General features: G+C 38.2%; 1 pseudogene; it reads left to right on the plus strand.

The window, feature by feature from the left end:
* The first annotated feature begins 1,469 nt into the window (after positions 1-1,469).
* On the plus strand, positions 1,470-31,352 carry LOC127950427 (protein Wnt-9a-like; annotated as a pseudogene).
* The last annotated feature ends 39,436 nt before the right edge of the window (positions 31,353-70,788 follow it).

The raw sequence follows: 70,788 nt of genomic DNA on the forward strand, positions 1-70,788 counted from the left end.
GAAAGTAAATAAGATGCATTTTGATTCCGTGTTGACTTTAGGAGACCTAGGCTTAAAGGAATTATGGAATCTTGCCATTTAGACTTTTAAATCCAGTTCTTTCATTTGTGAGGTCGAGCTCCCCATCATCCGGTGTCAACAAAGCCGACGTCATTGCCTCGTGGCTGCTCGGGTAGATCCTCGGTATTGCCATTTCACCCCGTACCTGTGTCATGATCCAGCAGAACAGGACGCTTAGCAAACAGAAACTTGGCAGAAGCTTCCAGTAGCCCACCTGTTGTTGCTACTGTGATCCTTGTGATGAAAAGGTCCATATTGTTGCAGCATTCAAGGGCTGTCATTTCAAGTATGTCAAGGGCTCCTTCCAGGTGTACCCAAGAGTGAGCTGGAACCAGCCCAACAGATCTTTATCTCGCTAACAACTCGCTGCCAAAACAAAGTTGTGTAAGTGGTGGATAATCATGCCAAGATTTGTGTTTCATCTGTGCTATTTATGTTATGTTAATGACACATCATTCTTTGCGTGTCAATAATTGGTTTCTCCTTGGAGGTAGAGCAGATTAGTTCTAGTGTGGTGCACTTTATGTTGTCTTTACTGCTTATCAATAAAAAACAACATTCAAACAAGAATAGACAACCTTTTCTCCTCTGCTCTTATCAAAACAAATCTCTCAACGTGATTTATCACTTCCAACAATTCCGTTTTTATTTCTTGCTTATTAAAGGTTTCATCTAGATCTGAAGATTGAACAAAAATAATAGACCTGTATTCTTTCACTGCCACTGAACTTATGCCTTGTATGTCCTCTCAGAAATGAACAAAAGAAGAAGTCTTGACTCTACTGGGCCAGATTTAAAAGGACTGTTCACCCAAAAATGAAGATTTTATCATAATTTACTCTTCCCCATGTTGTTCTGAACCCGAGTTACTTTCTTATATCAAATACCAAAGTAGATATTTTTTTAAAAATGTTAAATGCTGAATGAAAAATATAAAAATAAAAAGTACTTTGGAAGTGTTTGGACAAGAAACTGTTTGGTTACCCAACATTCTTCAAAATATCTTCTGTGGTGCTCAACAGAAGGAAGAAAATTCGCACAGGATTGGAACAACTTGAGGAAAATAATGACAGTTTTCATTTTTGAGTGAACAGAATGGAACATGAATAATGGGAAAAAATGTTCATATGCTGGTTGAGCATACTCAATCTCTTTCATCAGCTCCAGAGATTTTCTCTGATATTAAAAAGTTTAGAGAATAGCCAGATGCAGTAGGCTATATAAGAAAACTGGTATACTTATTCCATTTCAGAAGTTGCACGATTATTACGCTTCGACACAATATATTAGCTTTCCTATTACAGCAAACGTGAATAATTAAGCCAGTGTTTCAAAGCTGCCCAGTCAGTCCCCTCCAGCGCTCTCTCTCTCTCTCTCTCTCTCTCTCTCTCTCGTTCTGTTCTAAGTGAATGGGAGGGGCTCAGAAATCCTCAGAGTGTATAAGAAGTGCAGTTCTCACAAGCAGGGATTTTACACAGCAACTCAGGACGAACGAAATGAGCTGCCCCAGAGCCGCTACAAAATGCTGGATGGACACCTTCTCCTGGGATGGTTATCATTTACCATTATAGTGCTTCTGATCAGCTTGCCTGGACCGTGCACGGCTTACTTCGGGTAGGCAGAGGAACTCTTCCTCAGTCTTTAATTTTTTTCAACCTTCACGTTTTTAAGGAATAGAGTAAAGATTTATGAATCAAAAATCATAGATAAAGACAATGCAATCTAGGAAACGTTTTGTAAACTTCTCTCCACAGCAACCTGTTGATTTCAGATTCAGTCTGAGTGATGTTCTCATTATAGAAATGTTTGCACTAAGTCTTCGGTTAATGACTTCTTTATAAATTCAAATAAATTTGCCCTTATTTACAAGTTCATTAAAAGTGCATATCTGCACATCTATCAATGTCTTAATTTAATGCTGTGTTTTGAATGGCAGGCACTAGCCGGTCAGGTTTGTCTTTTTCATAGATGCTTGTAGAAGAATGAAAACAGACATGAGCAGCTCTCAACAGCTGTTAACAATAAAACTACGAAGATCTCTAACCTGGTGGCCAAAACGTCTGTTCAGATCGCAGATAATATTTCTTCATCCAGCATAAACAGTCGTTTTGGCACCCCAGTTGCTCGCTCACTAAGTTTAATAAGCGTAAGTTCAAGAATGTGTGTTGAATTTACAGTTTCCCCAGTTCCCCCTATAAACATTCCCCTAGCATAATTTTAATTGAGGTAATTGTTATACCGCGGTAACGCCTTTGGAATATGTTCCTTTATGACGCCTACATTTCTGCTTATTGATATTCTTCCATTACTCGCCTTCATGTTTCGAAAAACGTGTTTAACTTTTAATCATCATCTTTAAATCAGTCACTTGTATCAACAAGTCTGAAGGGTAAAAGTAGAGAGGTTGACGGCAATGAAAGCCTTTTATATACAGACACGGAATATGTAAATTACAGATTTACACGAGTTCGTGTAATCTAAGATTATTGGACGTAATCTACAGACAGGTGTGTGTTTGTTACCCTCCTACTGTTCTAACCCAGAAGTTGCAGTGATGCACAAGACAGAATTTTTTTCCCGTTCAACCACTGCTCAGAAGAACGTGACACTGTATCATTATTGTGATGGAAGATTCTATGTTAAAAGGTGTGCTACGGAGAGGATATTGTTAGGGCAAATCAAGGGCCAGGGTGGGAGTGGCTCCCTCAGGCCCCATTGAACATTATGAAGCAGTAAACCGGTTTGTTGGGCTGAAGTGGTTGTAGACCGGGTCCAAGCCTATTCTACCCCCTCTTAGGAAGTCAATAAATTTAATAAATGCTGGCCTGCGTTCGCATGGGTGGGACAGTACTTCATATAAAGATTTATAGTCTCCATTATTTGATCTGAAAGATTGTTATCAATTGGAGTTAGCCTCTAAGAATATTTCCCTCTTGTTTTTTGGCACATTTAATGGAAAACGATAAACTACAATGTGTGATAATGAGCAGATATGCAGTGTCAAGAGGCTGTGTCTAATAAATGTCTGGATATTTTTAACATTCAATTTGTCATGCGTATGTGAGGCTAACTAGCCATTGTTTTAAAGTACTCAAACTTTCGCCAGTTTCAGCATTTTGCTGACTTTGACGGAAACTGCTTGTACTTCCGTGTTATCGGGTCATGAACACAAACTATAGGAAACTCATTAGTGATATACTTCACTATGGGAGTTTTTTCAAATCTCACACAATGAGTGTTAAATTTGAACGCTGATATGGTTATCATTTTCTAGGCTTTTTTTACAGTCAAAGTGGGGGGCGACTCCTCAAGACAAGGACACAATCACAAATCACACAAGTGATTTCAGCCTTGTGCCAGAAACAGCACGAAACAATTACCATCTGACACGCTGTCACACTTGCTTCCACTAACGTGCAAATAAATACCTTTCATGAGGCGAATGCATCTTCTGGCCACTGATTTACTTAAATAGAGGGTCAGTGTTGCATACCCAATTTCTCCAGTGCGGTGGAGCGTATGTGAAACTTAAACACAGTCTCTGTTTGACCTCGCTCTGTGTCTCTGAGGGTTGGGTGGGATTCCTTGCCTAGTTGAGCTGTTGCTGAAATTGTCATCCTGGCCACAAGAATGCAAAGCCTTAGTTTTTACCAGCCGTCCCGTAGCAGCAGGTGCCCAGTGTTGAATCTCATTCAACAGCAGTCTCAGGGAGACCAGGTTCAGTTGGTTGGGGACGAAATAGTGGTGGAACAATGCAGCAATACGGGGGCTGCATACGTTTTGTCTAGGTGTAGAGCTCACCTTAAATAGCCCGAGGGACGAAAGGGGAAGAGGTTATGTGCTGGGAAAACATGGGGAAAATAAGGCCTGAATATCCAAGGAATGAGATTCTTTTGTCCCTGGCTTTGTCATGTTTATGCAGATCTCCTGAGGAAGCCAGCCTGGGGACACATGTGAGGAACCTGAATTGAAACGAGAGTACAGACTGATATGTTAGAAGCTGGTTATTGCCTCCTGAATTATGATTCTAGAGATGTAAATTATGCTGTGTTTCAAATTGAAATGCCCAAAGCTTCCACGGTATTTCTTTAGGAAACACTTAGATTTTGGCCTTTTGCATTTGTAGATCTGCAGTGAAAGCTGTGCATCCCGCCTCATGTAAATCACCTGTCATTTATTTTGATTTCGTTAACTAAATAATGAGTCATGTTTCGTCGCGACCTGTCCATTAGTAGGTGCAGCAGTACTTGCAGTGCCTGATGTTTCCACCAGGGGGTGGAGTCACTACTGTAGAAAAGCCCTGCTCTTCAGGCATCATCTGCTGCTTTATGAAACCTTAGCACAGTGGGAAATGAGTGGCAAAAACAGATATTAGCACAGAGAGCTGTGTGACCAGAATACAGCGAGAAGGTCAACAGAGCAGCAGTTTTTTCAAAGGTAGTTGTGGTCACTTTGATCTGTTTGTGATGGCATTTTTTGGCCGCGGCTCTCAGGAAAGCCCCTGTACAGAAGCAGTTTTTTCTGCATAAGACTAAGATTAAATCTCCTGACTAGAGTTGGGCTCGGGAATGTTGATGAGAGCGGCTGCCTGAGCTGCGGTGGATCGCCTTTCAGTGCTAGAGAATAGCAGTGTCTGCAACTGAAGATCCTCACATGTGACCACTTCCTACACACACCCACAGACTTTCTACTGAAACATGCATATTTTCTTTTCATCAAACTGTGTTTCACTTAACAGACACGTGATGGTCTTTTCTAAAGGTGCAATTCCAGCGAGGTGTGTGTCGTTGCTGGACAGCTTAACACAGTGTTTCGTTTCTACTGTAAACACACTTATGATTATGAACGTTTCTTAGGCTTTCATGACATTTCAAGTAACCACTTGAAAAACATCAATCCATGTCTCTATATTTCAACCGGGTTGTTTTTCCTCAATGGCTTTCTCGACAAGCTGTGAGAATGGCTTCTCCCGCAGGAGTCATCCCAACCCTGCCTTGATTATATGGTATTATTGCTCTGGGGAATGTCTTTAAATGTGTTTGGCACACTTGCACCCAAACGGCTCAATATTCTGGTAGTATGGCTCCGACCACAGTTTGGAGGTCTGCCTTGGTTTTTTAAGAGAGGGCGGGTCCGCTCCTGCCATAACCCAGTCAGCGGTGTGTTTTGTAGATATGTAGGCTGTTGTTGGAAATGCAGTGATGGGCATCGCAGACAGACGCGCATTGCCAGGCAAAACCGGAAAGCCAATATGGAATCTGAATAGCTTTTGGTGGTTGAAGATTGATGAAATGACGTTAATTAGCGGCAATACCATGTCATGTGTTTTCCGTTTCCCACCACAGGCTGTTTTCCGCCACAAAGGGCTTTGGGTGGACTCTGGGGCCAAAATGATCAGTGACAACGGCCAAGATTAGTTGACTGAAAAACCATAAGATGACTATAAAAACCCTGAGCAATGAACCATACATGCACATTTATTACACGGACCTGGTGTTGACGTCAAAACAGTAGGCAAGACAAACCAAGAATGTACCTTGAGTTTATGCTTTTTCTGTTTCATTGCATCAAACTTGGAGTTTTGAATTAGAGCTGTTTGCCGTTTCATTTAGCACTGCCTGCATAACGTGAACAAACAAACAAAACACACAACCACAGATGAATGTTTCAATAGATGGTTTTGGCTTACACGCATGAATCAGTCTTAGGTCTTTAAGACTGAACTGGGGAACTATATACTGCTAAATTATTATAGAAATTATATTCAAGTACTTTAAACTGGTTCCTCTAGGCATCAGAAGTAATACTTCTAAACTCCAAAATATAAGAAAATATATATAATCTCTGTCAGCAGCTAATATAAATAACCAACTAATATAACTTGCATTTTAAAGATTAATTGGTTTTGTGAAAGGCATTTTGCTCTTTGGTTCCTCAAGGCACCAGCTGCAGTTCTTGTAACTACAAGGCACACAGACTTTTCGTGAGTCTCTAATATGCAGAAAAAGCTATGTAATTTCTGTCAGCAGCAAATATAAATAACTGTAACTAATACAGCTGTCATTTTAAGATTAATTGGTTCCATGAAAGACATTTAGATCTTTGGAATGAAGATGATCAATGTATCAGCCCAGCCATAGAATCAGTGTCATAGATGCCGTGTCATTATATTGTCACACAACCACAAATGCTACGTTACTAAGCCCCGCAGTCAAAGCATGTTAGGATTCCCATCTTCTCGAGTCCATTTTTATGCTTTTATGGTCAGGAAAAACACATCATTAAGGTCTATGTTTGCATGCTTTTAGAAAAGGCTTTTAGTGGAAGTCCAAATGAGAGAGTGGGGCAGCTCTCGTACCTGTCACTGGGTGCTGGGGTTCTCAGTGCCATGGTGTGAGGTCGATAGGTAGAGTCATGTGGAGCTCTGTGGTGCACCCATGCTGTGCCAGTCACACAGTCACCATCACTGAGCAGCTGACCTGTGTCGAGCCCGTAGTTAAACCTCTTACTAATGCTAACCACACGCACGGTACTGTACGCACCGACCTACAGCACTGTGTGTGTCCTACTCTTATTAGAAGTTATTTTCTAAGATATGGTGCCCTGTTATTATTGTATCTCATATGCACCACTGAGATTACTTAGAGTGAATGGAGAATATTGCTGTGCTGCTTCTCAGGTTAGTTTCCAAATAAAACAACCTCAGTAAATTCAGGTACATTAGTGTCTCCTCAATTGTATTTCAAAAGAGATCCCTAAAATATGAAAAACTATGGCTATATTTGTCAAGTTAACATCATTTCTTCACTTTTTTTTTTCACCTGAAACATGCTAGGACTGTATGTTCCAAAGCGACTTATATAATGCCATTATTATAAATGCATACATTTGGATTCCTGCTGAATGAGCAAGGTATATTTTCCCTTTTTTTGTATTTTATTTGTACTGTATAACACATTTCCCACTCTCAGGTAGCTTCGTTTTTTTGGGACACACTTTATTTTGATGGTCCTCATTTGACATTCTGTTGACTATAACTAACTTTGCAAATACATGTCAACTCGTTAAAGTATTAGTAGAGCATCTGCTTAAGATGAGTAACTTTGCAACTATAGTCAACTTAGTAAATATAGCATAACAGTCTGATAATACTATACTAAATCTTTAATGACTGGTAGTTGACATGCAGTTTGTAAAGTTACTTTTAGTCAACAAAATGTCTAAAGGTGACCATCAAAATAAACTGTAATTACAGTTCTGCTTCGGATAAATTCATTTAATCGTTTTGTTTATAGTTTATAATGAATGACAATATAATTTATGTTTGTTTTATAATTATATTTCATTCCTGTTGTAAACGCCGTTAAAGTCAAATGATTTGGTATGGAGTTAAGGGGAAATAAAATGCATGTTTAGTCTTTCTTTATTGTAAATGTTTCATTTTATTTACCTCTATTATAGATCATTTCTGAAAGTAATAATAAGGACTCACTCCAGTGCATCTTGCCTGTGTCTTTTTCTTTCAGTGATGCAGTTTTGACCTAATGTGACTTATAGTCATTTTCTGTAAAATACTGTGCTTATGTTCTACATTGAAATGTCAATGCATTCAATTTTATTCAATTAGTTTGTCATCAGATTCTTCCAAGAACAGGGATTGCTCAGGTACTAAACTAAAAACTATTTTAAATGCTTAACTTGTCCCACACCATTTGTGCTACAGGCATGAACAATATCTCAACTCATGCATCTGGTTGAGGAAAGATGTACATACTACTAAATTCCCAAGACTTAATATATGATTTTGGCAGATTAAATTGAGACATTTCTTTAGTAATGGTCTAGCAACAATCCACAGCACATTTTCCATAGATAAACACCAGCTCAACTTACACGTAGTATATCTCAACAATTGCTTGCTTATTTAAGACCGGCTCATTTTACAGTACATTTGATATTTAATTCAAACATAGCTGAGAAATCCCCTAAGAAATCAAGCTTTCCTTTGGGATGTTCTAGGTATTGTCCATTAACTTTTCCTTTAGATATTACACCTGGTTACAGCTGTAGTAGACTGGCAACTCTGTTAATGATTTTAAGTACATACTCATGTGACCTTGCCAAACAAAATATTAGTGTCAAGTGAATAAACACGTTATCCTCATCCATCTGGCCCCACTAGCACATGGAAAACACTTTTCTTTGCGAAATGTTTCAAACATTCTGGAATGACTATCCGTGTCCGATTGATTTTTAGCCATCCTATGTGTGTACATCTGCAGTTTTTCTGTGTTCTGTTGTGACTAGAACGGATAAATTTACAACCTGATATTTCTCAACATCTCAGCTATAGTGCCAGTGACTGGTGTTGGGAATCGAGCGAGCAAGTCTCATTAGACAGCCACAGCCCACAGTGACTCTAAAGGTCATGGTGACTCGTTCACATCCTGTGTGTGTCACTCGACTGTCGCAGTCATGTCCCGTCATCTTCTTGCTATTTGGAAGCACTTTGTTCTTGTGAAGCAGACGGTTCGCTGGTTAATTTACAGATAATTTTAGGGTTACAGACTGTGTTCATGAAGATTTGTCACCACAGAGAATAGTTTCTATTTGCTGACTTGCATTAAGTGGTCGTGATTGACTATAACTATAGTCGGATAACTATAGCGCTTACTACAATGCTTTTTTTAGTCATATTTGTGTTGGAAAAAATCGAAAAGTCATGAGTAATTTATCATTAGGTTTTAGTCAGATTCATTTTCAAACCTGCAATTGTTTAAGTCATTACAGTATATATTTCATTGCAGAAATGTGCAACATTTGATTAAACTTCACATATACTGTATATATGAAATTTAATCAAATGTTGCACATTACTGTAATGAAATGAAAAGTTACAGTAATTAAAGAAATTGTATTGTAACTTTCTCTCTCTCTCTCTCTCTCTCTCTCTCTCTCTCTCTCTATATATATATATATAAATATACAGTACAATCCCTAAAAGTAACTAATTATGTTACTTAGTTACTTTTTATGGAAAGTAATACATTACATTACTTTTGCATTACTTTTTAAATATGAGCATTGTTGATTGTTTTTAAAATAAGAAGTTCTATTTATAGCAAATGTAAATGCCGTTTCACACCACTTTTTAAAAAAAAGGTAACTTAGATATTCTCATGTAAATTAAAATGTAATGCGTTATTTTACCAGTTACTTGAAAAAAGTAATTTTATTACGTAACTTGCGTTACTTACAATGCGCTACACCCTTATATATATATACAGTAAAGATATTCACTAAATGCATCTTTTAGGAGACTACCTGAGATTCAAATTGCTGTAAAACCTGTGTTCATATAAAATAAATGTTGTCTTATAGTAAGTAGAGCTGTAAGTAGTACAGTTTTGAGTACATAAAAACGTTAACCAGTTACTGTTCTCCTAACATAATACACAACACCTGTATACTTTATCACTTCTACACTGCTGCCACAATTTCTTCACAATTCAGAAACTCATAAACAATAAACACATCCAGCAAGTCTTACGACATATCCACCTGTCAAACCAGTAATTACTAACCTGCAACGCTAACCGCACCCCACAGGTAAACATTCGCTTGAGCATGATCATTATGAAAGGAGTCATTAGGATTTTTTGGCTGCCACACACGGGGGCGGAAAGATGTAAAACAGGCTGCCACTGCTGCTTGGCTGGATCTACCACTTCTGCTTTCCTGCTGGGTCAAAGCAGCCAAACTTTAGATGGGACTCCAGCACTGCAACCTGAAATTCATCTCACTCTCTGAAGGAGACGTTCTTCCACCCCTGGAGTAGGAGGAGGTGTTCGTTTTCTAGTGGAGTGTTTCTTGGGCCCCTCACCTCCTGGAGGAACTGTTCTGACAACAAAGTCAGTTCAGACAGGGTCAGGGTTGGAGGCCACAGGTTCATTTCCCTGACACTGAGCAGATATTGTGCAATTTCGATTTGCATGCTATCTTTCTGGTATCTATAACATTCATTGTGATGTGTGAAATGTCATTAAAGCATCTCGAAACACTCTGTCCGAACGAACATTGCAGACTAATGCTAAATCCATCTTGCTGACACATCTGTTGAGATCTGGCTACGATTGCCATGTTTTTGTCCAGAGAATTGAAGAAGTGCATTCCAAGTCAAATCAGAAACACGAATGGACTGCTCCAAGGTTTTTGTTTGGCTTGTGCGAGTAACTCACACTTTTCCTCACATCTGTCTTTGTTTTGGGTTACTGTGGTAGACAGCTGGGGGGGGGGGGTGTCTGAGAAAAGGCTTTGTTTGGGGTCAACAGCTGGGGGGAATGATTGGCATGCATTTGAAGTAATTGGGGACCCTGACTTGCCAGCCGAGAGACCACACAACCAGCAAGCCCAAACTCGCTGAAAGCTAGTTCGCTTTGTCTATGTTCGAGACTGTTAACTGTCTTGTGTGTATAAGTACTTGTGCAAGTGTGTGTGTGTGTGTGTGTGTGTAAGGACTTGTTTTTGTGGTGGGACCAAAGCTGTGACATTGAATGTTGCTGTGTAGTTTGTTTGCAGTTATTTACTATAAACACAAGTTATAAACTTACTAAGTGCACACTAAAAGACAAAATAAGCAACTGTATGTAAAGCCAAAAATAGGCTATTTAAGATGTACAGTTTGTTCTTCATCGGAACAGATGGGAGTAATTTAGCTTTGCATCACTTGCTCACCAATGGATCCTCTGCAGTGAATAGGTGCAGTGAATGGGTGCTGGTGCTGGGACTGGAACATAGTTCTTAAAATCCAGGTCTATGAGCTCCCAGATGTAAATTGGCATTACATTGGCATGGTATTAGGCTCTGCCTCGGGATGGAAGCAGTCTCAAGCTCCATGGCAGGAAAGGGCTCTGGCTCTATGACTGTGGGGGGTGAGGGCTGTGGCTCTGGATCTGTTGCAGGTTTGGGGAGAAGCTGGATGAGCTCAGGAGGGTGAGCTGGGACTGGTGCAGACACTGGGGGGTTGAGATTTTCCTCTCTCTTACAAACACTGTGAAGGTGGATGCACAATGTATGAGCACCCAGTCCAAATACAAACTAAGCATCCCAAGGGACCAACTCTGAGCAGATAAGCTCAGATAAGTCATGTCTGGAAAACCTTGCAGAGGCAGTCAATGGTGTAGTGGACGGTGGGTCATCAAGGGAGGAATCCTTGAGTTAGAGGAGAAGGATCTGTACTGATGTTAGATCCATTTTAATATCCGATCTTCTGTCATTGGGTGGATGTGGAAGCAAGGGGAAGAGATTAAATTAAGAGCTATATTTACATGGGAACAAACAAGATACAAAATGAGACTGGTTCACACAACGTGTAGCTATGGCAAAGCTATACACTACATGACTTTTAAAATCTGAACAGATTTTAAAACACTGGGCATCACACACTTACCAACACAGGAACAACTTAAATGACTGAGGATCACACACTACCAGACTTTTAAGTTCTTCCATTTACAACTAATTCAATTGCGCGCCTTTTTCCTAGGAAACACATGCCGAATAAAAACAATATGTGCAATACTGGCTGAAAATATCAAACATGTTTGATATCCTCTGACTGGATGGACCTCAGAGTCTGAATAACTTTAAAGATCTGAAAGTATGTTGAAAGTCACAGGAGTGATGTAAGCAGACGATAAACAAGCTCCATATGAACTTTTGTTTAGTAGTCCATAACTCAAACTGTCAGTGTTCTGAGTGTGATTAGTTATAGCGTGTCTCTTTACATCTGTTTTCTATAATCTCTCTCCCATACTATGAACAACATCAGGTTTTTAATATTATCCACTGATCTTTCCTTTCCCAAAGGAGTCTTTTCTTTTCCCAAATGATCTCTTCTCTTCTGACACCATGTTGAGCAATTTCATAGCTCACATGCAACACTTACTGTTATGGTGCACGCAAAGAATTGTTTAACAGAAGGTCATGATCTTGAGCTTGTGAATGGAATGTCACTCATTTGTCATGTAAATGACAGCAAGCAGAGAGCATGACAAAGACTGAAACCCCATTTCCACACAGCGGTGCGGAAAAAGTTGCAATTCAATGTGATCGTGTTTCTGCGGACAACATAAACAGATGTCTTTCACATTCAGAAAAAGCTCTTGAGGAAAAGGAAATGAAGGAAATGTAGCAGTTTTAGTTACTATTGTCTGTTTTTTGTTAATAAAATTGTGTTGATAATACGGAAAGAGGCTATACAAGTTGCAGATATCTTACAGTACAAATCCGTCAGATTGGACAGCTGACAAACTTCCTCCAATGTGCAATTTATTTACTTCCTTTACTGTTTTAATTTTTTTTTTTACTGTTAAGGTGAAATTCCTTAGCTGGGGCCTGAGGTAAAAGAGAGAGGAGTCACCTGATGCTCCAAACTCACCTCAAGTGACGTATGACCAAAACTCATAACATTAATTTGGTGCAACATGTGGGAACCGCTACAGTCATGTGCTGTCGGCATGCAGTAACGTTAGTATTTGGCTTAGTAAATCCTCGGGTTTACAGAAAAATTACTGCATAAAGTTGTTGCTTTCCCTGTGTCTTCAGTTTCTTTGAAATCTACTCTGCTGCTCATCCGTTATTCATAAACGGTTTATTGCGAGGTCTAATCACAAATATGCTGAACACACAGACTACAGAGTTTAGAACAAACAACAACTTTAAAAAACCTGGCATGAACTTCCAGAGTGTGTAATGAACTATTAAAGTTCAACCCTCACCAGGGAAAATGCATATGATGGTTATGTCATGGGTAATATGAAGTGATGACTAATAAAAAAGGGGCAGACAAGCACCAGAGTGCTGAGTGACAGAACTGCAGCAAAAAAACGTATCATGACGGAAAAATGCAAGTGGAGAAAAATCATACAACCCTAAAGAGAACACACAAGTGCTGTAACAATCTCATGCCGTATGTGAACACCTGTAATGAAAACTTTAAATGGTCTGGGACTCATAATATGATAAATTTATTTGTATAACATTTTTCATAATACACATTTTTTATTTTTTGCCTATAATGCTAATTATCCTTCACATTTAGATTTAGCTGCAGTATATTTATTGAATTAATTTTGTGTAGCAGATACATTGCCTGAACTTTCCAAAGTAAGTCTATTGTTTCTACTGGAAGAGCAATTTCTGACATTTTAATAAAAAAATATTACAAGCTCAATATTTTTCAAGTCAAAACATTGACATGGTTGAATAGTTCACCAGATGATCTATAATATGCATTTACATCTTATTAAAATATAAATATTAATCTGTTTTGTTTGAGGTAAGAGTAAACAGGTCTTTACTCTTAGAAAAGTAATAAGCTATATGAAATAAGATAAAATTTCATTTCAAATAGTAACATCTCGGTAAACAGACCACACAAATAGACAGAAATATTGTGATGTCTGTCTTTATTATGGTTGAAATGACTCATATCACGATAAGGGTTTTGGTCATGTGTTTTCTGTTTTTTTAGTGTCCAGATACTCTTATTTATAGTATTTTATTGATGTAGAATATAGTTTATTATTCATTCCTTTACATCCCTGTATCACATTTCCTGTGTTCACGTTTGTTACCTTAGTTCCTCATTTTATTTGATGTATACACTATATCAGCCACAATAACAAAACCACCTGCCCAGTAACATGTAAATCCCCCTTGTGCTGCCAAAAACAGCTTTGATGCATCGAGTCTCTCAACGTGTCCTGTGGTATCTGACACCAAGGCAATAGCAGCAGACCCTTTAAAGGAAAAGTTCACACAAAAATGAAAAATTATCTCATAATGTACTCTCGAGCCATCCTATGTGTACGTGCCTTACTTTTTTCAAAAAAACACCATCATATGTAAATATGGATTTTTATTTTATTTTACAAAGACCCATTGATTCACTTCAGAAGGCATTCATTAACCCACTGTCGTATGGATTACTTTTATGATAGATGGATGTGCTTTTTGAACTCACTGTCATTACAAAGCTTGGAAGAGCAGGATATTGTTTAATATAAATCTGTTTGTATTCATCTGAAAGAAGAAAGGCATATATATGGATGGCTTGAGGGTGAGTAAATGATCATTTTAATTTTTGGGTGAACCATTCCTTTAAATCCTGTAAATTGTGAGGTGAGGCCACCATGTATTAGATGACAGAAATTCTCATTATTGATTGAAATCTGGGGAGTTTGGAGGCCAAGGCAACATCTTTATCTCTGGTTCCTCAAAACATTCCTAAAAATTTTTGGAGTGTGGCAGGGTACATAATTTTGCTAAAAGAGGCCACAGTCAACAGGAAACACCACTGCCATGAAGAGGTGTCTGTGGTCTGCACCAGTCTTTAGGTCTGTGGAGCATGTCAAAGTTACATAAATGCCAGGAGCAAAACACACCATCCTACCTTCTTCCCACAATGCATCTCTTCCCCAGGTAAACAAGACATGCATCCAACCAACCATCCAACTGGTTTAAAAGACCACATGACTCATCAGACCAGGCAAACTTCATCCATTGCTCCATGGTCCAATTCAGACGCCCAGCGGTCGACATGTGTAATCTTGGGGACTCTGTGTGTTCTGACACCTTTCTATCATGGCCAGCATTAAGTTTTCAGTAATTTGAGCTACAATAGCTCTTTTGTGTAATCAGACCAGACTGGGTAGGCTTCTGTTCATCTGTGAGCCTTGGGCGCCCATGACCCTGTCACCGGTTCACTGGTTGTCCTTCCATGCACCATTTTTGGTAGGTACTAACCACTGCATACAGCCCACAAGACTTGCCATTTTGGAAATTTTCGGACCCAGTTGTTTAGCCGTCACTATTTGGCCCTTTTCACTCAGATCTTTTCACTTGTCCATTTTTTTCTTGCGTCCAACACATGCAATTCAAGAACTGGCTGTTCACCATTGTAATGATACAATCAATGTTTTTCACTTCACCTTTCAGCAGTTTAATGTTGTGGTGTGATCAGTGTATATCATTCGTTTGAAAGTTGGTTCTCTCACCATGTTGGTTTGATATGGTGGTTTGATATTGGTTGGTGCTTTTTTGAACATTATATAGTTAAACTGTTAAGCTGTTATATTTTCATCTGCCTTCCTCTGAACAGATATATTAAAAAAGGGCTAAACTCTGTCTTAAAATTGCATGTGTCAGATGTGTTCAGCTCACTTCTTAGAAAAGTTAGCAAGCTAGTCTGTTTTTGATTCTGGAACTCATATGTATTTTTTTTTGAGGCAAATTAGTCTTATATTGCAGATGGGAGTTTCTCATCCGTACCCTGTGTACAGTATATTTGTAGAGACCCATAACACTACCCTTGCAGCAGCAAGCATGACTCTCAAAAGAGTTTAAAAGAATGAGGTTCTTGACATGACTCTACTTTCCTGCCATGTTTAGTTCCAACTCTAATCAAACAAACTTTAACCAGTCAGTCAAGGTCTTTGAGTTCACATGAAAATGACAGGTGTGTTAGAGCAGGGCTGGAACTACATTCTCTGGGAAGGTGGATCTCTAAAAGCAGGATTGAACATTTCTGATTTGGAAGAACAAGAGATATTATTATTCACCCTAACATTTTTTTCTCCATATATCTACGTATTGGCAGCAAATTCTGTTGTAGCACAAAACCACCTGTCTCCTTTCTACTGATGCATATCTCTGATCAATCTGATGTTCATAAATGACATATGTCTTTCTGAAATGCACACACATACACACATTGTGGTCATCTAAGAAAACTGGATTTTTATGATGACCTGTTGTGCAATTAGTACTTGCTACAAAGATTTTTTCATTTTTTATATATTTGTAAACTTGTTTGAGAAAAAAATTCCAAAGCAATTTCAAATAATAATAATAATAATAATAATGTAGCATCAGACATATTGTTGAGTGGAGTCAGCCTTGACAGCAGTGACAACCTGTAAGGTTTTAACATTCATTCACTGCCATGCTGACAAGTACACAATTATTCTTAATAATCATTCATACGAATGTGAGATGTAATAACACTGATTATTCTGGGTGTAGTCCTACCTTAAATTTAAAAGAGGTAATTGTCTTTTTGATAGAAGTTTTGCAACACTCAATACATAGGCTTTATAGTTACAGTAAGTTCTTAATAAGTCCTGTCTAACAGTAAAAACAGCTGGTTTGTTTACTTCAAAATGTGCATGTGGACAAACTAAAAAAATAATTTTATATATATATATATATATATATATATATATATATATATATATACATGATTTATATATTTCTTTTTTTTTTCAATTGTATTCCTTTTTGTAACTGTTATTTTTAACTGAAACACAATTTTACGGTAGCACTTTATTTTACAGTCCTGTTCCTCATGTACATACTATGTACTTATTATAGTAATTACAATAACTATGTAATAACTAGGTACTAGGTACTAACCCTAAACCTAACCCTAACCCATATAGTTACCTTGTATTACCAGAACTTTCTTAGATAAATATACTGTAAATACACTATAAGTACAGTTAAGTACACTTACTGCAAAATAAAATGTAACCATTTTACCATAATGTTACCAGAACATGAACTATTTTACATATGCTGAATGGAGAATAAGATTTTACAGTTGCAGCGAGGGGAAGATTTAGCATTTATAAAACCTTGTAATGAAAATAAGCTGTGTGATGATTCTTCCAAAATCCTCTTTTTTATGTTCTATGGAAATAACCTGGTTTTGGAACTGAATGAGGTTTAGTAAATAATGAAATGGCAAGTTTCATTTTTGGGTGATCTATTGCTTGAAGAAGCCAAAGGTTTTTCCAGAGATAAAACTTCAATGTAAGATTTATTGCTATTCTCTATTGACATACTGTACACACTGTAAGCGGTCGGTCGAATCTATATAGTTTTGCTAAAAGCACACACATAAAAGCTCAAACATAGCTGAGGTGACTTCATCTTTCAAAAGCCTGAATACTTGACTGCTCTCCATTCTCACACATCCAGGCTTGCCCTCCAGCACTCTGGGTAAAAGGCTAAAAATACTGGGCTGTGAGCCATCGCCAGTAGCCCAGGGATTAGTGGAGCTCAGTGTCTCTGGCAGCTCTCCAGTTCCATAGTAGCTTTTGTGTTTCAGATAGAAGCAGGTCTCAAAGACTTCTCAGAGGCCAGACATGATATTTCTGTTTTGTTTCGGTTTGATCTGTCAGTTTCTTCACAGTTGCTTGAATTCTTACAGCCCAACATATCTCTGTTCTGCACATTATCAGCGGATAATGATCTCTTAATCCCTTTTAAAGGACTGAAGGGTAAATGCACAAATGCATAAGTTTTGCTTTGGGCCAGAAATATACCTTATGCATGAAATTTGTATTTAAGTGACAGTAGTTGACTCGAAAGAGAAAAATGACAATAGAAGACTGTATTAGCTATTGTGGCAACAAATACTTACAGAAAGTTACATAATGAATGGTATTTTGAAGCATGCAATTGAGGTTGTGTAGCTAGAAGTGTTTGTGTTCACATCATTTGGTAAAATATGTTTTGGTCCTCAAACAATGACTGCATTACTAAAGTTTCAGGCATTGCTATTAGAAAGTATGAAGTCAATACAGCCGTGAACAAAACATCTATTTTAAAGCATTTGTTTAACTGTTGTGTCTACTGTTGTGATATCTGATAATAATTAAACAATGGACACTTTGCAGTTTGTACCAAATGTGTCCCTTTAGTATTTCTTTGTTATATATATAATAATAAGTTCACTTGTAGTGTTAAACACAGCTGTGCTGCAGAGGGATAAACTGTCATTATAAAATAAGCTATGGATGTGGGTGTTGTTAATATGCCTTTGCAAGTCTTTGCTTGCCTAGTTTCTGTTCCTTTACTTGTCAATAGATGTCAAATTGCTGCAGTAAACAGATTCCTTACACTTAGTTTCAGCTTACAAAGATTGTGTTTGTGTTCATTTAAACATGCTGAACTCATGCCTCGTCAGGGCTCCCGAGAGAAACGTCTCACAGACCTGTTTAAATCTGTGTTATGCGTTCAGAATTTCCCTTTAGTACTTGGAATGAAACCTTTAGACTGTATTTTTGGCTCCTCTCATAACAATTTGCATCATATATTTTATTTTGTCAGCTTCTCTGGAGAAGCGTCATTGCACACTTGTTTGCTTACTGAGGTTACACTTACAGTCTGCCTTCCTGTACAAGAAGAAACTGCAAGCATATCATAGCCACTATATGAAGTTGTAGTTATAATGGAAAGATACACTTTGCTGAGGAACTGAACATTCCTTTTTGGCATTTCCAGAGGACTGTAGTATGCTGGTACGTTGAGGGTGGTCTCTCTGCGAGCCAGGATATTACAGGATCACACAGGCAAGCCACAAGCGTGTCTAATGTCCTAATTGGATTATGCAGTTGCGGTTCCTTGACAGCAAATTATTCGAAAAACCTGAACCCCTCGAGTTTTCAAGAGATGACAAATAACGTGAGACAGCATTTTGGCAAACACCTCATAATTAACTCGACTCGAAAATGTTCAGACGATATCGGCAGGTAGTATGTGACCACATAGGTCAAGCTCATTCATGAAGCGATCAAGAACTTTGTGGTCATTGCTGAGCACCCCACACATTCGCCAATTCCTGGGAAAAGCAGCTGAAGTTACTCTTTTTTTTCCCTCCTCAGAATTCCCCCATTTTGTCAACCAGATCTCACAACAAGCCTGGAGGTTACAACTTAATAAAAACACAAGTGGACCCCCTTATATTTATTTTTTGCATGAAGTCACCTTAAAGCAACTGAATAAACATCATGTTTTTTCTGTGTCATGATTTCCTTATGAGGCAGCCTCTTTTCGAACTCAGAATATATTGCGTGTACCTTTGGAAGTTTAGCTGCATGACAAAGATGTCTTGACATCCTCAGCAACATTACATTAAAGTGATCAGAGCAGAATACCTCCAGTGCTGTCATTAATATCAACATCTGCTGCTCTGTTGATCTATGTTTTCTGGGCAACCCCTAGGTTGGAGTTAATAATAGCCAGCAACTATATTAGGAGACAAAAGTGGCAGATTTAAAGCTATAATCTTCACTGTAATAACATATGTGTTTTAAGACCCGAGTCTGTGAGTTTTGTAAATCCATTTATTCCTCTGCCTCTCGTTGAATGTGTAAAAGGAACCCAGAAATTGCACATAATGAGCTACTGCCCTGCCAGTGCTGTCAATTGGTGTGACCAATATGGTCATTAGCTGACAGTCTTGTCCCCTGTATGTGTTATGAAAGTAACTCTCAGCTCTCCTCGTCACAAACCGCAGAATGCTGGTTAGATGTTCGCCAGCTATGCGGCAGACCCAGCCAGCGTGTTTTATGCTTGCATGCTCTAAAATAAACTGACAAAAGAGGTGCTGCTCCATCGCATGCTGCCTACACCATGTCTAAAACGTGAAATATTGGCTATATACTGGTAAATAAGTATATGTGTCGTTCTTTGTTCTTAGTTTGGTTGCTGATATTTCTGTGATTATTGTTGGTGTTATTATAACTATGATTGTTGTTAATTCTTAGGGTTAGGGATTTGTACAACCCCTCCAACTTTGGTGAGGGATAAAACAAAGCTATAGAGATTTGGCTGATTTTTACTTGGGCAACCTAGCAACCTATGGACATCTCAGGTATTGAAAAAGTCTTGAGACAAGACGATGAGCTGAATCAGGTGTGTTTGATTAGGGAGCCGCCCAAAATGTGTACTTTCGAACGGTGTTGGGAACCACTTCCCAAAGTTTGGCTTGTGTTTTCCATATGGAATTAGACATTTGTTAACATTAACCATTCATTCTCGTTATTGAGCTGACAGGACGCACATAAAACTGCCCAAAGCTCCCCTCATTCATTTTTCATTCAGGCTTGTCCTTTCACTTATTTAACTATCGTAGTTTCTATTTGTTTGGACTGTGATAGTATCACATTTAAGACATGGTCACACTTTGAGCTCCTTTTACTTCCATTCATTCACATACAGACAAGAGAGATCAGCAACACAAGCTTACACAAAGAAATGTGGCATTATACTGTGTAGGAAAGTTGAGGTTTGGTGAAGTTCAAGTTTGATGTAGGACCAATAGACAATCCAGACATCAAAGAGCGATCTCTTGGCTTAATCAAAATATTCAAGCTGCAAAGGTTTGCAGTGTTATGCATAGATTATGTATTTTCACAACTTATTAATGTATATGTGTTGCATTATTAATTAAAAACCATAGCAGTTTTGCAGTTCAATGTTATTGCTTCACACATTTATATATTTTATGAATGCACAAAAAGGCTTATTAATCTATATTAACAATTTTCAGTATCTGACCCATATACTGTGATATGATATTCCACACAATCAGTTTTGTTTTGGAAAGGTGCCAGTATAAACTAATAAACCTATGGGTCAACCTCTGGAGCTTATCAGCTCATCAAAGTTTGAATTGGCATAACTTGATTAAGAACAGCTGTAATTTCAGAAACACACACACACACACACACACACACACACACACACACACACACACACACACACACATATAAAAAGCAAAAAAGTTTCTTATGCAGCTTTGTCCCCAGTGCTTGTTATTGATGAGTGACATTGTGTTGTGGTGCTTATGTGGGGGCTGTGAAAGTGAATTTGACTCTAAACATTTACCTATTATAAAAATTAGATCCATTGGTATTACAATATACTGTATAGTCCTCCTCAGTACAAAGTTGTATGTATAGCCCATTTCACTTGCAAAATAGCAATATAAACCTCAATAGATGACAAATTGATTTTATGTATGGGATTTATTTTTCTTTGAACGTGCATTGCCAAAACAAACAGCTTGGCTCAATGTGTGCAAACACTAGGATTAGGAATTGGTGGTACAGTACATTTATATCACAATAACTGTATTGCATTAAATGTAAAAATGTATTGGAGAGCAAAAACGGTCTGTATATGAAATGATTGTCTACTTTTGGACTTGTCTATATTTGCGACAAACCTTTCTAAATGGTAGATGCATCTTATCTGGCCTTTTTAACAATTCCTTAGTAACAGTGATTGTATTTGTCTCTCTTGTAGGCTAACAGGTAATGAACCCTTGTCCATTTTGCCACTGAGCTCACAGCCAGACGAAAGGGCGGGCAAGGCGCACTACAAGCTGTGTGATCGACTCAAACTGGAAAAGAAACAGCGCAGAATGTGCAGACGGGACCCTGGCGTGGCCGAGACCCTAATGGAGGCCATCAGCATGAGTGCCTTAGAGTGCCAGTATCAGTTCCGCTTTGAGAGATGGAACTGCACTTTAGAGGGCCGCTACAGGGCTAACATTTTAAAGAGGGGTAAGAAGTGTGCGATCTATACAATGCCATGGTTTACTGACTATAAGTAACTTTGCAAGTAAAAGTTAACTTATTATTCTAACCCTAACCATAACCTAATAGTTTAATACTCTGAGGATAATTAGAGGCTGTTTATAAAACACTGTTTTCAACTGAAAACCATTTATTTACATGACATTTTGGAAGTCAGAAAATGCCAACTCAGGTTCACTGAAAATACGTGCTTGTCACAACGTTTCTGCAACATTGATATTACGTGCCTTACTGCACATTTTGCCCAGTTTCAACATATGTGTTCAATACGTGATTGTAGCCACACTTTTAATATGTTGATAAACGTATTGCGTAATTTATCTAACATAGCTTCAGGCACGTATTGGAGCAGTTCAGAATTTTATTAACTGGGGAGTGTCGCCCAAAAAGGTTAATGCCCTATAGTGTCGGAAATAATCTCTACCACAAACCCAATGCTAAACCTACTTGAAAGTCTTACCGAAAGCAAAAGTGATATAAAAAACCCATTTGCTTATGCAACTGTGCCATTTTAACTTCCTTCTATGCAGGTTTGAGCTGTTTTGTTGAACCGTAGTTTCACGGGACTGTACCGGTTCACTTCACGAGTGCAACGCCATATCGCATTGAGCTACCAAGTAACTACTACATTATAAAACCCTGAAATGTGAAGCTGTATATGTGATGCAAATTCAAAAGAATCAGTTTTCAAATCTCACAGCATGATACAACTGTTTTGAAGTCATAACACAATGTCGTGCAGGAATTTTGCGAAAGAAAAAGGCTTTTTTGGAAATAAGTTTTACTGCTTTTAGTGTTTCAATTAAAAAGATGTTTTAGTTGTACAGAAATGTAGGAAGAGGCACGTATTTCCAATGAGCCTGAGTAGGTAAACGCAAACTTTTAAAATAGGGTTGAATGCTACCAGTATAGTTTCTGATTAAACTATAAAAACATGAATTTGTGCACAGGTATTATGTGTTTAGTCTATAGGCATGCATGAGTTTCTTTATGCATGAGTATCGCCAGCTACTGGCTTGGCATGCTTAATACAGCATTTTAGTCATTTTCAGAACCATGAGAACAGGGATAGTTTTCGCAAAGTTGTCACCTGAGAAACTTAAAATATTTTTTATAGTCAAAAATGTATAGTTAATTTTATAGTATTGTGCATTGTTGTCTTGTCAACGTACCCTTAGCTGACATGTAGTTTCAAAATGACTGGTTAGTAAATTGTCTAAAGAGGACTTATCAAAATAAAAATAAACTGCGTGTGATACTTTTTTTTTTACAGTTCACATTTTTTCAGGTTTCTTTGATGAACAAATTATTTGTGCAAAAACAGAAACTTTTGTAACATGTTAAATGCCTTCACTGTTATTTTTGATTCATTTAATGTGTCCTTGCTGAACAAAAGTAAGTGCAAGGGGGTCTTGGAACTGTTACTTGCATTCTCTGTAAAAAATAACAGGATTTGGAAGGTCAGGAATGAACTATTGGCTGCCTCGTAATCTCCATGTTCCTCACAGGCTTCAAGGAGACGGCATTCCTCTATGCCATCTCTTCAGCAGGCCTGACCCACGCCATGGCCAAAGCCTGCAGCGCTGGCCGCATGGAGCGCTGCACCTGTGACGAGGCTCCTGATCTGGAGAACCGCAAGGCTTGGCAGTGGGGAGGCTGTGGAGACAACCTCAAGTACAGCAACAAATTTGTCAAAGACTTCCTGGGTAAGAGATCCAACAAGGATCTCCGCGCCCGGATAGATATGCACAACAGCAATGTAGGAATGAAGGTAAGCTGCTAAGATATATTAAAAAGTATGGGGATCATGGGAATTATGAATAGTGTGGGAAATGTTATGCGGCAGAAACATGCATGAGAAACGCGGAGTTATCTGCATGTGGTATACTGTAAAGTAGGTGATTGTATCATTTATCTTTCTTGCTTTCTTGCTTTCGTTCTTTCTCTGTGGTGGTTAAATGTTCAGCTTCATAAATTATTTAGGGTCACTCAAATAGTCCGTAAAGGTCCCATTTTAAATCACTGAAACTGGCTATTTAATTCAGTAATTTATAACAAGTGCCCATTAATCAAGGTTAGGTTTCCCTTACAGTCTAAAGAGCACTAAGTTTGTCCAAGTCTTCCATTGTTTCTGGTAAGAGAACGAGCCGAGGTAACATTGAGGCCCTCCTAAGAGTAAAAAAAGCAACAGAAAAAGACCCATAACAGAGAGCCAAAGTAAACTACAGGTCTGGCACCAATAGATTGTCTCATATTGTTCGTTTTAGTTGTAGAATGAATATAAATTACAGCAGTGCTCAGCAGACTTGCCCTCTTTGCTCAGTCCATCTCAAGTAGTCGTCCTCAGGCCATTTCGTCTGCGATAAGAGATTTACTGCACTGCATATTTTGGTCCATCTGCACATGTAAGGAGGTGTACGGGGTTCGGGGTCAAATCCCATATGGAGAACAAACTTGGAATGTGCTAGCCTCGGCATCACCTGCATTTTAAAGCTGACGTTACACATTTTCCTCTCCTTTCATTGTGGTGGATTTGCAGTTTCTGTTGAACTAGTCTACCACTTGTTTAACACAAAATGTCCAGACAGCACCTTTCATATGCTTACCTTAAAGTTCCCTTTCTTACAGAAATGTTGAATGGATCAAACGCTGCGGTCGGTAGTGCTCTCTGCATAATGTGAAATTTAAGTACCTCTGTCAGTTGTTCAAATTTAGAAAGCTCACAGAATCAACAAAACTCATCCATCAAAAATGCTTGTACAAGCAAACTTTAGCATTTCTTCCCAATTAAAAATGTTTCACATTGACACTAATTTCAGAACCTTGATGTATTTTTTCATAACTTCAGACACAAAACTCAAAATGGTCATCATTGGTAACACGGGCTGTTCATTGCTCAATTTTGCATTGTGCATTCATATCTTTAAAGAAAATGATCAACTTCTGATTCACTGGTTCTACTAATGTATTATGAAAAATTCATAGAAACTTAATTTCACCCACACACAAGATAGCAAATAAAAGAGTTTTACAGTTTCGTTATTTGACCATCATTTACATAAAATATGTGATGCACATGTAATTATGGCACGGTGTAAATGCATAACTGTAAACTGTATTTTAGTAGAGAGAATACTACAGACAGTGGAATCTTAAATAAATTTTGCATGAAATATACAGTTTTGATCAAATGCAATCAAATCATAACATTGGTTCTTTAAATCATGGCAAAAATAGGTAGCTAGAAAGAAAAAAGCAAAATAAAGGATTGCATGACTGCAATATTTTTTTTTTTTGAAAACATCTATTTTAATTTGTCCTTCTTATAGTTTAATTATTATACATTTGGAATATTAATTAACAACATGTACTTAGGGTTATAATTAGGGTTTGGTTTAGGGTTAGTTGCATGAAACTGCACATAATTTACTGTTAGTAATTTAGTAAGAAGATGCATTACGGGATCTGTTAAAACTTTATTTTACAGTGTCCTTGTTATATGTTGCATTGACAAGAACACTATAGCATAAAGTGTTAACAAATATTGTTATCCTGAAGTTTTCCTGATGGAATATTCCTAAAACTATTCATTAAGTGCAATGCAATAGTTGCATATCAGTTTGAGCAGTTGTTTCAATTGATAGTTAGATCATTGTAATGAAATTAATCATCACAGAAACACATCAACAGTCATGTCAGATGTATTTTGAAATATTACAGTTTCTACAATCCTTATGACCCATTTCAGTTCTTAGTTCTTAGGTCACTTTTTCACAGAGTGAGCACAACAGCAGTCTATGTGGGCTAAACTGTGGATCATTTATCATTGCTTTGGCACAAAATGTATTCAATGACTAAAGCTTTCAAATTAAATGAATTCTTCTCTTACTCAAACACAACCACCGCCAAAACTACCTACCTACCTACAGGCAAATTTGCACATTTATATACTTTCTTCAAAACTGTTCAACTTAAGTTCAAAACCTAACATAATACAGAACTGAATAATACATTTTTTTTACTACATTTCTAGAATTCTAGCATTATGAAACCCAGAAACAAATTACTGTCAAAATAATTAGATGTTGTTATACACCCAAATGGTCTTAGAATTTTAATAAATCAGTACACAAAGTGACAACTTAGTGATGATTTTGTTCTTTTTAATGTGATGAAATGTGTCCCAGTGATTCTGAAACTCTGTAAAATTGTGTTATTTTGAATAGGTGATTTTAGTTCAATGAACAAATGATCTTAGGTTTTTGTGTGATGTATCCAAGCATTTGGAGAAAGATTGTGAGTTTTGTTGTAAGAGCTGTTAAAAAATAAAAAGGTTCTGACATTAGTGAAAATAAGGGTTGTAAAAAACTTAAATTTTTTTGATTGTTGAGCAAGACGCAATTTCACAAAGGGGCTACGCAGTGTGATGCAACATAACCAGGAACAAATGTTGTGTGTCATAGCTAGGTCAGGCCATGCATAAAACTGAATTAGCAATGAAGACATGGGCATGTTTTTTTTTGCTTTAGCAGTATGCACTTGTTAAAAACACTCATTGTGTGTCAATGTTTTGTCTCACAATTATAATATTTTCCATTTTGTATTTGTATTTTGTAAACTATATGCCACCAGTACTTTTAAATTCAAGAACAACAATTTTTAACATAAATAATAATATATTATACTTTACTCTACTGCATATCCCTTTAACTGTCAACCTGGCCCGTATACGGGATATTTACTTCACTATATTACAATTAAATCTAATCTAATCTTGACAAACTTTATATCGTTGGAAAGGTCTAAGACTCCCAAATATATATTTTACCAATGTTTTTTGTAAAAAAAATTATGTAGGGAAAGTAATAGATTAATTTATGACAAGAATGCACCCTCAAAAATTTTAATTAAAACAGGAGTTTTGACCTTTGTTTAAAAAAAAAGGTTTCTTCGTTGCCTTTTTCTCTATCACATTTTAGAAATCATCAGAAATTATATATCGACTGAAAACTTAAAATCTCAAAATTTATCCTTTAAAACCCATTTTAAAATCAGACATGTAAATGGTAGATCAATATCATGTTACAAAATGTTTTCATTCATGAATTATAAAAATTTAAGTTTGAATTGTGCACTACAATGTATATGTTCAAAAATGTGAGTGACAGTTAAGGGGATATATCTTTAAAAAACCCACTTATTCCATATTATAATTATTTTTTTCTTTTTATAAATGTTTAACATTTTTCATATTTTAATAAAATAAAAAAATATCAATAAGCCTTAACTTTGCGTCTTGTGATGAAAGCTTCATAATAATTACATATTTGGTCAACCTTTTTTAATTTTTTTATTTATATATAACTGACATATTTTAAAGCACAGCTGTTTAATGTCAACTGATGCTGAATTTGATAAAAAACTAAATTACGGCAATTAGGTAAGAATGATGATAATGCCCTTCTCCTCAGCGGCCTGTATTATATCTTGGGTCTTTGGTTAAAAGCAATCAAAATATGTGGGAACATCAAAGTTACTGCCTCAATGTGCTTTTGAAATACTTGTTTTGTAAATAGCATTGCCCATCTGTTTAACTGACCTATACAGATTTTTCAATAGGAGGGGCAACATGAGGGTTCGGTAAACACTGCACTTACCGTGTCTTTGATGTGTTGCAGCGGGCTGTGCTGTGTCTGCTGAGATAATTGGAGATGTAAATGTTGATGTTTTGGTAAAAATCTTGAATGTAATTCCTTTGATGTGTGTAGTCTGACTGCTTTTCACATTTGTCCCGCACAGGTGATCAAGGCGGGGGTGGAGACCACCTGTAAATGTCACGGGGTTTCGGGATCGTGTACTGTGCAAACATGCTGGAGGCAGCTGGCACCCTTCCACGAAATCGGCAAGCAGCTCAAGCAGCGCTATGAGACTTCAGTCAGAGTGGTCAACCCCTCCAATGAGGCGACTGGGGAGGGGGAGATCTCCCAGACCCGATCCCAGGGGCAGCAGCCCTCTCCGGGCCCTCGAACTGAACTCATTCCCCGCACGTCTGACCTTCTTCACATCGAGGACTCACCGAGCTTTTGCAGGCCTAGCAAGTATTCGTCAGGCACCATGGCCCGCAAATGCTACAAGGATAAAAACTGTGAGGCCATCTGCTGCGGCCGGGGCCACAACACTCAGAGCCGGGTGGTGACGAGACCGTGTCAGTGCCAGGTGCGCTGGTGCTGCTACGTCGAATGCAAAGAGTGCACACAAAGAGAAGAGGTTTACACCTGTAAGGAGTAAAACCATCACGACCATGCAGAATATCTCTAACCAGTCTGAATGAGTGGAAGGCAAAAAGAGAGGAGAAGTGACATGTTGTCCTGGTTTGGGGAACGGTCTCAAGGACATCAAACTAGTTGATAGCACTTTTTTGAGAGGTTTTGCTGGGCATTTTTTCTGTTTTCCGTGTGGAGCAGCGTGAAAGCTGTATAATATACCAAGCCTAAGGGAATGGTCTACAGCTTTGAGAGACACCTTGGAACTCGAATAAACATTTCATGGAGTAATATGTCTGCCAAGATATCAGTCAGCAGTGAAGTCCAGTCTTGGACAGACAATTGTTTGTCCAATGATTTGACAGTCTCTGAATAATAGCTTCAAGCCGTAAGAGTACGTGAAAGAGCATGTGTTCGTATGTGACTTAATTCCAACTTGGAGACGGAATTTGCAATGAAAGATGGTGGCGTCAGATTTATTCTACATGCACATGTATCCTACACCCACACAAGAGTGTGTATGCATATGTACATAGATAAAATTACATTAATATTCTATTATATACACCACTTATCTGAGTATGTTAAATAACCACTAACCACACAAATGTTTTATTGTTTGTGTGCTTGCATTCACTTTGTGTTGTAATTCTCTTCGACAAGGCCCTTAGGAAAGCAATACTTTTTTTGATTTGTGTTCTTCTGTGGATATAATTTATGGAACATCTCAAGGAACAGTCCTTGCATGGAAGGACTTTCTCCTTCCTTTTTGTTTTTTCTTTTCTTTTCATTTTGCTTGACAGAGGAAATCTTTGCCAGTCTATTTAAGATTTAACTCGGCCTTAAACCAACTCTACAAATGATTGTTCAGGGAACAAGTGAAACCACTATGCACCGTTGGATGGTAAATAAATCTCAGAGATATCACAAGGAGCGTTAGTCTCCGTGATTTAGGCTTCCACTTGACTCAGATCTGTCCATCCAGCTGCTGATTCATGTGGATGTGGTTCTCTTTGTCACATTGTTAACTTTTACTAAGACATTTAGGATGAATAACCATGTTAATCAAAAATGACAGTTTCACTGAATCTATTCACAATTGTGAAAAGGCTGGTCATGGCATATTTTTATGACTATATGGATGTAGAAGTCCATATATCTCTGAAATACCGTATTTTTGAAAATTATGTAACATAACAGCCTGCATGGAGAATGTGCTGTGTGACCAAATGACAGGATCTAAGTTTCTGATCAGACTTTTAACAATTTAAAAACGCTCTGTCAGTTTAGTGACAGCACAAACGTATGACTTTCCATTCAGATCGCCAAACTCTGTTGAGATCCACATCGTGTAAATACAATATAAAGAAATCAAGATATGACAAAATATATATGAATGAATTATATATGCTTTTATTTTTTTAGTTTAGTGTGAATGAACTACTGAGTGAGAGACCGACAACAAGAAAGATGGCACCATTCACGCACTGAAGCTTGGAAGCTCTTTTATTTATTTATGTAATTTTTTAAAGTTGTAAATAGCTATGGTTATGTTCCTGTGGCATACAGACAAAAGTGAGGCACATGCATATGGCTTTTGGACAGAAGTTTCCAGAATAAAGATGTTTAGACCCGTCTGGCTAAGTAGAGGTACGTTAAAGTTCAAATTCAAAACTCAAATGTTTTTTTTCCTTTCAAACTTTTTATGAAGTGCCATGTTCAGTGCTTTGTAAATAAATGTTACAATGTTACGTAATTATCCTTAATAGATCTCTGTGAAAGTATGCATCATCTGGAAAGCACTGTATTTGATCTTATTTTTGTCAAATCTTTAAATAAGCAAATTTTCTTTTTAATTGTTGATGAAATGTTGCTGAAACATCTGATGGATTATTCAGTGAGGAATTTGGTGTTGCATTGAAGATGAGCGAATGCTCAACTAAAAAGTAATCTACATAAATAGACAGCACTAAAAAACAAAAAACAAAACACCTTTTCATAGTAAACCTTACATTTTCATTGTAAAATAATCTTAAACAAGACACATTTACTTCTGTAATTTTGAGTTAGATCTAAGATTTTCTGCTTCTCAAGTAAGGATGGTCATATATTTGTCATGAGAGAAACAAAAATGCTGATACTTCACATTAATATTAAGAAGAAGATTTTTTTTTTTTTGAAGATTTTGCTTCAAATGCTGAATATAAAAACCAAGTGGTGCAGAAAATAATTCTGTCTGAGAAGGGATTGAATTTTTCTTTCATTTAAAGTAACGAGCTGAATTCCAAATCGTTATTTGATGGCAAGAGACTTGCCAATTAAAGAATGCATGGACACATAAACATAGACTTTAGCACGCTAAATGAAAACCATAATGGCTATGCCGAGTTTTTCACCAGTCATGTTGTCTGGCCACAGCAGAAGTGAACAGAAAACAGTAATGACATGCATATAAGATTTAGTTCTCCTCAGCTGCCCTTTCACATCTGTCCTGATTCACTAAATATGCTGAAAAACAATGTAGATATCACACAAAGTTGCATTTTTGGCATGCTGCATGTTCTCAGTAATCAGAAATATATACATATATATATATATATATATTTTTTTTTCATTGACAGAAGGCATTGTGAAAGCATATGTTATACAGTACGTTTCTTTTGTTGCTGTCTTGGTTCCTTATGCTTACTTTCCAATGCAACTTGTATAAAATGTGTTTGGTAGGAAAAATGGACACAGAGACAAACTATAACTTATTTTGAAATGTTTTATGAGCATGTGTTAATTGTACATTTTGTAAAGTTCAAGATGATTTTCTATATATTTTCTCTGTCTAGCATTTGGCTTGTAATTGGATATTTGCTATCTGGGGTTGAGGTATACGTTTCTTATTTTCTTTCTACAACATAATTGCTCCCCATGGTTGAAAGAAAACATTTTCCTCCAAAATAATGAACAATACAAACCCTCTAAAATTCAGCTCCTCTTCTATGTCTGAAGTGCAACTTTGTCCTTATTTAATATAAGGAATGTATACCAAAGATTAACAACATTTAGTATTTAAACAACGCAAAACTACAACACCCACAATAAGACTATACATGTCCCAGTTAGCTGTAGCAATCTCATCATTTGTAGCATAAAGGCTGTAAAATATTATACTATTTTATACTATTTTGTTGATTATATGAAATAAACATAACTAGAAAGTCATTTGATTGTTTTAGACCTACATTCATTGAGAGTGGAACGCAGATACTTCACAGTAATTTTTTCCATAAATTCCAATGGCTTGGTCACTATTCTGATTTTTGTCAGGGTTTGTGCAATGCTGTAACTATTAAAAGCATTCTTTTTCTTTTAAGGGCAGAGTTTTTTTTCAGTAGTTTGTCTTTGTCCACTTTTTCTTGTCTTATGGGAAACTATTTTCCTCTAAATTATTTTCCTCTACCTCATGTGTATAGCTTGTAGGTATAAACTGATCATGAATGACTGGTAAGAATGTATTTAAGTTATTTAACATCTTTGTATAACAAAGGCAATAAATCTGAAAATAATTAAAAAGTTTTAAAAAGAATGTTGAGATTTTGTGTGTTTGATTTTACGCGAGTTTAGATGTGGGCATTTCATTTGTCTGCAAATTGATGATCAGAAATTACAAATTTATCTGGGTGAAATCAACTTTGAAATAAAGAAATATTAGCAAATGTAAAAAAAGAAGAAAAAAACAAAATCTGATCAGCATTACCAAAGGTAATCGTCTTTGCTAGTAAGTTAGATTTCATTCAGCTATATTATATTTTCATTGTTAAAAAAGTAACCTATGCTGGCAGGTTAACATGTAACATGATATTACAAACCTTTTGGTCTTTTACTGACTTCCTTTCTTCTGAAATTTGGTAAAGCTACACAATCAAGTGTAAAGACGTCATCAAGGAACTGGGAACATGAAACTGATCAACATGGTTTTGTCGCAGTTTCCTGTTATGGTCTTTATCCTATTTTGGGGAAACAGAGATTAATTACAGGCAGGAAACAGCTGTCTCAAGGTACTTTTTTCAATTACAGATTTCTGTAATGACTTTATATTTAATGTCTTTCATATCTGTAGCAAAGTTCTCAACATTGATTCAGTTAAAGCCATCCGTTTCAAACTCCTGCTGGAATAACATCTTCCAATGTCTAGCTGTAATGGAGGATGGGATTGAGATGTAATTAGTGAGAACTGGTGAGCTGAGAGGAAGATGTACATCTGGGCAGATGGATAAGACATGGGGGGAAAAAAATCAAATATACAGTTGCATCATTTGTAACATAATTTTGACATGTCTTGGTACCAAGTCCGACAATGATTTGTAAAATATGAAACAGCAGAACAGCATTTATATGAACCTCTCTGCTTACACGTTTTTGCAAATCTGTTCCATATCATGCTGACATGACTCAGGAATCTCTGATTATGTTGAATCAGAAGTCAAAGAACTTTGCCAGATTATGATACTAACTCCCCACTGAGGACTTTTGTTCGGTCAACAGCCCCGAGTTCTTCCCCAGCTGTATAAAGCCTTATAGTAAGAGAGCTCTGAGTTTCCCAATAACACTCATGTGCTAAGAACATAAGAAAATTACTAATAAATGTTACTTGGTATCAGAAAATTTACTTTTGCAATTCACATAAATATTAGCTCACCCTAGGGCTTCTCCCTCGGGAAGATTTATCTAGTCATCAAATAGTCATTAATTTAAGCCATTAGTGAACCAATCGCACGTTCATTGTTCATATCTATTTAATTACTTGAAAATTAATATGTAGGGCTTTAATATGTAGCCTATTTAACCCTGTAAAGCCCAGTGTTGCAGAATTACAACATCAATTTTAAAAATTTTAAAAAAGGGCCTGCAAATATTTTTTATTTTTATTTTTTTCTCAAGACCACATTGACATATGTAACGCATTAAAAACTCCATGATCATGGGAAGAAGGAGGCGGGAACCGGCGGACAATCAAAATGAAAGCTTTAATAATAAAATGAACACATAAACACAAACAAAACCAAAACACAAACTAAAATCCAGGTCCTGTCTCCTCCTTCACTGTCGTCGCTCCTGATTTAAATCCTTCCATCTCCTCCGTGGGACTTGGGCCTGATGGCTCGAGCAGGTGTCGCTTATTTCCAATCACTCCACCGGACTCGCCCGGTTCCCTCGGCTCTCAGCCCACTCGCCACGACATAGTTAATGGGTTCTATTATTTGTCCTCACAATGCTATTGGATAGAAGAAGTGTTTATAGGCCCGAACATCTGGCCAAACTTTGTGTTTAGCTCATCTCATTTTTTACATGACTGGATTTGTCAAGATTCAAGTAAGAAAAATTCCTTACATATTTTTTGTTTGTTTTTATTACAATGTCTAGAATACATACACATATTTAATTATTTTGGGAAACATTAATCAAATTTGATTTAGAGTTCGTTAAGTCTATGTTGTAATTCTATAACATTGGAGTGGAAGTCAAAATAGCCTGTGCTCCTTACACATTAGATTAGGACACTGCACTTCTCACAATGCCACAAATTGAAATTTAAACTGTTAGATAATTCATTGTAACTAAGATCTAAATGTGCTTTTCTGTAAAATTTGTACTTAGTTTAGCTTGGACCATAATTAAACACAGGAATAAATAAAATGTGGTAGTTGAAACTCCACCATCTAGAGCGGTATCTAATTTTTTTGTTTGTTTCTTAACTTCTAAATTATCCTGAGATTTTTTATGAGTGTTGCCCAAGTAGCAGTTTATAGCATTGAGAGATATAAGAAAAGGCTCTGAATGTTCTGGATTTTTGGGGGGCAAGCCACACCCATGGGGGTTCAAACTGTGGGTGAGAACTGGAATCTCTGGCATGCTGTGTGACTTTGATGCATAACAAGGGTGTGTAGATGGAATAGATGGAATACGACAAAGCCAAATCTTGGACTGTCAGGTGATGCTGTGATGATGAGGTGATGAAGCTCGCCTCCACACTTCTAGAGGGTCAAAACTACAAGTTCCTCTTCAGGAACTTGAGCTGCATCGGAAAACGCTTTGGGGAACGCGCTTAGCATGAGGGACTCTGAATATCGTGTGTAATCAGTCCAATGGAAGAGCAAAGAAGCTATAAAAGCACGTGCCGCACAGCTGGCGTCAGCTTCGCGTCTTCAGCGATCGCTCTTTGTGTGTGTGTTGGCTGTGTGTTCCTCTCTTCCCCTTGAGGGGGCTGACTGTCCGCACTGTGAGTGAATGTCGGTGAAGCGGCTTCATTCCCGGTGGGCCCTCTTCGAGGAGGGGGCCTTCGCCAGCTATCCCCGCGGTGCAGGTCCCGCTTCTGCTGAGATCAAGTCCCACAATATTTCTGAGCTAAGAAGGACCACTGATCTCTCCCTCCGCGCCACCAAGGAGACCGCCCGAGCGATTGGGCGGTCCATGGCAGCTATGGTGGCCGCGGAGAGGGAGATGCCCCAGCCGCACCCTAGCTCCTCATACCGCGAGGCCCAAAAACAGAGCGTCGCCTCTCGTGCTCCTCCGCGTCGGGAACGAGAGTCCCAGTGACGCTCTCGACCGAGGTCTTCTAAACCTAAACAAGATCTAAGGGCAGATATTGAAGCTAAGAAGTCCTCGGCCAAGAAGCCCTGATACCAGAAGCCCAGGGTTTCAGAGGACAGCCTCTGCTGGGGTAGAGCAGTGTACACCGCAGCACATGGTGCCCGTCTCGCCTCAGCACCCTCCGGTGGCCGACCTGCCAACCCTGCCAGTGTTCCAGGGCGCAGCGGTCCCCAGCGAGCATCGTTCTCAGTTGAACAGGAAGTGAAAACCCTATTAGAGAAGGAGGCCATTGAGGTGGTCCCTCCTCAAGACAGGGAATCTGGGTTCTACAGCCGGTATTTCATAGTTCCAAAGAAGGATGGGGGGTTGCGTCTGATCATAGTCCTGCGGGTCTTAGATCTATCAGTTATGAGATTGAAGTTCAAAATGCTCACTATCAAGCATTTTGTAGCTCAGTTAAAGTCTGAGGCCTGGTTTGTTTCAATAGATCTCAAAGATGCATCCTTCCACATATCCATCCTTCCACAACACAGGAAGTTTCTGAGGTTCACTTTCGGGGGCAAAGCTTACCAATATCGAGTACTTCCCTTCGGCCTTGCACTCTCACCCCGCACATTCACGAATTGTGTAGACGTGGCTCTGGTCCCGCTGCACATGCAGGGCATCCGCATTCTCAACTACAACAATGATTGGTTGATTTTAGCTCAGTCAGAGCAGGCTGTGGCTCGACATCGAGATGTCGTTCTTGCACATATGGGGGAGCTGAACACCAAGAAGAGTGTAATTTCTCCAGTTCAGAGAACCACCTATCTAGGCGTAGTATGGGATTTGACAATGATGCAGGCACAATTGTCCCCTGCTTATATCGAGTCGATCCTCATCTCAGAGTCAGAGAAGGCCAGTCACTCACTGTCAAACTATTTCAGAGATTGTTGGGCCTGATGGCAGTTGCGTCCAACGTGATACCTCTTGGCCTGCTGTACATGAGACCCCTACAGTGGTGGCTCAAGACCAAGGGATTTTCCCCAAGGGGCAAACCACTTTGAACTATAAAGGTCACGTGGCACTGCCTCCGTGCCTTAGACATGTGGAAGAAACCTTGGTTCTTGAATCAGGGCCCGATGTTGGGAGCTCCTTGTCACCGTGTAATACTAGTGACGGATGCATCCCTCACTGGATGGGGTGCAGTCATGAGTGGCCACTCTGCCCGTGGTCTGTGGAGCAGTCGCCATCTGACATGGCGTATCAACTGTCTAGAAATGCTAGCAGTTTATCGTGCACTGAAGCACTTCCTCCCAGACCTGAGGGGTCACCATGTGTTGGTGCGCACCGACAACACATCGGTGGTCTCTTACATCAACCACCAGGGAGGTCTGCGTTCGCGCCCCTTGTACAAGCTGGTGCACCAGATCCTTGTGTGGTCCCAGAGCAAACTCCTCTCATTAAGAGCAGTATACATTCCTGGGAAACTAAATATGGGAGCAGACATACTGTCGAGGCAGGGGGCGAGGCCCGGGGAATGGAGGCTTCACCCCGAGGTGGTGAAGCAGATATGGAGTGTTTTTGGCAGGGCTCAAGTAGACCTTTTTGTGACTCAAGAGACACCACAATGTCCCCTTTGGTTCTCTCAAGTTCATCCAGCTCCTCTAGGACTGGACGCTATGGTACAGACCTGGCTGAGGCTTCGTCTGTACGCCTTTCCCCCTATTGCTCTGCTCCCGGGAGTTCCGGTGAGAGTACGCCGAGACAAGGTCCGTCTGTTATTAGTAGCCCCATTCTGGCTGGGCCGAGTATGTTTCGCAGACCTGGTCTCGCTCCTCGACAGCTCTCCATGGGAGATACCGATCAGGACAGACCTACTCTCACAGGCACAGGGCACGATAATTCACCCTCGCCCGGAGATGTGGAAGCTGTGGGTGTGGCCCCTGAGGGGACACAACTATTAGCCATCTGGTCTCTCAACCAAGGTTGTTGAGACCCTTGTCCAATCCAGAGCTCCCTCAACGAGGAAACTCTATGCCTTGAGGTGGAAACTCTTCACCTCATGGTGTAGAGACCGCCAGTTAGACCCAGCAAACTGCCCCGTTGGTACAGTTCTGGAGTTCCTACAGGCCAGGTTCTCTGCAGGGTCGACTCACTCCACGTTGAAGGTCTACGCGGCGGCCATTGCAGCCTACCACACCCTTCTCGATGGCCAGTCTTTGGGAAGACACCCCTTAGTTACACGTTTCCTCCGTGGTGCACTGAGGCTGAGACCTCCAGTATTCCCCAGTGGGACTTGGTTGTGGTGTTAGAGGCAATGCGCAAAGCTCTGTTTGAACCTATTCAAGATATTTCAGACAGACATCTGATGCTTAAAAGCATCTTTTACCTCTTTTAGAGGCTATTACCTCTCTGAGGAGAGTAGGAGATCTGCAGACCCTTTCAGTGGCCCCTACTTATCTTGACTTTGCACCTGGCATGACCAAAGCGTTCATATACCCTCGATCAGGATATGTTCCCAAGGTTCCCTCTGTCACAACACGACCTGTAGTCCTGCAGGCCTTTTGTCCTCCTCCCTTTTGGGAGCCTGACCAAGCGAAGCTAAATTGTATGTATCCAGTTCGATCGCTGGATGCATACATCCACAGAGCTGCCCTGTGGAGAGAAACAGACCAATTGCTTGTATGCTACAGTCCCCCCAAGAGGGGTTCTCCTGCTTCTAAGCAGAATATTAGTCGTTGGACAGTCGAGGCCATCAATGCCACCTATGAGTCCTCTGGTTGTCCCCCGTTGTCGGAAGCCAAGGCTCACTCTACTCGGGGTATGTCAACCTCCAAGGCCTTCCTAGCAGGTGTATCCATGCTGGACATCTGCAATGCTGCGGGGTGGTCCACGCCCTCTACTTTTGTAAAATTCTATGGCTTAGACATGCCAGTCACTCCAGGCGCATCTGTTCTCTCGTCATAAGCTGTGCTCTTCGGATACACACTAGGCAGGGGTTTGGTAGTCTGGCGGCTTTGGTAATCGTTCACCAAAGCGCTGTCTGATGCAGCTCGAATTCCTGAAGAGGAACGTCTCTAGGTTACGTATGTAACCCTAGTTCCTCGAGGGAACGAGACGCTGTGTCTCAGAGCCATACCGGCACCGGCACTTGCTGGTACTCGAAGCTGATGCCAACTGCACGGTACGTGCTTTTATAGCTTCCTGGTAGCTTACGTAACCCCACCCGTGACGTCACGCTCTTCCATTGGACTGATTACACACGATATTCAGAGTTGCTCATGCTAAGCATGTTCCCCAAAGCGTTGTTCGATGCAGTGTCTCGTTCCCTCAAGGAACTAGGGTTACATACGTCACCTAGAGACGATCTTCGCAGACAACTACTTGACCGGTGTCCCATTGGTAGTCAAGCTCCATCATTGATGTTGAGAGGCCTTACATTGTTGGTACCTACAACAAACTCATAGGAGGTGTGGGTTTGTTGGACTCTTTTGTTCCCCATGAAATCCCGCCGCTGGTTCATTTACATCTCCTGGCACACAATCACCTTGCTGTGATTAACGCCTGGCTCCTCTACAAGCGGGACTGTAAAGCTCTGAAGATGACTAAGAAAAAGATATTGAACAGGAGAAAGTTTCAGGCACAACTTGCAACCTCTCTCATCCTGGTGAACACACACAACACAACACAACACCCAAGAGAGGGCGACCATGGGAAGACGGACATTGGGCATTGAAAGTGATCAAAGAAAACGTATTTTTCAATATTTTTTATTAATAAATGCTTATTCATAATAAACTATGATTGTTGTGTGATTATTACTCATGATATATACTGTTATGGGGCTAAGTAAGCAATCAACCCAGCAAATACATGCTTAAATGCTCTGTAGATCTGTTAAGACAAAGTGAGTACAAATACAGAAATTCTGCTCCTAACTAAGGCCAACATTGCAATATTATAACATTTCCCTAAAAACTTACTAAAATGTAAAAAATAAATAAAAAAATCTTTAATTTCTACATCAGAGGCCTCCTAAAACAATATCTAAGAGGTAAAAAAAAAAATGCTCATATTTTTCTCTATTTGGGTATTACAGGCTTAGTGCTCAAGTGCAAGTAATGATCATAAATGTATTTGTCATGATACAGTGTGTAGGAAGAGGCAGGACGAAAAAGAAAATTAAGTTCAAACACACTTTAATAAATCCACGACAGGTAATCTCCAGAGAGGGCAAGATCACACAGATACACACAAGGTAACATTCATAATACTGGACAAAGACAGAATGAACAGACTTGACTATAAGTAGGAGTGCTAATGAGGGACAGACAGGTGTGGAGGATCAACTAATAATGACACGATGAACTGGAAATGAACTGGAACGACCAAATATGGGCACATGAAGGAGAAAACTACACAAACAGTCCATAACTGTGACAGTTCGCTCCCCTCAAGGAAGTACGACCTCACACCTAAGACACAATGGGATTGAATGGAAAGAGACTTACGAGAAGGACACATGGAGTGGAGAAGGGATGTTGACAGAGGATGGCAAATGGCTTGCAGGAAGGCAGGCAGACCAGAGGGTCTGGTGGAGGATGAACTCCCGTGAGGAGGACATCCAACAGAGTCCAGAGTGGAGACGATGGAGGGAGGAGCCAGGGAGAAGACGGGAGGGACTTTACTGTTGTCTTGTGTAGTTGAACACAGCTTGTGTTTTTTGGCTGCATGCTTTCATGTCATGTTATGTCTTGTGCTGTGTAGCACGCAGCTTGTGTCATTCATTGGCTGCATGCTTTCATGTTGTCATGTCTTGTGTGAACACGTAGCTTGTGAGTATTTTCATCAGCTGTGTGTTCATGTCTTGGTTTGTTCAAGCACATGGCTTGTGATTGTTTTGCAGGCCATGGGCTTGTGATTTTGTTTTGTGTGAGCACATGGCTTTTGTCTTTGTTGGCTATGTGCCATGTGCTCTCATGTCAATTGTCTTGACCACACTCATCTTGTTACCTGATTATTGGTTAATTTGCCCCACCTGTGTTTCCCTCATTGCCTTCCTCATTTGCTCCCTATTTATTCTCCTTGTGTTTGCAGTGCTGTGCCAGTTTGTTATTGTATGTATGTGCCTAGCCTAGCCTAGCCTAGCCTAGCCTTGTCTTGTTGCTAGCTGTGTTTTTCCCCTGTGTTTTTGCGTGGTAGTTTTTGTTGCTTGTTTTATTGTATTAATAATAAAAGCTCCATCCTTCACCCCCTTCCCTGACATCCCTAAGTTACTTTAAAAACATCTTGTGGTGGTGGTTTAAATCTAATAGTGTATGTCACAGAATATTCACATGGTTCATTTTGGTTAGACCATCACAGAAATCCTGGGATATATCTGACACATGTTAGAGAATGACAAGCATTAGAATGGCATCGTATTAGCTTTTCCTCCCTTGGGCTACTCTCACCTGGTCCTGTATGACCCTTATTCCCAGCATGTATCACCCCTCCTGGCTTCCTGTGCCAGCCGTAACTGTGCGGTGTACTGAAATCCTGCAACGTTTTGACAGCTGTTACGATTGAGGAAGTGGGTGCAACTAGAGCAAAGGCTGTAGAAAAAATACCAACCAGACAGACACGCATATTCAAAATCAATCTGTTTCCTACGTTCTCATCGTTTTGTCTGCGAAGTCCCACAACAGGGTTGATATTGTAAAGAAAGGTGGTGAAGTAAGATAATCTGTCAGTTAAAATGTCCTTTGTGTGCTGAAAACAACAAGTATGCAGCAGTCCCCTCACTAGTCTCCCATAGAGCAGAAGAGGGTAGTTGCCCATTCAACAGAAGCTTTGTGCTGAGGCATGTTACATTCTGCCTGAGGTTGGATGTGAAATCAAGGGCTACGAGGTGAAGAAGCCACAGAAATGGAAGAGTTTGCACTGCAAGTTGAACAATGTTTACACAGGTAGTGCTTCTTGGCAACTAAGAGGGTTTGTGGAAAGACCATCAGATCAGTCAAGCTATTACAATTGCAACCACCAAAGATCTATATTTTACACCCTCTGAGAAAAAGTTATGATGCACATATGTTTCAGACACTGGCTCATAGTGTATATGGAATGATTTTTTTACATTTATGAGCAAACAAGGTAAGTGGTAAAGTAAATGAACAATACTTTTATTTATTTATTTATTTTTTGCCCTACAGTGTAAATTAGGTGTAAATTTAGAAGTTTGGCATTAAAAATGTATGTTTGTAATAAGTAACTACATAAAACCTTTTGGGTTGTTGGGCGCTTTAGAGCCAAACATCCAAGTATCACCAAGTTATGTTTACTACAGACCTTGTTATTGTACTCATTCATTTAATAACCTCATTATAAAAATACATAGGAAAATCTTGAGGGAACCCATGGTTAAATTTACATATGAAGTCTGTATGTACATTTGTCATATGAATGAAACACAAACAATTGTATAAGCTTAATTATGTGTAATACATTTTTGGCCAAAATCTGTCAATATATTTAGATAATATATAAGTAAGTAAAATATTAATTATTTTATTTATTTATGTTTTTGGTGTGTTTGCCTTTATTGCCTAAAGACAGTATAAACAGACAGGAAGCAAAGTGGAGAAAATGGGTGGATGGGATCAGGAAAGGTCTTCAAGTTGGGACTCAAACTCAGGTCACCAGAAGTGCAACCGTGCTACATCTAAGAGTGCATATATTTCCATATGAGTAAAGAGTGTAAAGAAACTGAACTCAAAAGAACCAAAACAGAGATATGTGACATATGTCTGGCCTACAGAATGGCAAATATAAAACAGCATTAAATTATATCTCAATGATTAAGATTTCACTGCATCCTAACCAGCCACAAAATTTCCAATGAAAAATATTTTGTCTGTGCACCATTTTAAATCATATTTAATAATTAAAAGAAAAGTTATTCATAAATTTTGACACAGGTAATTACATTTTGGAAAAAGACAATCATAATAAAATAACAAAATAATCTATAAATAACACATTTATTAGTGATGAGGTCAATTCAGGCCAAGATGTCTGAAAGGCAGGCCGATATTTAAGCTTAGATTAAGTTGTCAAACTGAAATGAAAGGTAGTCAAGCAAAGGAATACAAGCATATATTCTGTTAAAGATAAGTAGAGATTTAATTGAAAACAACTCAAATAGTTTTTAAAATGGGTGGTAGATGTGAGACAGGTTTTCCTTTAGCACAAGATTATGATAAAAAAAAAATCCATCTATAAATAATACACAAATCATGTGTTTTTTGCATTGACGCACATACTTACACAGCTAGGGAAAAAAAAGTTGAGAGACCATAGCTGGATTTCAAATAAAATTAAACAAACATGAAGTGGATTTGTCCTTGAAGTCTAGAGACCTAGAGATGCCTAGAGACTCTATAACCTGGCCCAGCAATGTTATATCAACAAGAATATTGGACCAAACACAGATCCCTGTTGCACCCCAGACCAGAAGTAAAGGTGGACTGGTTGTCATCTATAGGTTACTCTGTGACATGCAAACATAATATGCTGCAATAATGGGATATCAATAAATTTGCATGCATTTTTTAAATTTTTTATTATTTGGGACAAAATTTAGAACCACTTGTACGCCGAAATCACTCTTGGTGGCCTTAGACATGTGGAATGCGTTAAGAGTAGAATGCGTTGGTGTGCAACCCCTTTAAGTCACTTTAGCGCATGATCCAGGATAGGTTGTAGTGAACCTATAATTAAATACCCATGTAACAGATTTGCAGAGAATGACAAAATTTGGGCACATGCTCCCTCCTTTATAATCTGGATCAACTTTGAACTTGGTAGGCTGTTCAGAAGTATCAAAATAACAATTGGGATGCTTAAAGATATACAATTTATAACTGATGCTTAATCAATAGACCAGTCAACTCTGACTTTAGTGAGAAGCATAATTTTACATAATTTTGAAGATGGTGCAAGAAGATGCAATATCACCACTAGGGATGTAAAGATTAACCACGAGCCAGTTGAAAATCGATTAAAATATGTGACAATTCAGATGGTAAATAAATCACAATTCAGTTAAGAGTAGGAATTTATATGAATGCATGTCTGAGGGGAACTTACTGTCTTTAGAAAAGTTTAGATGGTATTATATCTTTTCATCTTTCCTCTTTATAATGAATATTAAAGTTCATAAGTGCAGTGCTGCTTTGTTTACAGCGGCAACCAAGGAAACGCTTTAAGCGCAACCTGCTGACAGAGAGTTAATCTGCATTTCGTTAAGCTTGTCTGCTGTTTCAAGCAGATATTTTTATATATATTTTCACAAAAGCTTGAGTCAAACCATTCCGTTTTTGCTTCAAATTTCGAAATTATACAAACTTAGATTAAAAACTGTTCATGTTGAATGTAAGCAGCATTTTTGTTTGGATCATGATTAAAATGCAGTGGTTGCCTTAAATGGAAAGAACACAGACAAAGCCTTATTTTGTTTAGATGAAGATATTTATTTTATTTGTGTTACTTATTTATTTGATTTAGGGCTTGTTTTAAAATTTCAATTTAGTTTTGTTATTTACATTTGCATTATATTAAATTTTTGTTATTCAGCAGATGCTTTTATCCAAAGCAACTTACAAAGGAAAGCAATCAAAACCAACAAAGGAGCAATAATATGCAAGTGCTATATTTCAATTTCATAAATAAATGTGCAGCACGTTGTCCAAGCAATAATAAAATGACACATTTAATTTATAATTTGCCTTAAATTTCATCTTGTAAAACAAACAAACAAATAAGCATAAAATAACGTGAATCGAATTGTGAAATGAAAGTATTAACTTGAATATTTCCACTTCCAACTTAGTCTGGTTTCAGCATGAACATGTGGAAACTGTCCACTATGGTGAATCAGGTGTCTGTTATTTGTGTTGTAACATTTTGGAATACTGGGGCAATGGGCAATGATTATTATAATTTTTTCCATGTTTACAGGTGGCTATCATATGTAAAAAGATAGACTAAACAAGGAACAGTAAATAGTGCTAGAGTGCTAAAGGAAATATGGTCTTCAGAATGACAGCCATAAAATCTCTCATGAACCCATGTTGAAATACAGAGGAAAAATAAGGGAGCTTGGCGTATCTTACTTGGCCAAGGCACAAGAAGATATTTAAAAGATAGAGGTCAGTCCCCATAGCTCCTGCATTGTTTTTCTCAGCCATTCTATGTCTCAATGTTTATTCACTTACTGGATTTTTGTTTTACCATTTACATAATAGTGAGGAACCACAACCACAAAATGAGATTACAGACCACCCAGATCAAAATCATGTGGTGTTTCAAAAACACTCACAACACTTGGGTGGATAATTTGGTTTAAAAATCAGCTGACATTAAATATGAGCAAAATAACAGTTTTTTTTTTTTTTTGTCAATATGAGCTGCCGAGATTGTGTGGAGTTCTGTCTAAAAGGCAGAAAGAGATATGAGCTTATATTGTGAAGTTGTCAGGCTCAAATGGCAGGTAGTGTTATGTATCATGCCAGCAAAGGTTACAGAAAATGCCCAAAGACTCTATAACCCCGCCCAGCAATGTTATATCAACAAGAATATTGGGCCAAACACAGATCCCTGTGGCACCCCAGACCAGAAATGAAGTAGGATAGGTTGTCATCTATAGGTTATTCTGTGAAAGACAAGAAAACATGATAATCTTTTAAAAATCTAGAGAGCTTATTGAAATCAACTATCAACTATAGTTTTTGACATGAAGGGACAGAGACAGGTATGCAGTTTTTAACAGTTGAAATGTTGACTTTTTGAGCACAGAGTTACCTAAGCCTGAATAATTATCAACTATATCTCTTTCTTGTTCCATAAAAATATTCTAAATTCTACATCTCTGCCTTGTAGAATGAAAGATGCATGTGGAAGCATACCCTTAAAAAACAAGTTTATTCAGGTGTGCTATTAGTATTCTTCTTTTAAACTAAAATAAGATGAAGTCCAATCCTAGGACTACTGCATATGTGAGGGTTTGGAGGAAAGAACATAGCCCATAAAATAAAATCCTTCTTGTGGAGTGTTATTTGTAGATTTATCATTCCTAACTGAACTTCTGTTTTACCATTGGCCAAATAGAGCAGACCTTGGGATCAGGGCTGGAGATTGTCTGCTGGGACAAGCTTCTTCTTAAGACTCATTGGCTTTCCCTTTCTAGATGCCAATACTTATATGGACTACTAATTTTTGAGTTACAGCAATGACAAAGAAGCAGCAGAGATTCTTTATTTATTTTTCAGGGGTTGAGGATGATTTGGTGGCAATTGTGGAAGACACTAGCTTCAGAGTCATCTAAAAGCCTTAACAGTATTGGAAAATGTTAAGGTAAGGGGGTCACATTTGACAATAGGAGTGAGGTATTTGTCCAGTCATTGAAGGTGAACATAGTGGGAAATATTGGTGGCAAACTGTTGTTATGTAAAGCTGTCTTTTCTTTTTCTTGTATTCTTAATATGTCCACCAGTTCAGTTTTAGACTCCTTTAATATCGGTCGTGCTAACTGCTCAACTGGAGCTATTCCAACATGAAGAGCAGCGCAGAAACAAGGGTAGACATAACTTTTAGTGGTTTATCTGAATTCATAACTTTCATTGCTGTAGTGATTTGATCAGTCACTGCCTTATACTGTTATTTGTTTGCTGCTATAAATGTTAGAGTTTGTCGTTGATTGTCCTACATTTTGTCAGCAAGTCTGGTAATTGCCTGGTAATCTGGTTGCCTTCAGCCCCTGGGTAAGTTTACAAAAAGCTTTCCTTAGTTTTTCCAACAATGTATCCCATTTTCTTTGTACTTGTGAAGTATATTGTTGTCAAAGGAGTTAAGAGTACACCAGGCAGGTCCTGCTGTGCCAAAGAAGATGGATAGGGAGATTCGGGAGATGTGCATCGCTGCATGTGGTCTGGATCTGCTTCCCAGGTAAGAGTTTACACTGGAGTGCTGCCAGTACTGAGAAGGCAAACTGCACATGGGTTCCTGAATGAATGGAGCAGGAAAGACTAGGAGTGTAAGGGAAGGTGATGACAGAAGGTGGAGGAGGTCCAAACTGCTCTAAAAAATATGATTACTTGTGGATTATTGTTTTATCAGTTTTAATTTGCAGTCTGACAGTACCCATTCACTGCAGAGGATTTACTGTTCAGCAAGTGATGGAATGCTAATCTTCTTCAAATCTGTTCTAATGAAGATACAAAGTCCTCTACATCTTGGATGGCTTAGCAAATTTTCAGCAAATTAACATTTTTAAGTGAACTATTCCTTTAATGTAAGAACTTGACGGCACATTTCAGCACCAAAGACACAAGGGAAGTCATGGCCTAATGCTTAGAGTGTTTGACTCCTAACCCTAAGGTTGTGGGTTTGAGTCTCGGGCCGGCAATACCATGACTGAGGTGCCCTTGAGCATGGCACCAAACCCCCAACTGCTCCCTGGGTGCTGCAGCATAAATTGCTGCCCACTGCTCTGGGTGTGCGTGCGTGCGTGCTTGTGTGTTTTTGTTTGTTTTTGTGACATATAAGGACACAACTTTGCATAATAACATGGGTTTGACACTGGTATTACAATGAGAGGGTGACTTATGAGGACATAACCCATGTCACCATTTTTCAAAATGCTTATAAACCATAGAGAATGAGTTTTTTTTTTTTTTTTTGAGAAAGTAAAAATGCACAGTTTCCTTAGGGTTAGGGTTAGGTGTAGGGCCATAGAATATACAGTTTGTAAAGTATAAAAACCATTACGCCTATGGGATGTCGCCACTTTTCACAAAAACAAACGTGTGTGTGCGCACTTTAGATGGGTTAAATGCAGAGCATGAATTCTGAGTATGGGTTACCATACTTGGCTGTATGTTACATCACTTTCAAAAGCAAAGAAAGATTATTTTTAAGATTTACTTTTTGAGTAAATAGGTTTAATTCCAGAGAATCCCGACCCTCTGATGAAAAAATAATGGCAAATGTTGTAGATTCAAAGAAAAAAAAACTATAATAATTTGAATTTAAGAAAATGTACTTAATTGTGCGTGTCAATGATGCGCTTGGTCCTACAAGATGTATTGATAAACAGTAGAATCATAAAGCACAATAATTCATCTTAATATGATAGCGGTATCACATTCCCAATAGGACTTTTGAGGTTTCACATTCCAGTGGTCTCATGGGTTTACTTCCCACCACCCTAATATAACTGTGAATCAGAGAAAGATAAAGGGCACACTAACAGGCTACATCATGCACAATTTGACTCGTAAAGATTCTCCAGCTGTCCAGTGGATTAAGCTTAGTGATTAAAAGCTTAAGCCTCATGGCACCGTGGCTGGAGCAGGCGCCTCTGGCTCAGGGATGGGCTGGTACCTTCCCCGTCATCAGGTCAGACATTCTAGACCCTCTGGTCTTTTCTACCAAGAATGGATTCTGTCTGTTGGTATTTTGAGTGAAACGTTGCTTACCTGTTTAACATTATGTTACATACATAATGTTTCATTGCTATTGCTATTATTTGTTGGTTGACAGCCTAAGAATAGCATAAGTTAATTCAAATGGGATGTTTATCTTGTTGCCCATAATCTGATACCAGTAAACCCTATGAGGAAAGAATTTGCTCTTTTCTTGTTGAAACAAATCTCAGCTTACAAATGAGGTTTAATATATCTCTACTTGCTTCTAAGTGATGATGTGATGTGTCATTTAAAATGATAAATGGTAATTGTATAGGATGATCTGAAAGTCAGTGCTCAGGAAGCACTCTGGGTTCTTTGTTTCTCTTTACTCAAATGTTGGTTCAAATGAGGCAACTGGAACCCAAATGACATCTGGGATGACAAACAGAGTGACACACCGATTCTGTGTGTAGAAGTAGAGCACAGCTGTGAGCTGGGAAAACACTCACATACCTGTGCGCACATGCACACACACACACACACACACACACACACACACATACACACACACACACACACACACAAACCCAAATGGGTCTGTGCCATAAACAACAAAGTGTCATAACCTAGAATGAAGTATTAGTTTAAAAGTCCGGATGAAAGCTACTCATATGATGAATGATTCAGCCAGACCTTACCGAAAAAATACGTTTATTCAAGTGTTCTAATAGCATTCTATAATAAGAGAAAGTATACTTTCAGTCTAATTTTAATGTACTAATCAAAGATATACTTAAAAAAAGTGTACTTGACTCAAATTACTCTTTGACAAAAACAATCTATAACAAAATTATTATTATTATTTTTTTCACAACATAAAATTTTAAACTTTACTTATCACAAACTGTATCTCTTGTTTCTTTAGAGTTTCTTTTCATATATATTTTGTTAACTCTATAAATTACCATGAAATAGCCAAATTGTCAATTTGGCAATTGGCAAAATCTGCAAATCAAAATCTGCTTTCTAGATTTTTACCATTAAGATCACATTCACATGTCATCACAAAGACACCAGTAATCTCTTCAATGTCAATTATCTGAAGAGAAATCTTTAAAGAAATTTGATTATTCTTGATGTTTTGACATAAAAGTTTTTTTTTTAATGTAATGAAAACATCAGCACTGCCTCCACAGATACATAACAATGCTTCTTCATGTCTTTGGCACACTCGCTGGTGCAAATGCATGAGATCTGCGAGAATGTGTGAGGTCAGCTTGTGAAATGAGACTGGGCAAATGTTTGGGATGAGCCGAGCTGGCCATAATCCCTTCCACAAATGTGAGCTGCTCTTCCTTAGCCAGTTTCCCACCCATTCTAGCTTTGTCTGCAGTGTTTACTAACTACACTTAATCCTCAGAGTATCAGGGGGTCTTGTGAAACAGAAAAAACACTTGATAGGCAGGTTCCAAGCCCTCAGCAAGTGAAACTCCTTCAGTGTGAAGAACCATTATGGACATGAGGAGTGTCAATTTAGCTGGAGTTCAGTTATTTGTTGGTTAAATTCTGTCTCCTTCAGACCAAGAGAAACTCATCCACAAAATCACCACCAGGTGTTGCATAGGAAAAGTTTGCACCATTGCTTGGAAAAACAATTGTGAATTGTGACACTTTCATTTGTAAATGAAGCCAAATGAGTAAATAAACAAATTAATAACACTAGTAATAATAATAATAAGAAGAATATAGAATTCTAACATTTAATATTAGTCTTTATAATATAAATAGTTAATATTCTAGCTATGTGATATAATGCAAATGCCAAATTAAAAGGAAACATTTTCAGGATAAATAACCAGTTATTTTTAGTTAGCATAAGTTCAGTTCAGTTTAGATAGTATTTTTGCAATCATTTGCAATCAAGTCAACAATATCACTGTAAATGAAGTGTCCCCAACTAAGAAAGCCAAAGGTGGCAGCAACGAGGAACCAAAACTCCATCGGTGACAGAATAGAGAAAAAACCTTGGGAGAAACCAGGCTCAGTTGGGGGGCCAGTTCTCCTCTGACCAGACGAAACCAGTAGTTCAATTCCAGACTGCAGCAAAGTCAGATTGTGCAGAAGAATCATCTGTTTCCTGTGGTCTTGTCCTGGTGTTCGTCTGAGACAAGGTCTTTACAGGGTATCTGTATCTGGGGCTCTAGTTGTCCTGGTCTCCGCTGTCTTTCAGGGCAGTAGAGGTCCTTTCTAGGTGCTGATCCACCATCTGGTCTGGATACGTACTGGATCCGGGTGACTGCAGTGACCCTCTGATCTGGATACAGAATGGATCTGGTGGCTACGGTGAGCTCCGAATAAGACAGAAACAGACTAATATTAGCGTAGATGCCATTCTCCTAATGATGTAGCAGGTACATCGGGTGTTATGGGAAGTGTTCCTGGTTGCGTTTTACCTAATTAATGCAGTCTAAAAATCCTTTAACGGATTTGGATATTAGAAGCATATTAGTGTGTTATGTGTAAGCCAGGTTAAAGAGATGGGTCTAGATTTAAATTGCAAGCGTTTGTCTGCCTCCCAAACAATGTTAGGTAACAATACTAATAATTAGGGCTGTGAATCTTTGGGTAGACAGCGATTCGTTTCGTTTCACGTTTCATAGGTTTTCTATTAGATTCAAGAACGATTTTTACAAATTTAGAACGATTTAAATTCAATTCGATTCACAATTATATTTTGTTTGATTTGATTATAACGATTCAATACATTCTTTAAATGCATCCACAGGATTATTTAAATGCTTCCCCTAAATTATTTAAATGCTTAGACAGGGAGCAAATTACGCGGCAGCCTTCATGGAACTACAGGTTAGAAAAAAAAAATACTTTTGTCAATTGTTAGATGCTAGTTTAATGATGCTATGGCATGACATAGCATATGTAGAAATTTAAGCCCAGTCTCATGAAAATGTGTATAAGTGTATATACGCCACATAAAAATGAAAACTCGTGGTATTGATACGCGAAAATGGACTTGCATATGATACGCATGTGTTGGCGGGCATATAATACACAGTTTTCGCATGCATATGATACGAAACTTATTGGCGTGCATATGATACACAGGTTTTGCATACATATGATACGTATCTACCCCACAACCTGAAACCTACCCATCGCGTAGCATATACACATCAAAATACATTTTTGCGTATGAATACCATGAGTTTTAGTTTTTATTTGGCGTATTACTTATATGCACATTCAAGAGATCGGGAAAAAAAAATCGGGTTCTGTTTGTCTGTGTCTTTATATATGATGCAGAAAGTACTGTCCAACCTCTGTTTGTGGACATTAAATGTCTGTATTATCTGTGCAAAATACTGCTTTTTAATGTGTTTTTATAGCTTGGTATTGCTAACTCTGAGGTAAATGGAACGCAGCACTGCTTCCTGTGTTTAATTCCTGTTGCTGTGGTGTCTGAGTATGTTCTCGTTAGTCACCTTGATTACAGATTATGTTTTTCACCTGTTTCTAGTTTAGCTCATTATCTATCTATCTATCTATCTATATATATATATATATATATATATATATATATATATATATATATATAGTTGTTCAGTTATTTTCTTTGTTACACAAATTCATCACATTTGCATTAACCTTAACCTTCTGGATTGTCTTCTCGTTTATTTGAACAAATGCTGCAGTGCTGCATGTAGATCCTTGCCTCATCTCATCCCTGTGCTGTACCGTTACTGATTACAACTCCGGGGACTTTAAGTGGAGTGCGCTTGGACCAGGAGAGTCTGGAGTGGACATGGTTGTGAGATTAAATGTATTAATTTGGTGTTATTGTCGATATATTAGTATATTGTATATTGTATTGTATTACACTAGTACTGGGTGGACCCCATTTTGCCTTCAGAACTGCTTTATTTCTTTGTGGCATAGATTCAACAAGGTGTAGGAAACATTCCTCAGAGGTTCTGGTCCGTATTGACATGATAGCATCACACACTTGCTGCTGATTTGTCAGCTGCACATCCATGATGTAAATCTCCTGTCCCACCACATCCCAAAGCTGCTCTATTGGGTTGAGATCTGGTGACTGTGGAGGCCATTTTAGTACAGTGAACTTATTGTCATGTTCAAGAAACCAGTCTGAGGTGATTTCGGCTTTGTGACATGGTGCATTATCCTGGTGGAAATAGCCATCAGAAGATGGACATGGTAAGAAACAATACTCAGGTAGGCTGTGGTGTTTAAACAATTCTCAATTGGTACTAAGGGCCCAAAGTGAGCCAAGAAAATATCCTACATCCATTACACCAACAGCCTGAACCATTGAGACAAGGCAGAAGGGATCCATGCTTTCATGTCCTTTACACCAAAAATCTGACCCTACCATCTGAATGTTGCAGCAGAATTGAGACTCATCAGACCAGGCAAGTTCTTCTATTGACCAATTTTGGTGAGCCTGTGTGAATTGTAACCTCTGTTTCCTGTTCTTAGCTGACAGGAGCTTCACCTGGTGTGTTCTTCTGCTGCTGTAGCTCATCTGCTTCAGGGTTAAACGTGTTGTGTGTCCAGAGATGGTATTCTGCATACCTTGGTTGTAATGAGTGGTTATTTGAGTTACTGTTGCCTTTCTATCATCTCTAAGCAGTCTGCCCATTCTCCTCTGACCTCTGACATCAACAAGGCATGTTCATCCACACAACGTTTCATGAATTGCATATCATATAAACTGCTCTGAACTTTTTTAATGACTTCAGTAGTGATTTTATAACCATTTGCACACATTAAACTCCAACACATTACATTTCCATAACATTGCCAAACTGTCTTGTTTTGTGAGTAAACCATGTATGCAACTGCTTTCTGTACTTTTACCATTAAGATACCATTCATACCATTTAGCTCTTCATCTCTTTGGCCAAGCATGTTGTTTAATTTTAGAGATATTACAACACGATCACATGAACAAAGCAGTGTTCAAATCAAAAGGTCAACAAGCATATGAATCATTATTTAAGTGAGACTTTACCAACAGGAAAATGCATTAGATCATTATAAAATGTTTGGTATGATCCATAGATGCGAGCTGCTCTTCCTCAGTTTTTTCCCACCCATTCTAGTTTTGTCTGCAATGTTTACCAACTACACTTAATCCTCAGAGTATCAGAGGGTCTTGTGAAACAGAAAAACACTTGATGGGTAAGTTTTAAACCCTCAACAAGCTCCTTTAACATCAAGAACAATTATAGACTGGAGGAAGGTCAGTTTTGCTGGATTTTAGTTATTTGTTGGTCTTCTTTACATCAGGAAAAACTTCTAAATCCTTTGAATTTTCTAGAATGAAGGCATTGGCATGGGTCCCAAACCACGCAAACTCAGGTCCCAATGTCTGAAAGTGTCAGTTACAGGGCAATGGCTGTGGGAACATGATGCCATGTCTGGTCTGTAGCAATAAACATTAAATCTAAGAAATTGTAATGGTTAGAAATGGAACTAATAAACATTATTTAGGTTTGACGACATATTGAATTTAATGCAGATTCAAACAAGGCTGTGAAGGACAAGCACCTTATAAAGGTCGTTGATCATGTAATTTTCACAACTCCCAAATTTTCAAACTTTCAGACATAACAGTGGTTTCACTGTCAGGAGCCACAGGCAGTGTTAGGAAAAGTACATTTTAAATTAACATGTAATGCATTACAATATTGTGTTTCACCCCCAAAAGTAACTAATTACATTACTTCATTATTTTTTTATGGAAAGTAACACATTGCATTACTTTTGCAATACTTTTTCTCAACTGATTTGGGCTTCCTTGTTTGTTTTTTAAGATAAAAAAGTTTTTTTTGGCAAAGGTTAAAGCCCTTTTACACCAAAAGTGAAATGAATAATCCTCACGGCTGCTTGTCAAGCATGAAGTTTGATTTAAATTCTGAATAAAACATTGTAGGCTATACAGCATGCAAAGTCTGCTCCCTTTAAATAATAATAATAAAATAATGGTCACTCATTCATCACGATCTAACAAAGTAAAAAATAATAATAATAATATAAAAAAAATACAATGAAAGTGGCTACACAATGAAACTTTTAAATGTCTTTGTTAGAAAAAAGTTACGAGCAGGACGGAACCCATCACTGGACAAAAAAATGGTGTCTGGAGGTGGATTCCAACCTTAACACCTCCGATTGGCCATTGCATTTCAGAAGTCAACAAAAATGTCTGTGATTGGCTACAATGCTCACCTCTGCGAAAATGCATTGTAAAATTATTTGACGCTTTCCAAAGAAGAATATACACTGGATTGTTTGCCAAATCGATTTAGTTATGCTATTATTATGAAGAAAACAGAGGTTGTGAGCAGCTTTTCCATCTAAAAGCAAGCAGATTCAACAGCAGGCAGTTGTATGAGTAAAGCACTATTCGGACGGGACTAGTTTTCTAAACTAAGTTTGAGTTTCGATTCTTACCACCTGACGTCTGTGATTTTCATGTACCAATTCAGAAGGGAATAACATCTCCGTGTTTATTACAGAGGTGGGAGGGTCTGTTTTGTGCATCTGGGCGTCACAGAGATCACGCGCTCTGTATGCGTGCATTGCATTCATTCAGAATGATTGCCTTAGTATTATTACACAATAAATACTAAATGGCTAGTATAACAAAACCATGTTAATGTGTGGTTCCTTTAGTTTGACTTGGTTTCCTTTTTTTATTTTATTAAATGTAATTAAAGCATTATGTAACTGAGTGCATAAATGAACGTGAGTAATCTTACCTGAGGCTGATATTACAATAGCCGGTATTAACAGTTTACACGATCTTGCTTTTGATTTTATTATTTATTATTATTTTGTTATTATTATTTCTTTGCCGAAATATATCAAACATGCACGCGGTAAGAGCATCTACGGTAATTCACGTTGGCCAAAACACACAAGGAAACGCGTTGTGAAATAAAATATCACCGGCAATCACAGACATTCGCATTCAGACGGGATTAGTTTTCTCAGAGGATCACTGAGTTTGCTGAAAAACAGTAGGTAATTTGCTCTGGAATTATCACAGAGGTTGTGTGAGAAAAACACAGACGTGGCAGATTCGGACGGGATTAAAATCACCAAGTACGTCTGTGAAACACAGATTTCTCTAACGACCCCCTGTAAAACTAGTCCTGTCCGAATAGGGCTTAAGACTATAATACACACTAAACTCCCGACCGTCCCCCTCGGTCCTTGGGGGGCCAAGGTCTTTCTCAAGAGACATTGACTGTGGAGTAATTGTGATTCAGACCATAGTTTCAGCTAAAAATCATATTTATTCCTCTGAAAAAGTTACCTACAGCATATCTTAGATGGCTTTGGTATCTAAGATGGTAGATCTATAGATCTATCTTAGATGGTATATCTTAGGGTGAGCAAATTAACAACAAATTTTCTTTTTTGGGTGAACTATCCATATAACGGCATGTTCACACTAAGAACGATAAGTATAAAGATAACTATAAAGATAGTTATGTTTGTGTCCACACTAATGCACAATATTTTTTCTTATTATAAACATACACTGCCATTTTGTAATTGTAATTTCATTCAGTTCATTTAAGTATTACGCAGCCATTACAATATTGTGGTTTATCTATGTTCATCAAGCCATCTAGTTCATTTTCATGTAAGTAAGGTACATTTATATCGCAGTGCCAATTAACATCTTAGTTACAGTATAGAATACTGATATATAATTATTTAAAAAATAATACACAATCGAGGTGGTAATGCAGTGTCAATTATTCCAACACGATCAGTCAGAGGATACTCTTCAGATGCAGACAGGGGTGAATCATGTGTTTTGTGTGCTTTTCTTTGGCTGCATGTTAAGTTATTTATTACTTTAGATTCACTCCAGAGTCCATTCAACACGCTTCTGTTTTTCAAATAAAACTAATCCACACATAAGATGAAGTCAACAGATGCACTAGAAGTATCTTGGATGAATCCCGTGTGCATTTAGTATACAGATGTTCACTCTAACAGTAGACAGAATTTACAGAGGAGATAAGCCCAAATATCATGCTAAATTTTTTCTGACTTTGAAGCACATTGCCATATAAAGCTGCCATGTAATTGTAATAAAAACATGTAATTGTCTAAAAGTTTTAATGAAAACTGCCCAAACTGCTTAATTCATTGTTTTTATTTATATATATATATATATATATATATATATATATATATATATATATATAAAACATGATGCTAATTTCAGAAAGTGACATGCTTTGTTGCTATGCTAAAACAAAATGCTAACTAGTCCTTATGCACCTGTTGCAATTATGTGGTCCAACTTTATATGTTATAAATGTAATTACAGAAATTAAATACAGATGTAATTACATGTAGTTTTTTTTTAAATATAAGTACAATGTAAAAACATGTATGTACACAATAAGTACATTGTACTAAATTATTAATTAAAATGTAAGTACATAGTAGTTAAGGCCACTTAATATAAAGTGGGTCCAATTATATTTCATGATTCATTTTTTAAAGGTAAATCCATGTAAGATCATTGGAATGTTTCTTTCTTAAGAAGGACATTTGATACAAAGGCAAAGACGATAACGTGAGAAGTTTGATGACAGAAATTAGGGACTACAGCTGCAAACAGAAAGGTGCCATTAAATATAATAAAGACAGAGGATTATAATTACAGGCATATTCCACCCAAAGAGGAGTGAATGTGTGCTGGGGGAGACAGAACATGAAAGCAGTTTGGAGCCATTTGCAACACAAGACATTAACATTTATTCATTTAACAGATGCTTTTATTCAAAAACGACTGAAAACTCTCAATCCCATTTTAGATGTTGTTTTCTTGTTGAATATCCAGCTCCACTCACAGATACAAAACATTACAGACGTATAATGGGTTGAGAATGTTATAGAAACTATAGTGACCATAAACCTGCCTTGACCTACATAGAAATTCATGTAAGTCTAAACAAGTATTTTCAGCAGTGATGTTCTGTACAACATTTGCTGGTGACTAGCCATGATAGTCTTTTCAGCAGGCATATTATGTAATAAAAATAAAATAAAATCATGATTGATTCCAGCTACGCACGCCGCCTGACTCAGACCTACAACACTTTCTTGGGTAAATCTTTCCATGATTTACCCAGGGGATTTTTTCATATAAATTCAAAGCAAAAAGCAGCTGTTAATAACTACTTGATTAAACTGAGCATGTCCCATAATCAAATTCTTCAAGCCCAATTAATGTACATAGTAAATAGGGTCCTTGTAAATGAGTCCCTGCCCTGGGAGTAAATATAAGAATCTTACGGCCTCACAGAAACGCAGTGAAGGCGCTGCTGGGTTTAAATATATTTAACACTGACGTAAATAAGCAGGCAGGCAGGCGAGCAAGCCTTGTTCTGTCAGTAAAGATGCATAATAGGAGACGTGAGAACCAGGCTGTGAATGTGGCAGAGCTCCAGAAAGCACAAGAACACAAAGGTGTTTGAGTGTAGCCGAAGAACCCATTGGACACAGCTGCTAAAGCAGCTGTAGTCTATAGCAGTGGTTCCTGACTGGTGATTCACAATGCATACGTTTATCTGTTCTGAAAGGGTAGCAAAATAAATAAATTAATTAATTAAATAAAAAATTCATGTTACCGTATAACTAAGCAAAGCTGCTTTAAAACACACACACACACACTTGCAGTGACTTTTCTTGTTGGTGACAATGTTATGCAATATTTGGCATAAATTTATTTGCCAAATTAGACAGATGCCAACATGTGCATGTTGCATGACATATCCCTCAACCTCGAAAACTATGAAAATTCCGGCAAATTCTGGATCCTACAGTAAGTAAAACCAGATGACATCCACCCTATATAAAAGGCCAGATCAGTGCTGGTTTATGCCATGTTGCTTACCAGCAAAATGTAGCATTTAATTGCAAATTAATTATAGACATTTAATTACAAAGCTAGATTGACTGGCATTAGGTCTCACCTGTTAATGCTAGTTAAGAAGCCTGGTAGGGAAACTAGCATTCCACAATGTGGACCATTAAAAAACATATATTGGTGGCCATCATTAAAGGTCTTTTTAGCTGAGTTGCGTAGTACTGTTTCCAGTGCATTTGAACATTTTTGAAACCTTGAAAATAGAAGCCAAGCTTGGTCAAGCTCTCTCGCTCTTTTTTTGTCTCTCTCTGCAGGGAGACGGTAAGGTGTGGTCAAGTCGCTGGTCCATGTTGTCATGTTAAGGAGTTGTTATCCAGCCAAGGACTATTGCAGATTAATGTACCACAGGTGCAGCAAGTCTAGACAAGGGGTGAGGGAGTGATACTTCGGAGTGAAAGTGCGAACAAGGGTGTGAAAGAGGTTGAAAAAAAGAACGTGAGAAGGAGAGAAAGAGAGAGTTGAGCAGAGAGATTTAGAGAGAATGGGAAAGCAGCACTACATGCCTGTACACTAAATACAGTTTGCAGGTGCATTTTGGTGCAGTGCCGACTGCAGTGTGTTGTGCATGTTTTCCCAACATCCCAAGCTTTGCACATGCACACTAACTAGCTGCTACAGCCACTAAAGGAACGGACACTATATGAAAATGACAAAACTGTCTCAGGTTACGTATGTAACCATAGTTCCCTGAGTAGGGAACGAGACACTGCGTCCTCTAGGGGTCACTTTGGGGAACACCTCGTTGTGACCCGTGTCTGAAGCATACATTGAAAAAACTTGTTGGCCAGCGACCGCCTCCGATGTCACTTCCGGTGCGACTATAAATAAGCACCGGGAGAGCACGGCATTATCTTCTTCGTCTGAAGCTTGCGTCCGAAGCATAGCAGGGAGCTAGAGGACGCAGTGTCTCATTCCCTACTCAGGGAACTATGGTTACATACGTAACCTGAGACAGTTCCCTTTCGAGGGAACTTCAAACTGCATCCTCTAGGGGTCGCTGTGGGAACAGTATACCCACGCCACCATGTTGAGGGGAGTGCAGGACAGAATCATGGCGAGCACTAAGTACCAACTCTACCTTTCCATGGGAGTTGCCCCAGGGACATTTAGATGGCTGTTTGTGACAGTACCTCTTACGGTCAAAAGGCCTAAGCTACATACCCAACTTGATTGTTAGGGCCTCAGCCCAGGGCAGAGCTGAAGGCTTGGAATCAGGAAAGATTCCTTAAAAGGGATACGGCTAAGAACCTATCATTTCTACCAAGTCTTGCCTGTCACACAGGGGCTACCATTAGCTTACGCATACGCTTGCTGAAAGAGCTGTCTCGACAGTTCTCTAGTAGCAACACCCTGTTTAGATAGGTATCCGAGGATATGTAGGTGGAGTGGCGCCCAAGATGCACGGGGCTTTTACCAACTCAAGAAAGGGGATGAAGCAGCTGTGCGAAGCCCTCACCATATAAGATTTTAGAAAGAACGCAGAATACTAGTGTATTAATGCTAACTTACCACAGTGTGGATTTCAGAAAGTGTGCAAAGACTACACGTGCACACTTACCACAGCATGGATTTTCAAATACTGTTCTGACACCTGAGCATCAAGTAGAAAGCCTTTTCTTTCCTCCTGATGTCTGCCAGGTTCATCCACCGATGTCTCTCCGCTGCCACCATGGCCGCAATACTCTCGCCCAGCTACCTGATCAGAAAAAGGCCCCTGCCTCTATCCAGCAAATCAGTCAGATATGCTTGAAGCACCAGCATTGTGTGTAATAAAGCCACAGCCTGACCTGCTACTGCGTATGCCTTGCTATTGAAGCGAGATGATTTTCTGAAGGGGCTTAGATGGCAAGGAGGGAGATTAAGAGAGGATGTTTCCCCTGCAGAAAGAAAAAAATTTCCACAGATAAAAGAGGTCTTGCTCTTTCTACAGTGGGCATTCCCTCATAGCTGCTTTCGCGCATCACCTCGATGTAGGCAGATTACTTTCATGCTGAAACCAATGGATGGGAGAAGAAAACGCCATCTTTCATTTCTTTTTAATCTCTGTATGGAAATCATGCAGAAATTAAAGGCTCACCTGAGCTGGAGGGCCATGGTCAAAAGATAATTTTCGCTCAATAACCTCAACAGCTCTACATACACAGGGCAGGAGAATTGAGAAGGCTCAGCCTCAGCTTCTTCACCATCCTTCCTGTGTAAAAACCCAGCAGGACACTAACCTCAGTATCAGAAAGTGTTAAAGATATAACATCATCCTCCCGAGGCTCTCTCTCTTGTCCGGCGCCATTTTATTTTTTTACGAGTGCGAAAGGGAAAGTCCCTCTTTAAACCATTCAGACCGATCCACCTGCATTCTCACGAGCTCATTCTCTTCTATGCCTCAGCGCGGACAGGTCCTGAACCGCGGAAAGCAGATGGCTGTCTTTTTTCCCTTTTCTTACAGAAGAGAGACGAACGAGTGCGGAGCTTTTTCCATTGAAAAAATGCTCACAATGCACGCAGATTGCCTCCTCAAAGACATCGCATACATGCTCTTCACCCAAACAAATGACGCAAAGATCACGTGTGTCATCGGGTGTCAAATAACGCCGACACGGATGCACACATCGTCTAAACACTTGCTAGTTGTCGCCATAATAAACAGAGAAAGATCGCCCTTACCGGTTCTTTCAGATGCACGCTTCAAACAAAACAGCCAGTGAAGATGAAGAAGATAATGGCGTGCTCTCCCGTTGGTTATTTATAGTCGCGCCGGTAGTGACATCGGAGGCTGTCGCCGGCCAACAACGAGGTGTTCCCCAAAGCGAGCCCTAGAGGATGCAGTTTGAAGTTCCCTCGAAAGGGAACAATATTTTTCTTACACTGCAATTGAGCATTTGTGATGCAACAAAACTAATCCTGTTATTAAGCTTGAGACTTTTCACAACTGCTGTGTAGAAAAAGCTTAACAATAAATATGTTTGGTTACACTTTATTCTGATAGTCCACTTTAGACATTCTACTAGGCAAGCAATAAGCAATAAGTAATGTTGCAGCTACTGTATGTGTCAACTAATTTTCAAGGATTTGCAACTACATGTCTAACTTTCAGAGTAGTCTGCTTGGTTAGGTTTAGGGTTAGTAGAATAAGTTGACATATACTTGCAAAGTTTCTCATTGTGAGTATGTTGTATGTTGTGGACCCATCAAAATAAAGTTTTAGAAGATATTAAGCACACAGACTACTAATACTCTAATGACTGCTAGCTGACATGTATTTGCAAAATTACTTACTGTTACTAGAAAGTCTATAGTGGACTATCAAAATAAAGTGTTACCAATTTATTTTTTCACATCCAATTTTTGGAAATTATGATATTCATTTACAAAGATTTAAAAGCTGGACAACATGCATCACACCACACAAACTCATTGAAAAAAAATGGTTAACAGTAAGACAACATCTGAAACGATTACTACCAAACTGTAATAGACACCATACTGTGGAAACATCTCAATACGTGCTTGGTCTGGAGAACAGGAAACTCCACAATGGATTAAACTTTTGTGGTGCTCAGATGACCCTGACCCCCTTTAAAACCCCTCAAAACCCCTAGACTCAGGGGCGTTTTTTGGTATTTTCGCCTAGATTTGACATACCCTAATTCATATGTTTACCCTACACACATACAATTGAGGAAATGAAAAAAAAAAAAATGGTAACATTGTATAGAAAACTCTTTTCATAAATAACATCATATATGTTTTAAATATTACAATAAACACTGAAAAAACATTTGTGCATTTTGATGATGATTATTATTATTATTATTTATTTTTTTTTAAAGTCAGTAATTCAGATTCTATCAGGGCCAGCTCTCTGCAACTTACTTTGATTCCATTAGGTGCCAAGATGTGCCAGAAAAAAAGGAAACTTTCAAATAACAGCTTTTTAAAAAGGAGTTACTGAATTATAACCGAAGGGAGTAAAATTGTCTTCTTTTTTGCATCTAAAAGTGTCTTTGTGAGTATCCTTTTCAAAAACAGGTTTTATAAAGCATATTGCCCCCAGAATCCTACTTTACTATGTGCCATATAACTTTTCTTGATTATTGACTGAATTAGGATTCATTTTCATGTTTGTCTTAGTAGTAATATACAAAATGGCATAAGAGAATTATACCGAATTTCAAATATTGTGTTTAATACAATCAGTTTTGTTCTTTCAGGAGACACAAGACTCTATAAATTTGAAAATCTATGTGGTTTGTTACAATCTAAAACCCTGCATCAGCTTTTCATCAGTATTCTCCTTATATCAACTCAGCATCAGCATCCTTCCTCCAGAGATCAGACGCCAGCTTGTAGTACTGCTAGCTCCATGCTAACTGTTTCTGCCATGAGCTCACAGCTGCTCTCTGGTCTTCAGAATGTGAAACATAGGAATAGGTGTTTATAAACAGCACTGTAATAATATCCATATATATTTACTGAAATGCATTCTGTACTGTACTTTACTGTCAAAAACATGGTTTATCAGATTGTTAGCTGTGCTTTTACGTTTCAAAATAATAATAATAATAATAATAATATCAAAAATGGAGTAAAAACGCTCATATGTGCTCACCAGACACACGTCCTCTCCTCTCTATGGTGCCACTGAACGTTCTTCATCATCTTTAGTTTTTGATTTACTGTTAAATATCGATCTTATCTGTGCTGCTGAAGTGTTAGCCTGTCAGCGCACATTATCACCTTAAAAACAAAACAAAAATAAATAAATAATAAAATACCCATGCTCAAAGAAGCTCAAGCGTTGACCCGGATACTCTCTGCCTACCTCCTGTCTACACTCTAAAAACTGCTGGGTTGAAAACAACCCAATTTGGGTTATTTTGGCAACCCAGCGCTGGGTCAAAAAGGGACGAACCCAATGCTTATAACATTTAACCCAGCCTGCTGGGTTGCCTTACTTATGGTTTAAAAATGTTCGATTTAATTTGGCATGCAATGCTTGATAATGAAGCGTTTGTGAGCTCAGCGCCGCTTTGCAGCCGTTACCAGAGAAACCTCTTCCTCTCCCGCTCTTAGCGCCTCCTGCTGGCAAAAAATGAACTTGCGGTGTGCCGCCATGAATTGAGTGCAAGGCTGTGGGAAACACTGTATTGCTAGGCCAAAATTAACCCATTGAGCTAGGCATTAAACCTACAAATCTTTTTTTTTACACAAATAACAATTATCAAAAGGTAAATATTTACTAAAAACAAGAGAAAAGTCAAAAAGTAACACGCATGTAAGAAGAAATGCAGAAAAGTATGGCATTAACAGCTACAGAGTTCATACATAAAGCACTGAACATTTGTTGCAAAACTTAAGATCAATTTGGACTGTGCAGACACCTCATCAAACATTTAAAAGGAGCAAAACAAAAGTCTTTGCCTAAGAGTGTATATGGCAGAGAGGTGCCTGGATTTGGGTGAATTGGTGCCAGGACAGTTTCCCTCACTCCCCTTGTGCTAAGACTCTCCAGTCATGGATCACAGCCCTGGAGAAGAAGGTAATAGCCCCCTTTGAGTCTGGCCCAGTGCAAAACTCTCCCTTAGCTAAAACTGTTCCTCTGGGAAATCAATGGGCCCATTATTTGGTGAGCTTCAGTTTGCCTCGATGCTCCCAATCTCCATGTGAAACAGTAGACTGTAATGGAGAAACATAAAACATAATACTTGTGTGACCAGCTTGTCATTGGCTCGCTGGTGGCTGTGTTAAGAATTTGCTGGAGATAGAAGATTGGGCAGATGGAGGGGTGGTGGGGAATGACGGACCTGGACATTGTCAGCAGGTCATAGATATTGATTTGTTGCGACACTGAGGTACTGTAACATTGTTGACAAAGGAGAAGCTTAGCCATGGCTTGAGATCAGACGAGCACAGAGTTAGAAGAACCCATCGAAAATGGCACCTTTAGAGAAACACTAGCCTTGTGTGAGTGCACTAAGCTATAGAAAAGTATTGTTTCGTATTAAACACTTATATGCAGCCAGACATGCATGCTGATGTGCCTGAAACAGAAAAAGTGTCATACAAAAAGCCGCTGCTATTTTGTTCTTTCAAAACTTTGGGGTGTCTGGACAGTATTTAAACCACAGTCTACCCTCTCATGTAATTTCATAACTTAGCCCAGTCGTACTCCTCATTTTTCATGTCGTGGTCAACTATGTGCCTTGGAATCAAAAATTAACCACAGACCTTGTCTCTCTTTGTTCTGTGATCAGTCTTAGCCAAAAATTTCAGCAGACTGGAAACAACATATCTGGTTCTGTACAAACATGTGCACATGAGCACTAGGCTGGGCTCTTTTTGAAGCTGCTGATCTTTTCTCTGAGATATTTCTCTCACATTATATAGTAAGGTTTTTTTGTTGTTTGTTTTTGGTGGTGGTGGTGTGGGGAAATGAAAGCTTGCGGCAGGTGACATAGTACAAATTAGAGCTGCTTTGGACACAAATGGCAGAGCTGCAGTGTAAAGTACCCAAATCATCTTAATGTGGCTAAGCTTAAATACTTACAAATCAGATGAATGGGTTCTCCCCTGGCAGTACCATCTCTCTGGGTGTCATTGTGAATGCAAGGTGACACGAGATGGTGTTACGCCAGCTTATGGCCACAAAGGCTGCTGATATCTGGAAAGCAAAGGCTTGGTTAAGTCCCTGCTTGACACAGTTAGGAGAATTTAGCAATTGTTTTGAAATTGGCCATCAGCCTTTCATTGTGGTATTGGATGCACTATTGTCATTGCAAATATGCAACTATAATGTGAACAGTTTAAAAATTTAAACTTTTTCACTCACTGGTCAATTTGCAACTAGTTTTTTTCTTTTCTTTTCTATTATTATTATTTTTTTGTTATTTACCTAAAGCGGCCAGTGAATCTGAAGTATTGCACATTCAAAAATAGCTTACTTCCATGTTACAAAATAAGGTGGATTGAACTGATCTGAATCAACATTAAAGTGACTTGAGCTGAATAATGACACTACTGCTTTCAGTAGAGCTACGTGTAGCTGTATATGCAGTTGCTGCTTGTAGCTAATGAAATTATTATATTTGGTATTTACTATGCTAGTAGTTTCTGATTTAGGCATTAATTTGTTATACTTGACATATACCAACTGTCCTTTAAGCAGAGTTGAAGTTAACTCATATGCTTGCAATGGATTTATGCATTACAAAAATATAATTGCTGCCATTATTTTAATTTATGAAATTTAAAATCTTTTATTCTGTAAGTTGACTTTAATTTGAGCATTTATGTTTTTAAGTTAGTATTTAAAACATATGGTGGAAATTTAAAGAAGTGTGTGTAAAAAAAAACCGATAGGGTGTTTTAATGATTTCAAGACTGAAGTCATAAAGTTGCTAAGATGCTATGAGTCTATTTAGGGTGTTACTTTGGTCTTCACAGTGGATGTTATGTGACGGCTTTTTGAGCCAAGACAAAAGAGCCTAACTTAAAGACCAAAAAAATATGGTTTGTGTCCATGCACTTTCATTGAAATCTTCTTGTAGTTTAAGAAATAAGTTCTATATAATTTATGTAATATTTGCAAATGTTAAGTGAACCCAACTGAATGTAACACACACACACACACACACACACACACACACATATATATATATATAACATAATAAATATAAATGTGATATTACCAGTTAAATGGACCAAATAAATCTAATATTATTATAGTCATTTTAATTTATTATGATTATAAATTATTATTTATTATGCTAATATTAAATAATTAATCATCACAATCAATCATAATAATAATTAATTATCTTGATCTAATCCATTACTTAATTGCTTAATGTTCAATACTTCATTTTGACTGAATCTCAGGCTTGAACTGTTCTGCCTCTAGCGGTCTATTTGGTGGTTTGTCTTATTTTGTTACGATTACTGAGCTTTGGTTTGGATTTTAAGGAAGCTGATATGCTACAAGAATCCCCGGAAAGGTCAAGCAGCAGCACTCTATTTTCCCTGAACTCTCTACGGTATGCTGTGTGAAAGCATTCTACCTGTGTGCAATAGGAAGTAATAGCACCCCTGCCAATCGTTCAATTAGAAACAAAACAAAAGATCCTTTATGGCACTGCCAATCTGATCAAAATCTCTGAGCTGGGAGGGTGTGGAGTGATGATTCATACCTGTGTGATATGGGACACAGTAAACGCAGCTATGCCTGATAAATCACAGAAGTACTTCAGGTTATATTACAGATAACTAACACAGAAATGGTTGAGGAACAGTTTCAGGGATGCTTGCCTATCTAGCTCAGAGAGGTGTGTATGTGTGACTAATGTTAACCCAAAAAGCTTAAAGCAAACTTAAAAAAAAGTTAAAATGTATTTTTATTATAGTTGTTGCAAAAAAGTGGTTTCTGCAAATAAATGATGCCACGTTTCTCATAACCAACTTTACTTTTCTCAGCCATTTTTGCTATGATTCTTAGCCAAATAGTGTCATGTTCATGGCTGAGTTTTGCAAGCCACAAACCCCCAAAATGCTGTAGAACAAGGGTTTCAAACTCAATTCCTGAAAGGGCCAAGGTCCTGCAGAGTTTAATTTCAATTCTACCCAAACACACCTGAAGGAGCTAATCGAGCTTCGTAGAATTACTTGCAAACAATGTGGCAGGTGTACTGAAGAAGGGTAGGAACAATTTTTACAGGGACCATGCTTTAGAATAAATTGCATTGCAATCGCAACATTTTAACATACTGTATACTTTTGTCCTGTCCATTGCTATGGTTATCACTATATGTCAGTCATTGCAATTGCGAGAGTGAATACATGCAGTTATACTTACCTTTACTTTGTAGCATATATGTTGCAAGGCAGTGTTAATTTCGTCAATGAAAACAAGATGGTAATCAAATAAAAACTCTTTTTGATTGACAAAAAAGATGAAAATTTACTGACAGTTTCATCAGGAAATAAAAACTGATGAATGTAATGGATGGACTATTGGGAAGAGATCCAGTCAGAACAACAACAACAACAACAACAAAAATTAAAGAAATAAATAAAAAAGAAAAAGAGAGAAAATTACTCACTGCTCTTGACTGAATTACTTGTGTATGCCTAATAAGGATTAATCTAAATGTAATTTATATAAATTAATATGTCTGCTTGAAAGATTGAAGGATGTTGTATGCAAGTTGTTATAATAAATAACCAGTGGATTTAAGTTGAATAAATCTACAGTAGAAGTCTGTTTAGTCGACTAAAACTAGACTAAGACTAAAACAATTCAGATGACAAATAGGACTAAAACTAAATGTCAGTCCAGAGACTATGACTAAAACTAAATCAAAAATTGATGGCAAAATTTGCACTGTTTAGGTCCACTTAGTAGCATGAACTTTTATTTAAATTATGAATGAAGAAAACACTCTTGATCAAACCTGCGTTATAATCAGTGAAGCCTGTAAAGTCTACACATTACACAATGAATCTCTTATTTCCATTATCTCAAAACATTGTTATAGTGAGAGAATACTCAAGTGTGAACAACTCAGCATTGAATAAAGCCTTGAGTGGTTTCTGAACTAACTTCAATCCCTTTGATTAGATCTTGTGTTCAAGAAGTCAACAGATATGTGATTGGCCACCCCACCCAATGCTGCAAAAACACAATGTAAATAGAAAACTTAACACTTTAGAGCAGAAACACAAATACACACTGGAACAGTAATCAAATCTGCTTTGTCAATATGCCATTATTACCGTTTCAGTTGAGAATGTTAGCACTCCTGTAAAACAGGGCCTGAATCCAGGGGGACTGGGCGAGCAAATCAAGAATCTGGCCCCTTAGTACCTTTACATTGGAAATGAACTCACTTCTGCCTGCATAACATAAAAAGTCACTGAATCATTCTGAAAGAGAAAATTATTTTGATGTACCACTCTAAGCATAGAGGACGGAATCCATGGAAATGTCTAAGGAGATCAGCCACAAGGATGTAGCCACGCTATCTCAAGGCCAGAACTCCATCTCTTGAGACCTTGACGTTCCTGTTTCCACCATAAATGATATTAACAGGTAGTTTGAGGCATACTGAACTTCAATTGACCTGCCTGGAAGTGGCTTCAAGAGAAAACTAAATTTGACAAATTGCAGCAAAGAATTGCTTGTATGTCAGTGCAAACTAACCCAAGGAACTGGCATACAAATTCAAACTGACTTTCAGAGAAAAAGGTTACTCAACCTTACTCAATCTGTTCCACATCCAGTGAGAGGGTGTTTATGTGGTCAGAGACCCGGGAGCACTCCTCTGTCAAGAGAAAGAGAGTAAAATCATTTCATAAAACACACCTGAATATAGTTTGGAAAAGGTATTGTGAACAAATGAAATCTAATTAAAGATGATTTACTCAATTAAAATGAATCTCTTCATCATCTTTGCCACTGAACATGTGAGATGTTTAATGGTATTTTAGGTTGTTCTGCTCCCTTCGAAGATCCTTTAAAATGAACAATTTCCCTTATACAAACCTGCAAATAATTTTCCTCAATAATATTAAAAAAGTAATGTCATGCATGTCTTCTATTAGCTGTTTGAATCTGGACTAGTGATGCTAAATTCACAAACTGATCAACATTGATTTAACTGGTCAAATGGGTTTGATTGCCAGCAGTGGTTACTAATATTGTAAGGACACTTTATAAGACAGAAGTCAATACACTGAATGAAAGAAATCGTACAGATCTCTTCTATTATGTCAGTGATGAAGCAGTGATATAATATCCAAATATATGAAAATAAAAATAAAAATATGGGGGCACAGTATGAAAGATGTCCCTTTTTCACAAACTTTTATATAATTTCCTAATATTTATCTTCTCATTTTTATTTATTATTCTATTAAAACAATTTATTTTACAAACAAACAAACAAATATTTGAAACTTTTGTTTCCATTTTTGTTTATCAATGAACCTTGCTGCCAGCTTATATGTTGGAAGCCATAGTGGACGAATATCATCCATCATGCCAGTAGCTTTTTACACTTTGGACAATTAACTTCCTCGCTGATCAATCTCCCCAACTTATATAATGTTTTGTTCTGTGACTGACCATGCACAACCATCCATAACAGTGTCTTAGTCCATGTGCATTATCATCAATCATGTATAATAGTGTATTAACCTATGTGCATTATCTTAAAATTTTTGTAAAGTGAAGTATTATTTAATATTATTGTATAGTCCACAATGGGAAACTTTTTTCTTTTTTCTTTTTATTTCTTATTTCGTATTTCTTATTTCTTTACAATGTGAAATATTACCACAATGTGTAATATTATTTATTTATTTTATTACTTCGTGAAATATTACCATAATGTGCAATGTTACTTATTTTAAGACTTTATTTTATTATAATACTTAACTTTATTTTTATGTAAAGCTGACTGTGAGAAATGCACAAGAATTCTAAAGTACCTCTGTTATAATATACCTGTGCAAATGACAATAAACTCTATCCATCTGCTTGAGATCCTGTTTTGAACATTTTGTCTGGCTATTGGTCTCGGGGTGGAATCCTGACAACAGACAATCACAGTTTTACCTCCAGATGGAGGGGGGCTGGCGACAAAAACCAAGTCAAAATGTGACCATGGGTGGGAAGGGATGGGGTGCAAAAGACAAAGGGAGGATTGGATATCTTGATTTGAGAAAAGAGTGAGTATGTGTCCATAATCTGACAGACATCCTCTGCCATGGTCACCCACCACAGGTGCAGACAAATGTTTGCCAATCTCTTGCCCTGGTAAATGACCGTAATGTACCTGACCATGTACCTGATCCAAAAGACAGGGGTCATCACAAATACTCTGTTGGTCTGTGACAGTGCAGCAGACTGCAATGCACTGTATAATGTAATGTATATTCTTTTGTGGCCAGCATTAGGTTTTTCAACAATTTGGGTTACAGTAGCTCTTTTGTGTGACTGGTCCAGGCAGGTAAATCCAACATTGTGAAGAATCTTGCTCACGGATAAAACTCAAAAGCTGAAGATATACAGTACAAGATAGGGGGTACCTTTTCTTAACAGTTATGTTGGTCAGCCCCAGTCTATGCAGCTCCACAAAAAGAGCCATATGTTTTCCAGAAGAAGGACCTCATACCCACTAGGGTTGTCAACGAATATTCTAAATTCGAATATGTATTCGAATAGTAAAAAAAAAAAAAGAATTTTGAATGTGAAAATTAATATTCGGATTCAAAAAATAATGTGAAAAAAAACCGCCCGCGGTAGTAGAGGCATGGTTGTCTGCTTTGCGAGTGGGTGCGCTAGCGCGCCTGAGGGTTCAGGGACAGGTCACAGGAGTCACACTGTCTGGCACAGCATCACTGCTGAAAGTTGACGCGTCTTCATGGAAGATGCCAGCAAGTGCAGAGCCCAACTCGACCGCAGCAGAGAAAGTGAGGTAAAATTGTTGACCCGCGAGACAAAGTTGCAAGCTATTTAAGATACAGTTAGCATACGATTTGACCACTAGCAACATGAAGTTACATCTCAGAAATGTGCACCCAAATGAGCATGGCATAATGTGTGGAACTCCAGCTAAAGAGTCACGTCTTGACACTTAACATTACTTTGCATCGTCCGCCACAAGCTCTTTGTCTGCAACATGACATGATGCCATAACGGATAAAATAATTTTGTTCATTTGTAAGGACATGAGACCGATCAGTATCGTGGATGGGGCAGGCTTCGGGGAGTTCTGTCAAGCAATGGATCCGAGGTTTGATTATTTATCGTTTCATGTCAACTAAAAGTTCCATGTTTACCACAGTACAGCTCGCTCGGAGCATTCAATGTCAGTTCTTTATGCTGTAAAACTTCAATTAACATTAATAATATTTGTTTCAATCACTGAATGAAGCCTGCTATATTTGTGTCATGCTGTCTAGTCTCTGTTTCCCTGGGTGTCCACTAGTGGGCTCACTTCCCCTTAGGCACTTCACCGTAGGCACTAGATTTCCTCTAGTCTTGTCCTGTCATCACAGTAATTGCACTCCGGTTAATTGCACCAGGTGCAGGCACTCTATTGTCATTAGCCTCCCTATAAATTCCAGTCTTTTCCTGTTGTTTGTATGGATTCTTTACCGTTCGTATGTTCAGCCTTCTCGTCTCCCGAGATTCCTCCTTGTCTTCTTGTCCTCCGAGTTCCCGTTCCTTTTCCTTTCCTGTTCCCTCTTTTGTTTATTTGTTCATTTGTTTTTGGACTGATTTTTGGTTTTGACCTTTGGAATGTTTTTTGACCACGATTTGGATTATCCCTTAATAAAATACCTGCTATTCCATCTCTCGCTCTCCCTGCGTCTCTCTGGGCAACGATCGTCACAATTTGGGACAACAGTTGTGACCTTAGGTTGCTTGCACAAAAATGTGTTTGTTCATTTAAACCATTATCAAATCAACTACATTCCTATTTAAATTCCCATGCTATATATGAGAAGTTTAAATCCGGCTTTCGAGCACTCAACAGTACCGGATCAGCACTACTGAAGGTTTTTAATGACATCTATCTGACAACAGATGCTGGAGATTCTATAATTTTAATGCTTTTAGATCGTAGCTCTGCTTTTGATATGGTGGACCATGATATTCTTTTATTGAGACTCGAATATGATGTGGGGCTGAAAGGAACAGTATTAAATTGGTTTAGTTCATATTTAAGCGATCGATCCGTTTTGGCTCCTCTATGTCCTCTGTTGCTCACCTTCGATGGGGGGGTCCCTCAGGGCTCAATCCTGGCCCCTACACTCTTTTCCCTATATATGCTCCCTCTGGGATCCATATTTAAAAAATATGATGTGTCGTTTCACAGCTATACAGATGACATCCAGATTTATGTCCCTATTAAACGGGCAGGAAAAACTCATTTGAGCACCTGTTGGCTTGCCTAGACAAAATAAAAAAAAATTGCCGGTAAATACCTGTGTGAAAAATC

This window comes from Carassius gibelio, chromosome B2 (genome assembly GCF_023724105.1).
Source record: "Carassius gibelio isolate Cgi1373 ecotype wild population from Czech Republic chromosome B2, carGib1.2-hapl.c, whole genome shotgun sequence".
Taxonomy (NCBI): Eukaryota; Metazoa; Chordata; class Actinopteri; order Cypriniformes; family Cyprinidae; genus Carassius; species Carassius gibelio.